This window comes from Caloenas nicobarica, chromosome 2 (genome assembly GCF_036013445.1).
Source record: "Caloenas nicobarica isolate bCalNic1 chromosome 2, bCalNic1.hap1, whole genome shotgun sequence".
Classification (NCBI taxonomy): domain Eukaryota; kingdom Metazoa; phylum Chordata; class Aves; order Columbiformes; family Columbidae; genus Caloenas; species Caloenas nicobarica.
The window spans coordinates 35,955,347-36,027,435 of NC_088246.1; the positions used below are offsets into that span (position 1 = coordinate 35,955,347).

The following is a 72,089-nucleotide window of genomic DNA, read 5'->3' on the forward strand; positions in this document are numbered from 1 at the left end:
TAGTGTTTTGCTTAAGAGCTCTTATCAGATGAAAGTTTTGGAGTACTCATGGCAAACAAATAAGAATTCTTTTCTTTTAGAATTTTTACCCTAGAACTCATTTATATTTTAATACCTTATAGGAAAAATCAGCCCATAGTTTACATAAAAAGACTAAAAAAAATATTCCAGGCTTTTCAGTATTTAGAAATGAAGTAGATATGTCTAATAGTATTAAAATGATTTCTCCTTTTTAAAATAGGAGAAGTTGCTCAGATTCTTTCGTGATTCTTCATTAGTACATAGGTAAGTAAAGATCATTCGGGCTATTCAGAAGCAGAAACCCTTACTACTTCTTGTTGTAATAGAAAACTAACTCTTTTCCTTCCACTCTCATTAGTGGATATTTCCTAAGGTGCTTTTGTTTATTCCTCTCAGCACACAAGAACAGCCTCAGTAGCAAGAGACAAGCATCCTCATGGAAAAATGATGTTCCCAAGCACATGTTGATGTTCCCTTTTCAGAAGCCAGACTCCAAAACCCAGGGATTCCAGAGATGCGGCATTAAGTTACCCTACTATTTCCAAGACAATCTCCAAGTGCTGGCACACAGGTTAAATCACGTATTTCAGATCCCTCTTGGTACTTTATTGTCTAGCAAACAAAGACGTCATTTAGGTAAAAGAAAGCAAAACAAAAACAATCAATGCAAAAACCAAACACAGTAAGGAAACAAAATTACTAGTATTTTGATTTCGTTAGAAATCAGGAAGAGCTGAAAAAACCTCAAACCAAACCAAAAAACAGTAAGGGAACAAAATTAGTAGTATTTTGATTTCTTTAGAAATCAAGAAAAGCCGAAAATAAACCTTAAGGAGAGATTTTATTTAACCTTAAAAAAATAATAATTAATTGGATTTATCGATTCAAATGTCTATTCCCCCCCCTTAACTGAAAGGCTCCTAATATTAACTCTTTCTGAGGAAAGCCGCTTTTTGCACCTCTGGGTGCCCAGAACACAGGTGGAGAACACAGAGCTTAAAAACCCAGCAGCCGCCGGGAAACCCACTCGGCACCCCGCGGCGCAGCCGGAGCCGAGGTGCTCCCCACCCACCGCCCCGGCCCACGCCGGTCCCTCTCCCCCCGCAGCACCGGCCCCACTTGGACCCCCGCGGGCGGGTCCCCGGGCTGCGGCGCCCGGCGATGGCGGTGGGCGGGGCCGCTCCTTCGCCCCGCCCACTGCTGGTGACTCACCGCCCCCTGCCGGCCTATGGGCGGCGGCGGGAGCGGCGCTGTGCGCGGCGGCGAGTGCGGCGGCGGGCGGCAGCTCGGGGGGCACCGGAGCGACCGCGGCGGGGCTGCCGGCGCAGCGGCAGGGTCGCCCGGAGCGGGATACCTCGGGCTGCGCGGGTCTGTCTGCAGCCGCGAACGCCGGCGCGGCTGGGTGAGTGTCGAACCGTTCGGTCTCCGGTGAGGCGCTGCCCGAGCTCTTTAAAATAACCCGGGGTTTGGCTAAGCCCAGGTACAAGCAGCCAGCCCTGCTGCAGAACTGTGATAGGGCTTGGCTCCTCCAAGTCTTTTAAAACATGGTTATTCCGCTGGTCTTTGGTGCGGGGCTCCACAGTGATTGACAGCCGTGTAAATCAGTATTCCGAGTAATGATTAACGCCAGGTAGTAAGAAACTTCCGTTGAGATAATTGGTAATCCTGTTTTGAACTAAGGCTTTTTGTTTTGGGGAAGCAAGTCCATCACCTTTGGCAACCATGACTTTTATATGGATGTGCAAAAGCTTTGCATCTATATACATTATAGTATTACCCATATACATTATATAATCGTACATATTATGGTGTATAATAATATATAAATACATAATGCATGTCATATAATGTATACAGTGGCATAACTTTATATTAAATATATCGTATTTGTTGTACCTTTTTGTTAGTCAAGACTGCCTTATTATTATTCCTAAATGATACATGTTATTTAAATTAAGCAACCTGAGCATTTTTTGGTACCTGTGAAGAAAGCCTATGAAAACACAGTATGCAGTTAAAACTAACTGTTTTATAAACCAAAGGAAGTTCCAGTGATTGAGTTGCTGGGTTTGCCTTCGGCCACGTGCTGGAATTAGGCAGGGAGGGACACGGGCAGCTGCCTGCGCCCTTCCTTGAAATACCCATGTTTGCCTGTCGTCTCACACCCACTGACTGGTATTGCCCCACAGAGACACGCGGTCATCATCGGATCAGCATGACGGGCTGGGTGTTTTCACAGCCCCTTTGGGGATGTGGCAATTTTCGGTAAATATTGCCTAATTCTGCTGGCGGTGGTGAAAAGGTAAAGGCAGAGGGAGGTGTGGAGCCAGGCCATGGAGGACTGGGGTCTGGCACGCTGGGGTGTGTTTGAAGCTCCCATGGGGCACATGTCCACCCCTTGTCCAAGGGAAAAAAGCAGCCTCAGTTTTCATTTTCCACTCTGCTTCTCATGTTGACAGAAAATAGCTCAACCAAAGAGGACAGTCATGCTAGGGAAAACTGAAACTAAAAGTAATGCAAGGCAGAGCTTTCCCGGATGACACAAAACTGGACTTTCTTTAGAAAAAATGGAAATACTGGCATTGCATAGAAGAGGAAAAATATTTTTTATGCCTTCTTCAGCCTATGTTATTATGCAATGTTTCTAATGCCTGACTTGAAATCCAGAAGTCTCTTTTTCATCATGTATATTTTATATTGAATCTGAGAAGATTTACCTTTTAAAGAAGTTCAGTTTAAAGAACTTGCGTTGGTGCACCATGCGTGCATTCATATAATTTTAGGGATTATAATACATGTGAGCTTTATTATAATTTATTATAATTTTAAATTTTATTTGCAAAATAACTAAGTAATTTTTTTTTAAAAAGGGAGAAAAAATTCTGAAAATATTACTACTAACAATGTAATTTCTCCAATAGTGTAATTAGAAGACAGTAGCACCTAGAAGCCTCATCCAGTTACTTGTACCTCATAGCAGGAGCTGTGCAAAGCCAGGCAAAAAGGCAGTCCTTGGTCCCAGAGAACTCATGAAATAGAAAACGAGATGCTATTTGTGAACATAGAAATATTTGTTTAATAAAGTACCTTCAAATGTTCATGCAAATATAAAATCCATTATATGTTATATTGGTGTAATGGTTCCTATTTTGGTTACGTCTCTGTAGTTTAACTGCAGTTAACTGTTATCAGCTGAGCTACTGGAAATAAGGATTTGTGCTTCTGTACAATTGTAAAACAGTAGTTGACAGCTTGCAGATACTAATTCCTAAAATTAGCTGGATTTTGGTAGAATCTGCTGCAATATGATTTGTGTTTAAATAAGACAGTAATTTGTTTGAACAATTTTTTTTTTCTTTAAAGATATGTTTATGGTACAATCAGTCAGTGTTGTTTGTGGTACCATCAGTCAGGGATAGCCCAGCAGAAAGCTGAAGCAGTGTCACTTCACCACAATACTGTGGTTCATGAAATATTGCCTATTTCATGCCTAGATCCTATCTCAGCAGGCTTTCTGTTTTTCCCTTGTTCCCTGCCTTGCAGGCAGAGCTGGGTAAACATTGCCTTCACTCTTTGAGGCCTCTTGCTTTGATCTTTTAATACACTTAGAGGTTGTTTTCAGCTATGGTTTCCCGTGTTAACTCCTGAAGAACAGCTGTTCTCCAGGCAGCACCTGTAGCCAGCCCTGGTGTACCTGCTGAAGCCGCCTCTGCACTCGCTGCTTGCCCACGGTGCTGTGATGGGTCAGATGTGAGTGGTTCTCTGACTGTCCTGGCATGTTCCTCCCCAGGCACAATGCCACAGGGAGCAAAAACCACTGGGGATTTGGGTCAAACTCAGTAAATCTTCAGGCATAAGAGGTGGTGGAGCATTAAATCAAGCCGACAATTAATAAACATGTGATGTGACTTCTCCTGATGAACTGTCACCATCTAGCCAGGACTGGTGATGTGACTGATACAAGGTAGTAGCAATGAAGAGTAGTGGGTAAAGGCTACATTCCCAGATTTTTTTTTTTAACAGAGCTCATGCTGCTGTGCATTAATCTCTTACAGAATATCTTTTTCTACACAAAAGGGGTCGTGGCAGTTATCATTTTGAAGTTTCCTGCATCCTGTTCCTAGTTAAACAGCCCTAGAGCACCTCTCCTTGGTGCATCTCTCCCTTCTTCCCCTGGCTGCCTATTGCCCTTGCTCTACAGCCTTTGGGAGTGAAAAGGATGCTGGAGGCATCCCTCGCCTCCTGGAAGTAGGTAGATAGGATAGGTGACAAATTTGATGTATGATGTCTCTGCTATGTATCCCATGGATCTTATTTCCATGCATGGGGTATGTAGCATGCGTAAGCTTTTGGCTTTTGTAAGCAGAGAACTATAATATAAGAAATCTGGTTAACTTAGGATATTGTGATTTTTAAGTGCTTTCCTTATTGTTAAACATTTTACATCTTTTATCTCAAAAAAAAAAACCAAACCCAAACCCTCAGCATTTTTTTTTGTTCTTCTGATGCTAAAAATACGAAGAGGGAAGCACAAGCTGTGTGTCCTGTGGGAATTTCTTGACTTCTTGGCGGGGTAACTCTTGGGTTAGAGAAGCAAATCATGCTATAGTTGCTTGTTGACTACAGGGAACTACATGCACAAGTATGGTGCATAGTATTTGGCTCTGGATCTTTGTATTTGTAGCATTCCTTGCTAAATCTCTACACGCTACTTAAGAATAGAAACGCCTTTCATAAGCAGTCTTCTTCCCTAGCCTGAGAATAAAAACAAAAACCCAAAAAGGAATCCTTGTTTAGTTCATATGGTTACAAAATGTTCGTGTTTTGGACTTACATAGAAGTTGAACAGAGAAGCAAAAATAGAAAGCTTATCGTGTCAGTTCAGTGGTGGCTGGAGGAGGGGTCGCTCTGCTCACAGAAAGCAGCCTGCCGTTGTGATTTCCGTGTTGGCAGAAGCTCTAACTTAATCACACGCTCGGTCAACAGCTCTCTGTTCTCTTAAAATCAAGCGTCAGTGGGAGGGGAAGAACAAGCAGAGAGACTGCAAAGACAGCTTGGAGCTGGAACTCCTTGCAATAGCTCTAGCACAGACCGGCCCCTGTGGTGGGAGATGCTGGGCATGGAGCAGGGTCTTCTAAGCAATCCCTCTGCGCTGTGTGTAGCACCCAAGTGCTGCCTGTGCAGTGTCCATCAGCTTGGCCGTGGGTTGGTGGCAATGATGTGGGTGAGTGGTGCCTTTCAAGGGGGCTGCCCAAGGGGATCCAAGACATCTGGATGGGGCTGGCATCCTGACACATGACCTGACACCTCCTCTTGGGCAGCAGCTGAAGAGTAAGCGGGACACCTTGTGAGCATCCACAAGACACCGAATGTTTACGTTTATCTGTCTAAATCCTACTTGTCCAGGTTTCTGCAGGGCAAGGGGATCATTGGGAGATTTAACAGAACATAATTCAAGGAAATATTTTCAAATGGTCCTGCATTTCGCATCATGTTCCTCCAGTGATCCTCTTTCAACTTGGAGAACTTCAAAATAGTATTTCTCTTCTCGAGGTCTAATTAGTGATATGTCTTCACAGAATCCTTAAATTCCATCAGTTTTCTTTTGGACTTTGCTGGGCATTATACATATATATACATATATATATATATACACACACACACGGACGCACACACGTAAATACTTGTTTCCCCACTATACTCACTTCTTCAGTACTTAGGAGGTGGCCACATAAGTAACATACATCCTACACCCTTGCTTGTTTTCTTCTGTTCTGCCAGAAGGCTATCATTAAGCAGGCCGTGCCCTGAGATCGGTGCTGTGCAGGTATTGCTCAAGGTGTTTGCACACCGGTATTGTACGTTGTCTCACTGGCATCTCAGCCCAAGTTATTTCAAAATGTCTCCCAGTATGGCAGACGAATTTGTCAATAGATGTAAACCTCTCAAAAATCTTTATGACTCAGCGTGAGCCTGTGGGCCTGGCCCAAAAGGAAGGACTTGATGGGTTTGCAAGGAGTTTCTCTGTGCTCCAGCATCTTCATGTGATTGTTGTTATGGATTGCCACAGCATTGTTTAGCAGGATGTATACTGATGAGTTTCATTTGTTTGAGAACAAATTAACCAGCAATGCTTTTGTTATGGAGGATCTTCTCTCCAGTAACTCTTGTGTGTAAAGAGAACACAATTTACTTTCCATGCTGGCTTTTTGTGGTACGCAGACATTCCTGTTTCTTGGCATTTAAAGGACTTGTGGCTTAAGAAAACTACTTCTTCCTCTCCCTTTCTTCTCTACCAGAGTTGTCTAGGAGGATATGCTCACTCATAGGTATCCTGTGCCTCAAAGCAAAATGGATATCCTGCTTCTGTAACAGAACATCTGTTACTAGGGAGCTGACAATGAGTAATATACTCTGACCTCTGTGTGTGCTTCCAACAGGTCCTTCAGGTTCAAGTTCCTGCCCCTCCTTTCCCTCAGGGAAGCCCTAACTGCTCACCTACCTTGCCCCACGTGTACAACAGCAGTCACCAGGTTAAAACTTTGTGCCTTCTAACATTCTCCTCTCTTTAATTGCATAGTAGTGATGTGTGGTTTTAAATTAGTCAAAACTTAGGTACCTGTTTTAATGAGATCTTTAGCTGTCTTCCCAGAGGGGAAGGCTTTGTTTTCCCAAGAGTGGCGTGCCTCTTCCCAGAAGAAACAAATTTCTACTAATGAGGCATTAAAAAGTGAGGTGGTAAGTGGAGTGTTTACATAGAGGAGGAAAATAGTTGTAAGTCTTAGGTTCTGGAGAGCATTTCAATAATGCCAGAGCCTATGACGTGCCAGGTATTCACATGTGTATATATAGTCACATCGGTGTGTAATGTCATTGCGGTCATGCTTGCCTTGAGAACAGCTAAATGTAGTAGCCTTGTCTCTCATGGCATGGAGGAACACGGCACAAAAACACCCTCACATGTCTTTGGACACGTGAAATAATGAGACCAGTGTTTAATGACTGTGACACCAGTTGGTCTGCTCCCCAAGAATTTATGACTGTGTTGCACTTGTTATGTCTGTCTGGTCACGGTGAAGATTGGCTGTGGTATGACTACATGGAGTTGAATTAACAGGGTTGTTGGGTAGACAGGAAGGCAAATCACTCGTTCCAGATGAGATAAAGCCCCTTGTCTCCCCCTCTCTGGGTGGATGAGGGTGGGAGTTGTTGTGAAGATGGTGAGGAAAGCAGCCAGATGGCTGGCTTGAACAGTCGTTCCACCTCCCAGACCATGAAATTGGTTTTGGGCAGTGAGATCCAAGTATCAGAGAGAGGATTTATAGCCAAAATGTCCCATCGAGGATTTTACGAAGAACTCTTTGACACACATAAATTCTTGTGCAGGAACAAGCCTTCCTGGGCTTCTTCTCATCCACAAGGAAGCTTTCTGATGCTATTTCACTCGCCATTGCAAGTAGATTTGGAAGGAGGATCTGTTTGACCTGCTAGCCAGGAAAAGGACACCCACACTAGGCGTATAGTCCCAGGCTAAACCTTAGAGTAGAGATGCAAGATTCTCTCCCAGCTGAGGTCTTTTCAGTGAGCCTTGCACAGCTGGACCACAGTGATTTAATGCAAACCCCAGTAAGTAGGTGTTCATAGTTCAGCTTGCAAAGAGAGCATCTTGACTTTCTCAGGAAAACTACCCTTTGGTACACGCACCAAACTTGTAACTAGTGCAAGACAATGGTAAAGAGTATTTGGAATGCTATGGGCTATCTTTAAGAAAACATAAAGGTGTTCTTCAGGCTTCAGTCAACAGATGGATTTCACCTTCCTTTTTGCCATTCCATATTTGAATTTAAATAAAAGATTTGAAAAATAATTTGCTGTACTATAGCATATGGATATAAACAATGCTTTTCTTTCAGAAATGATTCTTCTTTTCAGAGCCACAGATCTTTGACCAAGGCAAGTTTTTCACCCTAAATATCTTTTATTAGGCTTTGAGATGTACAGCCACAGAAATATAATTGAAGAAGAGCTTGCAAATCTGAGAGTTTATTTCTTTTTTTTCAAGTATACTCCTATCATAAAAGGCACCATCTCTACTTAGAGCACTGTCTTGCATATGCTCTTAGGCCGTGACAGTGATGACCACTAGTGTGTTTCTGAGCACTGCAGAGTTTTGTGCACCTGAAAATCACTAGAGCTTCCATCATTTTAACCTTGGGTGTTAATTGACTTGTCCTAGACATCTGAAGTGTAAGTTTGCTGACAGTGTGGAAAATTATTTGGTTGGGTCTATATGATTACCCATTCACTGGATTTCCAGCAAAGCCTAATTCTAAGGAGTGCTGTCTTTTCCCCATAAGCTCAGCTAAACTAGTTCAAAGCTCAAACAGCCTTATTCTCTCTTTAACACAGATTAAATTCTGGTTTTCAGCAGACAGTTAATAGCTAGCTTCTACAGTTACAAAAGTCGTGTTTTTAGGCTAGGTGACAATCATTTTCCTTCCTGTTCTCCTGCTAGATCAATAAAACAGACCCTGTCAAGGACAGCACTATCCTTTGAGAGCTCTTTCCAAGCACGTGAAGCACTTGTCTGTGCTGCAGGATTTGAAACTCGCCTATAAAGCGTAATGTATCGTCAGCAATGGTTATTTCCATGTACGTTGGCCATAGTGACCCAACTGCATCAGTTCTGCAGAAAGGCTACCAGCAGTGACCAGGTAGGCTGGATATCCACAGCAAGGCTTTCCTCTTCGGGTTTCCAGCCGCAGAGGGTATGTGATAACTGGCACCTTCTGCTCCTGCCTCATCTGGGCCGTTTCTTTCCCCAAGTTGCCTTGATTGCCATTTTGTTCGGAGATACGTGTGTAGCCCTGGACTGAAAAGCCATCGTCCCCACAGCATTGTTGTGTTTCTGCAAAACGGTAATGCTGGAAAGGATCTCTTGGTTATTGTCAGGTCCCAGCAGCCACATGATAGATGTCTATTATAGATTTGCCTGTAGGACCACGAAGTAGGATTTCAAATATGTCCATACATAATGTGTAGGTTTCAGCTGGTTTAGCCAAAGGTATGATTATATACATTGACACTTGGTCCTTTTTAAGACTGGATTGTGCTTTTTTTTTTGCCCTGAAGTAAATAGATTTAAGTGAACCTAGAATAAGCCTTATTTAAACAACACAAACTTAAACCAGTTTAATCTCAGTCCATTGTTTTCCCATAGATTTATAATACAGTCTAAACTGTCTGGGTTTAAAATGAACTCGAATCAGTGCATTCTTCTCATTTAGGCAGCACCTGCTTAGTGAGTCTTTCTCCTGCTGAAGGCAGAAAAAGTCCTTCAGACTACTTAGTGGTATACTTGAATTTGTTGTTGGAAAAATATCACGTGGATTTGGGCACTGAAAGCAAGCCGTGGGTCATATTTGTCCTGCAGGCATGAACTTTTCTACCTTTGCTCCTCTTGCAGCTTAACCTTGAGCCAGTGTTAGGTCCAGGCTGGCCAGCAACTCTTTTGACTTGTCTGTGATGGCAGCGCCATCAAACCCAAGTGCCGCTTTTCTTCTTTTCCTCCTGTTTATATGTGTTTGTCATGTCTCCTGCTGTTCTCTTACAACTTCTGAAAGGAGTTTTCCATACCAGAAGTCTGCCTCCCATGCTGTGAGTTGGCCAAGGGCTGATGCCAGTAGGGTCCATAATTGAGGTGAATGTACCCAAAATCACATCTTAGCATTTAGTGGGCTGAAAAGAAATGAGAAGCGGAAAATCCAGTGGATATGGATAAATCACTGATTTTTCAGTCTGATTTTCTTATTGGTTAGTCTCATGAGAAGTTCTTCCTGCCAAATGTTGTTTGCCCCTCAGAATTGTCTGCTTTAGTAATGAGTAACACTGTTTAGAAGCTCTTTACTTCCAAAATGTTGTTTTCACGCCACTGGCACAGACTAGCTGAGAAGGAGAACAAAGCCTGTTGAAAAAGCAAGCCGCCCAGTTGAAATCACTATTAATACATTCTTAAATGGTTAATCTAACTGCTGATAAATTCACCTCATAAACTAGTACAATATATGAATGCAGCTTACACAGGTGTAAGCTACACCAGTAAGGTTTTGCGGTAATGATAGGCCATCTCATTAATTCTTCAAGGGAAGAAAGCCCAAAGAGTTAATTGCTATCATGTGAGAGACAGGATGGCTGATCCAGCTGGACCATTGTAATCATCCCACGTGGGCTTGGTCAACTAAGACGACCCAAGAGACACAATGATTTAACTGGATTTGATCAAAATGCTTGTTGGGCATGCTGTATTGATTACAATATTTCCTATGTTCGCCACTGTTTTGAGCTGCAATTATAGAGAATGCTTGACTGCTTGGGATTGATCTATCTCAGGACATTATTACTTAACTATTCATTTCATTTTTGACTGTATCTGAGCTCGTTTTTTCCCAGGCACCTCCCCAGACGCACGTCATGAGACCGAGACTTCTAACTCTGTGTTTATGGCCAAGACTATCGCTTTTGCTTCACTTTCCTCTCTGGGGACAAGGCCGAGCACTAGCGCTTCCTAGGCAGGACCGGGTTGTTCACAACAAAAATAGCTGTTTTGGTAGAATGAGGAAATCCGCAGCCGGAAGAAAGCCGAGCTAAAACAGAAGTGCTATGTAACAGCAATTCAAACAGCAGAGAAAAATCATATCATAAATCAAAAACAATTGAAATGAGAAAAAAAAAAAGAGACATTTCCAGCACACGAGATTCAAAATGTTCCAGGGAGTGAGTCAGAAAGGAAAGGGTCAGGTGATGTCAGCGTTTGCATTTGAGAGACTGAGAAATAAATGTTGCAATAAGCCTTCATGGCTCTTCCTGACTTGCTTTGCTTACTCAGCAGGAAAGATACAGCTGCCATCAGCCCTTCTTTTGCCGTGATGAATAAAAATTAGTTATTACAGAGAGATACCTTGCGGAAGGTAATTTTTGGAAGGGGCAACTTAATTTGTTTTAATGCAATTAAATATTTAATTCCTGTAAGAAACATGAAGTTTTGGGAAAAAGAAAAACATATTTTCGCTGAAGATGAGCCCTTTATCAGAAGCAGCATTTGAGATTTTTCTTAGGATTTTAATTGGTGTTCTGAAATACTGATACATCAGTGTCTATTTACAAATCCCTTCTTTGTAATCCAGCCTGTAAAAGCAACAGCTGTCTAATGTGCCGTTTGTAACTGGCATCATATAAAAATATCTAGATGTGGCTTATCTGTCCATGGTTTTATGTTGCTGGTTCTTGTTGGTGTATTTAATCAGATGTGCTGTGCACACACAAACTGTATGTGTGCACATCTTCGCTCACCACTTCTGTAAATAAACAGAACTTTGACTTGGAAAAGTACTTTTTCAAAATGAAAGGTACTTGGGTACTATGTCAGCAACTGATTTTAGCCTGGAAATGGCTTGCTTCTTTCCCTTTGTTTTCAAAGGGAAATACCTTGGTTGTTTAAGTATTGGCAAGAAGTCTAGTGCCTGTCCAGTATTTTCCATGTTGAGGACAGCTGTAGTTGAAAGATGATTGAACTTGCCAGATTGCCAGTGTTGCTGCTTCTTCTGAAATCAGTTTCTCCAAGCTCAGGGGATGTCAAAAGTTCTCTGGAGCAAGCACATTTACTGGGACTTCACCTTGGAGGTCATCAGTGCTTCAGTTCAAAGGCTGCCTCATCTCTTTGTTGACCTTCTGAAAATGCCCTAGCAACAAAACCTGCAATTATTTACGCTACGAAATCATTTAGTGTGGTTTAAAGTACTTATTCTGCACTGTAATGTTTGGAAAGAGTTAGCAGGGGAAGGCTCACATGGCAGAACGTGGGAGCTGGAGCTGCAGGAGAGTTTTTAGTGGTCCTCAAGTTGTCTGCAGAAGCTGTGGCAAGCATCAGCCTGGGTAATAGCTAATTGCCATGACAAAGACTGGGACATGGTGTTCTTCCAGTGTCTCGATCCACAATTACCCTTCTCTGGTCTCTTAAGAAATGGTTAATCTGCCAGCATTAGCCTTACCAATATTTTCTATTAGGAGAAAAATAATAGTTGCTCTAGGATCAGCAACCTGCTGAAACTCCACTATATACATGAAGTCCTTTGAGCATAAATCTGCAATTTGAGACTGCAAAAAGGAGGGGGAAAAAAAAAAAAGAGGAAACATCTGATGCTCTCTCTTACTGTGAACAGATTTTGTAATATTCTTCCTTGTTTATCTTTAGGCTTTTAGAGGTTTCAGAGGGGCTTAGCATGTGAGTCGTGCTGCTGTCCAGCAATATGATACTAACTTGAGACAATTCAAATCATGGTATAATACCATCGTAACTGGAAATCGGTGACCCTCACCTGATACTGTAATCCACCTAATGTATTTATTTTGGAGGGGAGAAGGAAATTAGTATGTTTGATTAACTCTTTGATTCTCAAGTTCCTCTGAAATGAATGAAAATTTCTTTGATAGGTGTTTTTTGTTTTTTTTTTTTTAATGGACTGAATTCATTCTCTTGATAAAACAGGTCTTAATAACTAGGCAGGCACAAGGAAGTGTCTGATTGGGGAAAAAATGATATCATAGTGTGTAAAGAGGAGCTGTCTTATACCCAGTGGACATAAACAAGCATTTAGTAACCAAATGGAGTGAAATCCTGTAGGAAAAGAGGAGTTAACTCAGCATCTTGGCAGTGGTGTCTGGAAGTCAGAATTTCAAGTGCAGCTGCAAAGGCTTGATTTTTCTGCCGTGTGTTTCTACATAGTGTTGTGGTTGGAGGGACGGTGTGTGAATTCTGTCGCTGGCTTGGAAAGCTCCTGTTCTTTTAAAAGCAGTTTAGACAGCGTGCTTGTTTCCTGCTTGGCAACGAGGTGGTTCTGCTGCTACTGTAATACAACACTGATTAAAAGGGTACCTTGAGCCCGGAAAGCGAGATGGATTCGCTCAAGGGGTACTTCATTTTGTTCACTTCACTAAGCAGTCTGCAGACACCCGAGTGCTGTGCAGAGTTTAGATGAAAACGCTCGTGTGTTTCACGTTCTTTTCGCTTCTGGTAGGCAGACCCTCGCAGTGGTTTGCTGAGGGAGCGTGAGGTGGATGACCAGCAGGGTGGGTGGGTGGAAGGAGGAAGGAAAGAAGGAAAGAAGAAAAGAAGGAAGGAAGCTCTGTGACCTGCACAGTCCAGTTTCAGTCCTCACTGTCCTGTGCATGGACAGTGAGGGGCAGAAGGGAACTCAGGAGTCCTTTGAGCACAGCTGGGTTGACCCCCAGGTATTAAACTGGACTGAGTGAAGTGGAAGGCATCTGTGTATACTGAGGCTGAGTTACTCTGGACTGACTGGAGGTCCCTGCTTGGGCAACAGCATTTGAATAAGATTTTTCCCATCAACAAGAGCAGCAGTTCTGTGATGGCCATGTACCCAGTTCCTGTAAATGCCAGGCTATGTTATGGTGTGGTCAGCTTGGCATCACAGAATGGTGCATTTAATATGTATAAATACCTATACATAGTTTTCACATTATTGTCTTCAAAATGGGGGAATAAGCATTCAAAATTTTCCCTGTTCCTTATATTCTGAGGTTCTGGTATGAGTCACTGTCTAAGTCACTGCTGGACTAGATGGACCTTTCCACTGATATATATATAGTATGCCTGGTCTTATGATTTCAGGCAGTTTTGTTCCATAAACAAGTTAACGTTGCTTTCTTCTACTTACCCTTTCATTCGAAACCTACAATAGTATTTAATCCGTACTTCTGACTAGGTGTGAGTTAGTACGTGGGGATTTAGCTCCTCCATTTCCTACTCCCTTGCAACAGCAGTGGCACAGGCATCTCTCAGGTGCTCTGCTCCATGCAGGAGCTGCAGGAGATGCTCTTTCCCCAGCAGTGACTCTCCTTGACAGTGACTGAATTAGTCCAGGACCTTCTGCAAATACAGTCAATGCTCCCCAAAAGAAATTTGCATTATCCTATCCCAAATTTAAGCACTACTTATATTTTAGCATGGGAGTTTGTTTTTGAGTTTATTATAGTCTTTTTTTTTTTTAACTCACCGGAGCTGGCATCTTCTTTTATGAAAGCTCTATTCTTTATATCCTCCCACTCCCGCCATCACCTCCTGCATGTGTATTTTCCTTGCAAATCCATATGGTTGACTTGCATTTCATGAACATAGTGCGGTCGGGTACACGCAGGCCATGTTCTGTGGTAGTGAACTCCATGTATGAAAGTAACTGAAGCTTCTACAGGCTATAGATTAAAACTCTTATAACGTTTTTATGAGTGTTAAGGTAAGCAAAACATAAAATGCAGGGAAGATCTTTAAGTATTTAGAGATTTAATTGTGATCTGCCTTGGTCACACTGAATCCCTGAATGGAAGTTTCATTTGATACTGATGATGGGAACAACCTTCAACGTGCAGCTGATGATTTTGCTTGTGACTGGACAGGACTTTCAAATATCACCAGGATATAAAAATAAACCACTCTTCCCCATTAAAGCTTGAAGGTGGTTGTTTAGTTATATGTTTAGAAATAACCCAAGGTGGGTGCATGGATGATTCTTCAGCTGAAGGTCAACATTTAATGCTTGAGGCAAAACATGGTCCACGTGGAATCGGTGGACCGCTGCCCAGCAGTGAGAGAAACCGTAAAATTTCAGTGCAACTAAACACAGCTACAAATGAGGCAGCCGGAAAGGTTCACTTTTGTGTTTGTGCCATTCTTGTGCCATTCTCGTTTTTGTCTGTGGTACTGCTTGGGTTTCCATCTTTCGGTTTGGGAGTGTAGTGGACAAGTTGCTTCCTCCTTTAAGAGCAATCCATTTACGTGACGTAGTAAATGGATTCCCTAGTAGTACTAAGTAATCTGTTTTAATTTAGATTTTAAAAGATAAAATTGGCTCTAAAATATGAAATAAAATTCTTAATAGTATTTATGTATTATCTTTGAGAAGAGCACTGCAGCTTATCTGTTTGTCTGTAAGAAAAGCACTGCAGAACTTGGGTTCGGTTCCCCCCGAGATTTTTTTTTTTTTTTTTTTTTTTTTTTTTTTTTTTTTTTTTGCTACAGGAAATACGGCGAGACATACTATGTAATCTTTTTGCTTTTGCGTGGTGGTTGTTGGCAGTTGTGGAGCCGTTCCCTGGTGGTTTCATTGGTTATGCAATTAAGAACCGTCAAAAATATGTACTGCAAGGAGCTGGTGTTACTAAGTATATGAAACTAATATAAGAAAAAAATAGTCTTCAGACTGATAATAGATCAGCAGTAGAATGAAAGCTTACTCAAAGCAGTGGGGTTTTTTTCCCCAGTCTCAGCAGAAAGCATTTTATCAAAACCACAGATCTACCACTGCCTTTTTTTGATTCTTTTTTTCCCAGCACTGGTTCATTTCTGTCAGTGGAAAATTTTTAATGAGTAAAAAGACCAGCAACATTCTGTTTGTCTGCTGGGAGCTGCTCCTCTCTGTCACTGGTATTTTGGGTAGGGTTTTTCTACAGATAAAATGGTGCCTTCTTAAGCAGTCAGTTGAACTGTTCTGCTTCAGTGACTTCTACATGCATTAAAGAAGTCCTAAAATATATGCCTTGTGACCAGACAGAATACTGTATTCAGTGTGTATGCAAGTGACTGCAGCATGACTGGGGTGATCTTGGACTTGCTGAAATTTCTGTGTAAAAGATAGCTTTGGTGGGCTTGTATTTCCATTTTTTTCAAATTACTTGATGAAAAAAATGATGTATTTTAAATATCTTAGGGAGATTTTTGGTCCTGAAATATTTATTTTAGTCATTAAATATTTAAAATTGTGATGGCTTTTTGGAGTTTAAACTGGTCTTTCTAGCCCACACCACCACATAACTGGGCCATTAGAAAGCAGAAGACAAAATGTGTTATTTCAGCCTTGTCATTCACTAACAGTGTCAGAAATGAGATATACTGTGCTTCTGTAGTTTCTTACTTAAAGCAGTTAAGAGACAGGAGAGAAAGAGGCTGTAGAATCTGACAGTATAAAGGTATATTTAAAAAAAATTTGTTATTTAAAAAACAAAACCGCATTCAACCAGAGCAGAAATGGAAAAAAAGCCCCCAAACTATATAGGTTCACAACTGCACCAACAAGGAGAGGTAGCAGGCAGAAACAGCCCTTCCTCTTCTAACAGCCCGAGCCCTGCACAGTATTTTCCGTGGTGTGGGCTTGTGCTCTCCTGAGAAGTAAAAGCCATTTATCTTCACTAAAAGGAAATCTCCTAATATACTCCTGTATTAACAGCAGTTGTAACTGATGAGCCAAATTCTTGCCCCCCTCCTCCTCCCTCTTGCAGAGCTGCTTGGCACTGCAGAGCCTGTGCAGCAAGAAGTGACCGAGTGCTCTTCTACACCTTCAGCCTGGAGCATATATGCCAGTTAGGCATAAATACATTGAGTGAAAAAAGGAAAGTGTGTTTTCAACATTCCTCGGTGCTTTTATCAGCACCAGGAGTGGCATGGTGGCCTTATCTTTACGGAGGTGGAAACCATAGTGATGGCACTGTTGAGGATGTCTGAAGTTCAGTGCATGGACATTTGTATTTGGAGACAGAGCGTCCTATTTTGATTTAACGGATCCTATAAAAATTTGATGAAGATGTGTTTATTCCAAAATAGTCTCCTGGTCAAAGAAATACATGTGTGCTTATCTTTGTGCTCCATTTTATTAAAAAAGGTGGAATTGTAATTTGAAAGTTAGGTGTGTTTGTAAGAGGCACTGGGCAAGGGTGCGGTGTCCAGCAGTCCTTAGCTGGGATTGACCTAAATATATAGTTGTACAATAACAAGAGCAGCTGCAAGCTCTGTATTGCTAAACCTTAGCAAACCACCTCCAAAATCGTAGACATTCCCTAGTCCCATGTGAACATTTTTGCAGCTGGCCGACAACAGCTGCCAAGAATTGCCTGAGAAAGCTGCAAATTCACGTTTTCCAGTGCAAGGTACCTGCCCAGAGGGGTGCACAGGAGGATTTTGCTCAGCTTCTGCTGCTTGAGTGGCATCCATCCTGACCACGGTGCCAGTGTAGGGAGTTGTGCTCTTGGGGTGAAGGAGAGATCCTGCTTGGGTCCCTTCAGTTGAAAAAGAGGAGCTTGGGTTTTAACAGCTGAGGAGGCAATAGGATGTTTTTGTAGCTGGGCGCCAATGTAGGTGTTAGCTGGCAGCAGCTGGATGGCATTGAGAGGGGTAAAGGGGAAAGGCAAACTGCAAGTCCTGTTACCCTTGGCCATTGTTTTTAGGCAGGTGGTGTGTATGCAAGCTAGCAACTAAAGAAAGCGGCCTGGCTCTTCCTGTGCAGGTACCTGTCCTGAGAAAACCCACTGCTTTACAGGACTGCAGAAGTAGTTAAAAATTTATTTGGATTTCCAGTGAAAGAGAGGGTTTAAAACATAGGTTAATTACGTTTTGTGGGGTTTTGGTGGGTGGGGTTTTTTTGTTTTTGTGGGTTGTTTTTTTGTGTGTGTGTGGTGTTGTTTTGGTTTTTGTTATTGTTTGGTTTTTGGTTGGGGTTTTTTTGGTTTTTTTTGGGGGGGGTTGTTTTTGGTGTGTGTGTGCTTTGTTTTGTTTTTTTAATTTGGTCAAATTATACACTCCCCTATGTGGAGGTTTTAAAACCACAGACACTGTGAAGTTTAGCCTGAGTTTTTTGCTGGCTTGCAGGATCTGAACAGTTTGTCTCTCCGCTTATCTCCGTTTCGGAGAAACGGTTGAGAGGGGCTTTGGATTCTGTTGACTCAGATGTTGCTTTAGCATCTCTGGACCTCGGCCGCAGTCACGCAGACCTGCGCTCGGGTGCCTGGGAGCCAGGTGGGGGCAGCCCCGCCTGGGCTGTGTTTGTGCGCTGGGGGGGCTGGATGTGCAGAGTTTGGGAGGTGGGGGCAAGGCTGAGCCCCGGGGCGGCTCTCGGAGCAATGAAGAAAAGCACCAGTTTCCAGAGATGGACAGGCATCACTGGACTGTCATGTATGACAAATAATCCCCATGCTTCATAAACCCACACTTCTAAAATGGGATTTTATAACTTATTTTTTTAAATTAATGAATTCTTAAATATAGTTAATGCAAACATCTTTTCTGGTATATATGGCACTGAGGCACCGTCTACTTATGTCTAGAAAAATTGATAATGTTATCCCAAAAGCAGGGTTCTTTACTCGGTGTGCAAGCAGCCGAATATACACACAGAGCTGAGATACTGTTTTATTACGAGATTGCACAATGTCAAGTGCTAGGTGGTAGAACCACAAAACTGGCATACCTGAAGCGAGCTGCATCACGTATTTATATATTTCAACTTTTAGCCACTCCTAACTCTTGTTAATAATCTCTAACATTGGACAGGTCTCTGAGCAACCTGATCTAGTTGAAGGCGTCCCTGCTCATTGCAGGGGGGTTTGACTAGATGAAGTTCAAAGGTCCTTTCTGACCCCAACTATTCTATAATTCTATGATATACATATTTATGACTCTTCAAGGTTCATTGATACAAACTTCGCTTGCTTCAGTTTAAAGGTACAGTTTGCTTTTATTCTTCTGTGTGTGCTCAGTGAGTAGTGGGCTTTTCTGAGGAGGGGGTGTTTTTTGAGTTGGAGGTCATGATCTCCCCCTGCCATCGTTACCTTTTCCCTAGTTACCACTGATTTTTGCTGACTTCAGGCTTCTTGGCAATCATCCTGATTGTTAGTTCTTTCTGAGGCAGGATGGGCCTCTCTTACCAGTCCTTTCAGTTCCTCTTGATGGATTTATTGGTCACTAAAACCTTGAGTTTCTTGTTTGTCTTCCTGTTATCTTCTTAAGGGAAGTTACACTTATGGATATATAGTGAGTGTTTCCACACAATATGAATGCTTAAAGTCTAAACAGTAAGTCAACAGTTTTAAGAATCAAGACATCAATAAAGACCTTCAAATAACTACTAAATGCCAATCTGATGTCTTTTTTTTTTTTTTAGGTTGATTATTACTTTAATACAGAACAGTAAAGATGACGCCAAAACATGAAAAACAGGTAAGTAATGTCTGAGCTTTAATAAAAAAGGATTCTAGTTTGGTGGTTGTGAATTGAATTTCATTAAGGTTCACGTTGACCAGGAAAGCTTGGTTGTATTCTTCATGCTTCTAATTGCCAGGCTACAGAATATTCTGGAGTGATGCAGTGCCAGTTCCTTCTGTTAAAGTTTCATGGAAGAATCAAATATTCATTGGATGAGAGAGGAGAGTAAGTGACTCTGTGCATAAGGGGCTCGGAGACAGGAGAGAAGGACTTGGATTTTAGTCTTCTCTCCATCAGTCTTCAGGTATTTTGTAGGACATGATGGTTGGAGCTGGGTCTGAACTCTGATTACGAGATGCGCGGACCACAAGAATCACACTTGCACATTCTCTTTTGCTCAGTCCCAATGAACATTAAAAGTTTCAACAGCTTATTTTGTCTTGGCTGTTAATCTCTTATCAGCTGGATTACTCAGCATGTGTGAAGATGCCAATGCTCCCAGCATGGAAAGCTTCATGTTCTTTGTGGTTGATCCTTTTACTAATAGGCAACCTGATGGGAAACTCTGTTTTTCTTGGAAGCTTTGTGGAAAATGATTCTTTGGGGGTTATTGACTAATCAGATGTGTAACAGTGTCTCCATGGAGCATGAGGTTATCACCTGATACGGTCCTGAGCACAGAGTTTTGAATTAAAATGCAGCTGGAATGATTAATCCAAATAATCATCCAATGTGAGATTATTTTTATTCCTCCTCCTTGTGGCAGATTTTTCCCCTACATTAAAATTAGATGTTTCTGTGTCAGATTTTCTATTTTCCTAATAGGAAAATGTTAAAAAGAGACTTCTCAGAAACACACAGGTTTTGTGGTCAAATTCTACATGGTAGAACTTCTCTCTTATCCTTGTGTCTGAGCAATCCATTGCATTGTGCAGAAATATTTCCAACAGCAGAAAGGATGTGAGAAGGGCGGGGAGGGGGAAGAAAAGATAAAGACTTCTTGTGTTTGCTTCAGCAGCTTTTATGGTGTATTCTTCCTTTTGAGGCAAATCCAAATGGGATCATTTCAGTTCTTCGTGCTTGTGTTTACATCACCTCAGTGCTGCCCTTTTTCTCTGCTGTCACAATCATGTTCTTTGCATAGGACTGTAAATACATCCAGCTGGAGATGCTGCTCCACTGACTCCCGCTCATTGAGTATAATAGTTGTGACTACTGTTTTTAGTAATGACTACGTCTGGGGTGGATTTGAAGTTCTTCATGAGGATGTTTGGGCCAGTGTGGCAGCTGGGATCCATACCAAAAGTATAGCAGTTTGGGTAGGAAATGTTTTGCTTATGAATTTAGTAGTTTCCAGGGAGAAGGAATAAAAGGATATGCCACTTTTTTTCTGGTAGCTTTCTGTTGAGTCTGTATTGTTCCCAGTGCAATAGGCTTCTGTGACCAAGCTTGGACACTTTGAACTGTCAGCAGCAAGTTCCAGTTTTGAGAGAATTGTTGTTACTTAAGGGTTACAGGACACATATTGTTCTTGAATGCAGGATAGACATGCATGTATTGTGCCCCTCAATTAAAAAAACAAAACAAAAAAACAACCAAAAACCAACCCAAAACTAAAAACACCACTCAAAAACATGGAAAGTATATATATAATGTGGCATTTGCAATTCTGGAAAAAACAAGCAGAACTGTGTGGGGGAGGAAGACACCTTGGCAAGGATTACAGCTGATGAAAGTAAAAAGTCCCTGAAGCCTTGGCTCTCTTCAGGCTCTGCTTCCCCAGGTTGCCCGGCTGGACTGCAATGCAGTCTTGTGACAAAAGACGAAGTTAGTTTTCGTGTGGGCTGCGTGAGGAAGAGGTTAACCTCACCTCTCTTAGGTGAGCAGTGCATTTCTTGGAGATAGACATGCCTACTGAAAGTATCCTATTTTTATAGCAAGGTGGGAAGGGAAGGAGTATATACAGAGGAGAAAGGCAATTATTACCCAAAACTGCTGTAATCTGGTGACTGTTTTTCACCAGGGAATGCAGGATGGACCGAGCATACAACAGCAATCTCCCAGAGGAATATTCTGCCACCTAACACTACTTGGAACCTAATATAGTTTATATGTGAATATTGGCCTTTACAAGCCTACTTTTACAGGGACAAGGAGGCATAAGCACCTTTTCTCGCAGTGTACCTGCATCTGTGCTAGGCAGTTAGGGATGCTTTGATTAAATCAATACTGTGGTCCCAGTGGGGTCTTGTATCCTGGAGAAGGCTTAAAGGTCAAAAGAGAAGGAATAGTCTATCTGGGCAATACCACTGTTTCAGAGCAGGAGAAACTGTGATGGGAATTGGGATTAATGCTTCCTGAATTCAAGATGTTTACAGGGGAAGTAACCGTAGATCTTGAGAAAGGCTGTACATTTTTGGTTTTGTTTTCTAGTTGCTTGGTGTTTGTCTTGCTTCATTCTGAACTCAGCCTCTATATTCTTTGGTAAATAAGGGAGGGGGAAAAAAAAACCACACAGCATTCTGCTGAAATCATGGTATTTCAAATCAGAGCTGATGCTGACTATGTGTGAGGGCTGCAGTTTGCCGAGGTGCTCTGCTGTACCACAGATCATTTTCACTCTTGGGTCAGTGATATGTCTGCCCAGACGCCTGCCTACCACAGTGTGTACAGCAGGTCTCCTGTCTTCTATAGATAGCCTGCAGGGTGCTTGACTTCCTCAGTATTGAAAACCAATGACTATTTAATTGGAAATTAAAAGCATACAGAGTGTTTTGTGTAAATCATGTGGTCAGGAATGATTTGCAAGGTAAGGCGTAGCTAACCCACAGCATATCCAATAATAACTTTTAGTCATAATACTTTGGTATAGTAGAGGTTGAAAGAGGCATTTTACTATGAAGACTGTTTTGATTCTGTACAAGGGAGAGGGTTATAGAAGGCTACTTGGAAATGAAGTCATTTGGGGAACCTGGACAAAAGGAAGGGCGATGAGAAGCAAGTATGGTGGTGGATGAGAGGAATGGGACTGAGGTCAGGTTATGAGCAGGATACCTGCAGTTGTGACTCTGGGCTGCAGCAGTTGAAGGGGAGAGCAGCCTCTTGTTTGGAGCTGCCTGATGTCGTTTCTCTTCTTCCACTTGCAGAATAGAACCATTTAGTGCTCAGGAAAGAAAATAAAGTATGTTTAGAAGTGGTTGCAGCTCTAGGGAAGAGTAGGACACAGGGATATAAGAGACTGGGGTAGACAGAAATTTGGGACACCATAAGACTATGGATGTGAAAACATGTTACAGTGGGTCTGAAAGTATTCTATGTATATTTATGCCAAATATGATAGACAGTGAGGCAGATGGAAAAAGCAACCAAAAGTGGTTTCCTCTCCTTTGTTCAGCACATTGCTCAGGATCTGCTCAGGAGAAGCAATAACTTCCTCGTGTCTCCCACTAGCATTTTTGTGAAAATAAAGGCATGACCCTCAGCTGGTAGAAGTGATTACAGCTCTGCTCATTTGTTCCTCTTGTGCCACGTTGGCATGGGGTTAAAGAGCTGCAGAGGAGAATCGGGCCTTCTACTGCAAGGAAAGACACAGCAGAGGTGGCAGGAGCCTATCAAACAGACTTTCTTTGGCAGGGTGCTCATGGCACACACCGAAAAGGTATCTAGAAATCTGTGCAGAAAACACCCTGTGACTAGGAGCTGGGCTGAGATAAAACCGTGGGCTCTCTCTAGTCATCAGGCCATCCCTGAGGCAGCACCACCTGGAAATCACAGTAGTAAATGATTTAATCCAGATCATTAACACCTCCCTGTCATGTACAGAGTACAGTGACTGTGGAAAAAATATATCTTTTCATTTCAAGGTTGTCCTTGTTCTCCTGTCAGTCCATCAAAGGTTGCTGCTGGTGACGCACTGAAGTGTGTGGTGGGGGCAGACAATTTGGCTGAAGAGTAAGGGTTTCATTTCTGACATCTGTGGTTTGACATGGAGAAACACATTTTGAGAGATTTCTAGATCAAAATTTCTTGATTTATGCAAAGGCATACTAAAAAAGCATGTTGTTTACCACAGACGCTGTCCTTCCTCCCACAGTCGATTCCTATACCTGGGGATCTTGTGCAATGCCTTTCTGTCAGGAGGAATGTATCTGTCGCTTAAAATGATACAGTTTTTTTAACTGAGTCATTGTTTAAGTGGTTGGCTTAGCTACTTGGGTGAATAGCTTATTTAAGCATCTGAAGTAGGGCAGCCTATTCATTTGCTCGGGGAAAAAGAATGTAGTTAGGCACACTTTTAATCTTCCTATTTTAAAGAAACCTTTTCCATCTTATTATGAACATCCAGATTAAGCAGGCTTTTTGGTTTTTGTTTTTGTTTCACATGGTCATTTACTGAGGATACTCAGAAGCATTTAATTCTTCAGCCTCTTCCAATTCCTATTAGTGATGCCTAGTTACATGACAGTGATGCCCATAGACCTCTTGCAAGCCTTCAGGATCCCTCTAAATTATTATATAAGCATAGGAGTTACAAGGAAATAGACTAGATATGACAACTTCTACAACAAATACTCTCTATCATTGTTCCCTGAAAATGGGGAGTTATGCTCTGCGGTGCAGCTGTGTTGCTTCCCTGGGCAGGTTGATGGGCAGACTGAGGTACCAGTGCCCAGGTCCTGCATCCTTGGCTGTACTCTGTGACTTAAGTTCCTGGTGTATCAGGAAGGCTGTGTGGCACATGGCATCCTGGACACTGGGCTTGAGACCTTGATTCCCTGTGTCAAATCTGTGTCCGGGGCAATTAACAGTGCTACGTCCTTTTCCACTGGGCTGGAGCAAGTCATTTGGGACGTAGAAAAAAGGCAGTTCTTCAGCTTTTCATGGCGATACTGAGCACTTACCTCAGATCCCTGAAGTCAATGGGTATGAATTCTTGATTTTAAAATAGTATAGATAAAATGACGAAGAGAAATTTAGGAGCAAATAAAATGTTATATTTAAGTATTGGGTACATGGAGCAGGTTTGGAACACATTCTTTGTGAATGTTGGTTATACAAGGGTGGGAAAAGCCTAAAATGCCTGCCTAGTTCTTGCTTACACGCGTGACTCTGAATGTTAGGTTTTTAGATTGTAGGTACTGAGATCACCCAATCTCCCATGCATGAAGCATGTATGACTTCTTAGAGTATTACTTAATCTGAAATACTCCTTTTCAGCTAGAAATTTGGTAAGGAATTTCCCGGACATGTGGTGTAGCTCAGATGATTCATTGCTTTTTGCTTCTCCTTTTACAGGGTTGCAAAATTCAATAAAACATCAGTTCAGCTTTTAATCTGAGCACAGTAGTTTGTGAAACAGCAGAGCATCTGTTCAAGAGTGTCTTTCAGGCTGCCTTAGTCTTCTGAAATTAATTACTTGATTTTTTTTTTTTAATTATGCGTTTGCAGGAATTTGTAACTGTCTTGGTGCGAGACCCCAGGACACAGAAAGAAGACTCATGGCATTCTTATATAGACTATGAGATATTTATTCACGTAAGTATAAAAATATCAGTACAGATTCTTTGGGCTCTTACTGCTGTTTCTATCCAAGCCAGGGTTCTCTTTGGGGTACTAATGGAATTTCTTTACACCATTTCTGGGAGGCTGGAGGATATTATTCTCCTTTTAATGACTGAGATGCAGTGAAACAGGTAAGGTGTGTTGGCCAAAAGCCATGTGGTGGGTCTAGCAAAGCTGGGTGTTGAACTTGGTGTTGTGTTCACATGTGCACTCCGTAATGTATTGCAACAGTGATATTCTCAGCTTTACTTATCAGCTAGAAGACTGTCATAGTGATGTCTCACCATTAGAGAAGAATTTTGATGTTCAGGTATTCAATGGAAAATAACTTTCTTTTCAAGTAGTTATCTGGTTATTTGTACTTTCAATTCTCCTCAGTTCTTCTTTTTGCCAAGTTATTTGGTTGCTGCAATGTGGTTTTTTAGTGTACCTTGACATTCATATTCTGCTAGTTTAGTGCTACTTGGATATATCAAGTAACAACATTTGGGTTTGTGATTGTAGGCTACCCACATGTTAATGGGAGTGCACTTAGAATTGTGGTTCTTGTGTGTCTTAAATCTGTCCTATACATCATTTCGTTTTGTTGATTATTCTTCTTTAGTAGATGATGTATGGAAGGAGTTATCCTAATTCCCCAAATCTAGATCCAGAGATTTTAATTGCAATGTAAAAAAAAAAAAAAAAAAAGTTGTGAAGTATATCAAGTATCAGGTGAAGAATTTGAGAGGACTGAGTTACATGGTTAATGCTTGGCACAAGACTGAAAGCATTTCCTTACTGTGTGGGAGTGTTAAGCATTCAGCCTAATGAAAGCAAACAGTCAAATGATGGCTTATTAAACGTCCATCGTGACAAGTACTTCTCTCCTGTGTGGCAATCAGGGCTGTGAAACTTACATTTTGCAATGTGGCTTAAGTACTGGTTCCAAAGCAATTATATTTTTGACTTCTGGTAAATAGAAATCTTGTAAATTTGGCGGGATGGGTGCAGTATAACTGTTTCACAGGCATTGATGCTTCTGAATATAATTACATAACTGGCTTTCTTGGTGACTGTTAAGTTGGAGATTATGTCATTTAGACCTAGTGCTATCTGATTCAGCACTGAGCATCTCTGAATCTGATAAACCTTCCTACCAGCACAACGCCAGGGCTCTCAGAGACCAAGGCTCTAGGTCAGTCCTGCCATCTGTCATGGATGGAGTTTTTTTACAGTTTTTATTTAGCAGCAATTTGAAATTTGTTGAGGTAGATCACAAGTTTAATATATGATTTTTAAATAGCACTTAATCAACAGCTGATTAATAAAGTGATTTAAAACAATTCAATGGGATTTATTATAATCAAAACAGGAACTTGATTACGTATTTGAAGATGGCGAGGATCACACTTCACTTAAAGAGAGATAAATCAAGTCACATACACATAGGCATGCACACAGGTATATAGATGATAACACATACATACAAATTTATAAGTCATGTACTAATCCGTGGATATTTGAGTATATGTGGAGGTATACCTGTGACCAAAATTTCCCTCTCAAGTTTAGTGAAATACTCATTTTAATGCATCGGCATTCTCAACAGGTGCTTGTTGAGTCTTGAGAAATCTATCTTTGCCCACGACTTTGTGGCATCCTTTAATTGTGAGGCGACTCTGGGCGGCATTCTGCCTCGAAGGGGGATGCACAGTGACATCTCGCTGTGGCGCTGGAGAGCTCACCAGGCCTTGCTTAGGATCGCTATTTATAGAACATTGGCTTTTGTCAATTTTTTTTCCACTTTGGCCACACTTAGGATGAGGCGATGGTCTGGCATTTTCCACCATTTGTCTATGTCCAGAACTTCTCAGGTCATGTAGTTCTGGTACTGCCCCTCTCAGGGAGCCGCAGGTGCACCGGGCTGTCAGGAGTGACCCATAGTCACAACCTTTCCATGCAGAAGGAGAGGTCTTTCCCCACACATCATGGGCTCCAAGAGCACAGAGGAGGTGCCTCCATGCTCTGACTCACTGCACTGGCATAATGGGAATTGTTCTCCCCAACATGGACTTGTTGGAGGTCGTCCAGATGAGGCCACCAACATGATCAGAGGGGTGGAACAGCTCTCCTATGAGGACAGGCTGAGAGAGTTGCGGTGGTTCAGCCTGGAGAAGAGAAGGCTCTGGGGAGACCTTGTTGCAGCCTTTCAGTACTTAAAAGGGGCCTATAAGAAAGATGGGGACAGACGTTTTAGCCAGGCCTGTTGTGATAGGACAAGGGGTAATGGTTTTAAGCTAAAACGAGGAAGAAATTTTTTTACAGTGAGGGTGGTGAAACAGTGGCACAGGTTGCCCAGAGAGGTGGTAGATGCCCCATCCCTGGAGACATTCCAGGCCAGGCCGGACGGGGCTCTGAGCAACCTGATCTAGTTGCAGATGTCCCTGCTCATTGCAGGGGGTTGGACCTGTGAAGGTCCCTTCCAACCCAAACCGTTCTATGATTCTGACATGCCTGACTTGCCCTGGTATTCAAGTGGTCTGGGGGGACTGCAACCACCACACCATCCAGGCTTCTTAATGGGTTCAAAATCTTAGGTCTGACAGGCTCTTAGACCAGCTGGGTTCCCCTCTGCCCAGCTCCTAGAGCATTTGGCTTCTTGAGCTGTGCGGTATCCCAGATACTCACCTGTTCCAAAAAGCTGGCATCTTTGGGCCTCCTACCATCTGCATCGTGTGGCTGTGCAGGGGTTGTGCCTCCTGGCAGGTGATTGAAAGTGGGTTGGATTGCAGGCAGATTTATAATGGAGTCCTGTCTGGGAGGTGGGGTTTCATCTAAGTGTACACTCCACAGGAAAATTTGGCAAAAGCATCCAATTTCTGTGAATTGTTTCTCTTTTGATGAATTGGCGTTTTTGTAGTGGACTAATAGTGTTCTGTGGGCAAATCTCCAAATGCTGCTACTTGTGGAGAGCAGTCACGTTGGTTTCTTTGATTTGATTTAGGTATAATTGCACACTGGAAGAACTCTATGTAGCTAACTGTTTGCAGGATTATAACCAGAATAGCTAAACGTGATTTTTTTTTTTCTTTCCCCTGCAAAGATTGGCGTTATCTGCTGAAACTTTTTTCTGAGATCTTTTTTTGTGTTACTGCAAGTTGTACTGTAATCCAGATCCCTTGCTTTTAAAAAGAAAAAAAAAAAGTTATGAAAAATATTTCCCTAAGAAGCAGTAGAAACTGTCAGTAGTCCTGCCTGAGGTAAAGCACAGTCCTTAACCTAAATTGTGAATTAATGTCAAGCTTTCCATTGGTGTTTGGGGGATTGGCATCTTGGCTGCATTTTAAATACCATGCCTGTACTTTAGTTTAAGCTGATTTACAAAGTAAAATGTGTTTTTTATTTCCCAACAGACAAACAGTATGTGCTTTACAAGGAAAACATCCTGTGTTAGACGACGCTTTCGAGAATTCGTTTGGCTTCGGCAGAGGCTTCAGAGCAATGCGGTGCTTATGTGAGCAACTTTACATATGGCTGTTTAATAATCTGTCAGTCATGGAAGGGGAGGACTTTTTCATCTTAATTCTGAGAATTATAGAAATAAGAGCTGGAAAGTGTCCTGTGTTTCTTACTAGCACATGTTTATCCTGTACAAGCCATTTTTCTCTGCTTTAAACCCAGAAGAATGTGGTTTGTATTGATAGCCTTTGTTTGGTGAGGCCCCCTCTAATTTGTAACAGATCTGATATATGTTTCCTTTTGCTATGCACAGGTAGCAGAAATGGCAATCCAGTGTAGGTGTATGTACCTTCTCTCTGCATTTTTAGGATGTGTTTAGGTTCTGCAAGGATTATAAGGGACCCAGCCAGCCAGGCACGCAGGCTTAACAACCGGACCAGAAAAATCAGATTAGTTTGTTTTTTCCCTTCGAGGTGTGTCAGAAACCCTCTGGTTTCTCAACCTTATGTTCCCAAATTCGATTTCATGAGCTGCTGGAACATGACCTGAGATTTTTCACATGCTCAGGGTTGGCATTTGCTTATTGCATATTTCTCCACTGTTTCACGTTTGGTTTTAACAGTGTATTTGCTTCTTGTTTATAAAGACAGCTACCTGAACTGCCATCTAAAACTCCCTTTTTCAATATGAACAATCCTCATCATGTGGACCATCGCCGACAGGGCCTGCAAGAATTCCTGGAAAAGTAAGTACAGCCTATCCTAGAGATGTGGCATTTTTATGATGTCATCAGTTTTCTGGTTTAAAATAGCTAATCTCTGGTGCTTGAGAGCCACCGTGTGGCCATCTCTACATGTTACACATTTGGTTTTATTTTTTATTTGCACAGTCATATTTCATACATGAGACTTCAGCTCTGGTTATAAGAAAACTTAAACTGGGGCTTTTCCACTGTGTTTCATTGCATTGGTTATAGTGGTTTTGGATTTATGTCACTTTCCAATTGTGTACTACGGCTGGGAGATCTTTCACTCTGATGTTTATTTCTAGCTTTCAAGAATGAGCTAGATATTCTCCTGCAAAGAAACTCTCCTTCTTTATGTTCACGGAAAATCAATGTCTTTGTGGGCTAAACCCCTGGGAGCATTCTGTAGCAAGATCTCCTCACACAGATATTTCCTATAATGCCAATTACTTTGTTTACCAGTCCCACTAACATAAACAAGCTCTGGCAGCTGTGGCCATTTTCATTACAGCTGCAATCTGTATAGAATAATTCATCAGACTTAGCTAGAGCCTGACCTGTGTTACAAGGGAGGGCTGAATGAGTTTCAGTTCTGCATCCCCCAGTCCCACTGCTGTAACTGCTTCACCTTCTGCAGTGGCAGAGACCCTGTTGGTGTAATTTTCTGCCTCCTTTGTCGTTCTTGTTGTACCCTAGCACTGCTGGTGTGAGAGCAGGCTGCTCACAGCTGCGGGGGCAGGAATTGTGTGCACATCTGCAGGCTCTCTTTAGCTACGGCTTGGGCTAAGGGCATGGTAAAAAAATGTGAGTAGAGGCTATTCGTCTTCTTTCAGTATCAATGTTTCCGTGAATCAGAACTGCATAAGCAAAGGAAAAAAGGCAAATCATTTAAGTAGGCTTTAAGCCTTGTGGTCAGTGGGTAGAGGAATATTGGACCCACTATTTTTTCCGGTCAGTGTATTATAATTATAAGCCTCACTACCAGACAACAAATCATTGGTCCTGAGGTGTATTTGTTAGGCTTAACAGATGAAATCAGGGAGAACTGACTGCTGCAGGAATAATGTTCCATATACAGTTATAGGATCTGTGGCCAAAAGGATAGCTGATAAATACTGTTTGAAGGCATGTGAGACAGGGAAGGGAAAGCAGAAAAGAGTCAGAGGGGTTTTTTTCTGCACCTCAGGAAAGAAGAATAGTGAAATAGGGTGACTGTGCTTCTAGAGGCAATGATATTAATGGCCATACGAAGGGGAGTGTTGGTTCAGGTCCCTGGATCTGAGCTGTTGTAGCTTAACTGTGCTGCGTTTCCAATATCAACTCTCATTTTAAAATGGCAAAGAGGCCAATCTGGTAACAAGGTAGAGTATTTCAGCATCAAAATACTTACAAGCGCTGTCTGTGCTTCAGAAGGCAAAACAGAGAGGTAGATTCTCTTAAAACACATTCCCACTCTCCATTTTTGTGGATGTCTGTAGCTTAAGTGGATACTGACAGCAGAAGATATGCACGCCACATGGAATGTTTTACCCTGCTGCTCTTAGTCCAGGAGTGGGAAAAGAGGCATCTCTCTTGTAAGGTAATGATTTAAATGTTTGAACTCGGATGCTGTTTAGAAAGGTGTCAGCTTTCTCTTAGCCCTGGGAAATAGTTGGAAGGAATTTTCAGAGACAGAGTTGTTGTGATGAATTGTCTTGGCACCTTATGTGCTGTAGCATTGCCCTCTGCCGGCTGGCATCTCTGTGCTACTGCTGCTTTCAGAAAGGATCTTTTTACTGGCTCAGCTAGGCTGCCATGATGCTTTCCATCCCATTTTTTTAATGAGTCTGAAGCAAAGGTTCTGATTTCTTTCTCTGAAATTGAATTTGTGGGACTCATTAACAAATGTGTGCATGTGTAGACATACACACACTTGACTTTAGTAAAGCTCTAGGTCTGAATGCTGCATGTTCTGCAGTTTGGCCATGCCAGGGGAAGCAGCACCTTCCTGATATATTAGAAAGAGGGTGGGAACGGAACAAGAAAGTAGTTGCTTGGGGTAGTGTAAGCCAGAACTGCAAAGCCGAGTGCTCTGTTTGCCCCAGCAATAACAGCAATCACTGTGCACAAACTCTCAGCCTCGCTGGCGTTTCTTTCTGGCAGTGGGAAGAAATGGGATTCGAGCCTATGTGGACCTGTCCTCCTCCTTGCGTCACTCCAGAAGGAGTTGGCACGGGGCAAGGTGCATACTTAGAGACTTTGTGAAGCCTCCCTGTGCTGCACGCAGTAGTGTGAGAATTAGACAAACATCTGGTAACTAAAGCAAAGCTCTAGAGTTTGGTGAGATCTAGAAACAGGTGTCCCATTTCGATTTGGCTTTACGGCACAAATGTAAGGTAAGACCTGCTTGTCTTACAGGTTATTATCTCTGAGTGATGAAGACCTGTAAAGCTCACTTCTTATCTAGGCATAATTTAATATTTCAAGAGCCCATTTGCATTAACGGAAGTCAGCTAGCCCCTTTTCAATTATGAATTACTTTGTAAGAATAAGGAAAATTATGTGTTTTTCCTGGTAAGTAGCCTTTGCGGATGTCTGTAAACTCAGAGGAAAAGCTTATTCTTAGATTGGAGATAAAAATTAAAACACTATTTGATATTAGGTTCTGTAAGATCATATTTGCTTTCATCCCTTTGTAGCTATACAGGTTTAACTTCAGGATTTAGATTACCTTCACAGAAGATCAGCCATACTTGCTTATTAGAAAACTAGTTAACAAAACCATTTTAAATGAAGTTAGATGCAGTCAGTGACAGCTTTTTGTTGAGTATAGTTGGATCCCAAAAAATTACGTGGTTCAGGAAAAAGGATTAGTCTTCAATTAGTTTTCAAATATGCAGTTCGTGATGGGATGGAAGACATACTAGGAGTTTTGAGAAATGCAGCGCTGGGGTCCACAGGAGACCAAGGGCATCCACAGTGTTGCTGCTCCCGGATGGCTGTGTGTTAGGATCACTTGGTGCCAAAGCAGCCATGCAAATCTTGGCTGACTAAGGCAGAGATGATCTCTGGAGATGGCTGGGATTTTGCCCTCCTCCTCCTCATACCTCCTTACCTTCACAGAGGTAAGGGTCCTGAGGAGGCCACAAAAATTGTCAGAGGGCTCGAACACCTCTCTTATGAGGACGGGCTGAGAGAGTTGGGGTTGTTCAGCTTGGAGAAGGCTCCAGGGGGACCTTGTTGCAGCCTTTCAGTACTTAAAAGGGGTCTGTAAGAAAGATGGAGACAGACTTTTTAAGTAGGGTCTGTTGTGACAGGACAAGGGCGAACAGTTTTAAACTAAAAGAGGGGGGATTCAGGCTGGACATGAGGAAGAAATTTTTTACAATGAGGGTGGCACAGGTTCCCCAGAAGGATGGTGGATGCCCCATCCCTGGAGACATTGCAGGCCAGGCTGGACGGGGCTCTGAGCAACCTGATCTAGTTGCAGATGTCCCTGCTCAGTGCAGGGGGGTTGGACTAGATGGCCTGTGAAGGTCCCTTCCAGCCCAGACTATTCCATGGTTCCCTACCACAGTCCCACAAGCAGGAGCTGGTACGGGGTCAGAGGACTCTCCCAGAGGTGTCTTCACCGGGTGCCCTCTCAGGGATGTGGAGAGGGGAAGATGGGCTCCCAGGGGCTTGCCAGGGCTCAGGCGAGAGCCGCAGTGGCTGTGGGGCAGGTGGGATCTCCTCAGGAGAGTGATGGCTGCCTCTTTCCAATGGAGCCTTGCTAGTATTTCCTATCTGGTGAGGGAATAACGCCTATCAGATGCGTGTCGCTTAATCCATTCTTAAATGTATGCGTTATCAGGTGACCAACAGTTGCTTCCCAGTTGTTTCCCATAACTAACGTTTCCCCCCTTATGAAAAATGAAGGAGGAAATGCAGGGGTGTTTTGATTTTTTTTTTTTTAATTATTTTTTTTTTTTTATTTTTTATTTTTTTTAAGAGGAAACTGGGGCTTTGTCTGGTGTGGATTTGGGAGAGGGGCTGAGGGGCTGGATGCTCAATAGAGGGCACCCCAGCACAGGCCATCAGCCCCCGCCTCTCAGTCTCTGTTGTTTTTTTTTTTTTTTTCTTTCCCTTGCTCTCATTATATGATGTAAATGGGCAGAGTAAATTTGTCGAAAACAAAATCGGAGTGTTAACCTTCCACACACATGCAAGTGTGCATCTGTCATTGTATTAGGTTACAGTAGACACAGGAAATCTTTAGTTAGGATTAAGTTGTACTGTTCAGCCATATGTTGTTCTCCAGCAGAACAGTGTATAATATACCTAATAAAATCATGCTGAAGAAAACCAGATTTTGGACCTTGTCCAAATAAGACAAAACACATGTTTTGTCTTTTGTAAATGTTCTTACTGGAACAAAAGGAAGGAGAAATACTCTTCGTATAGTATCCAGCACTTCCTTAAAAATTATATTAATTATTTTGGTTGTGAAGTGACATTTCTCGGCCCTGCTTCTTTAAGGGTCTAGAGATCACAAGCATTTACTGAAAGCTTACAAACAAAGATTCAGGTGGCCATGAATAAAAAAATATTTTATTATCTCTAATTCCAATGTAGAGCCTTATCCTGCAGCCCTCTTAATCACATAAGTAGTAATTATGCATGTAAGCAATCTGGCCGGGAGGAGTGAGATCTCTGACAAGTAATGACTACTGATGGGACCAAGACTTGCAGGATTCAGCATTTCGTTCTTATTCCAGGCATGCATAGAAAATCTGTTGTTCTCTCAAATATGGCCAGTCAGTTTATAGGAATTATCACCATGAGCCATGACTCTTCCATTAGCACGACAGCAGCGAGAGCTGATTTACATTGCTGTAGCCGCAGCTTTGCACTGACATGGGCTGTAATAAAGCTGTTGGAGAAGGACTGTGAGTGCTACTGGTTGTGTGGAAACTGCGCACGCGTTCAGCCTCTGCTAAGACATCTGAGTATTAATATTATGACACTCTGCCTTTCTCCCTGCCTTTCTAATTTGTTAGGTGGAGTTTTGTAGTTTTTCTTTTTTCTTTTTTTTTTTTTTTTTGTAAACTCCTTGGAGCCAAATATATTTTTTAAACGTAGAGCCCTTCACATCAGTAAGTCCCCAGGACAGCAAAAGCCCTGGAGAGCAACTGCTGTGCCAGCACTTAATGCTACTAGTAACATGTGAAGACAAATGTGTGGTTATTTCCTTGAAAAAGAAGTATTTTGAACAGGAAAGCATAACGCTTATGGGTAGCACAGAATTTCTTTTTCACTTCGATTGCTTGAAGGATGCAATTAAAAAGCAATCTAACCTGTTGGTTCAGAGAGGGTGGGAAAAGCAGAAGTTTGTTGTTTGGGGGGTTTTTTAATTAAAAGAAAGAAGAAATGCTTCACGGGTATGACTGGGTGAAAGGTGTTCATATGTTTGCTTTCAGGATGGTTTTGACTGGTTTGCAAAATAGGCATTGAGTGTTTGGTGCCTCCCCCCTTTGTGAACATACATATATATATATATATATGTGCATGTGATTAGCTTTATGAACATCTTTCTATTTCTGTGCCTTGGTTTCTCTTCACTCATTTCACCTCCAGATGGCACTGTGAAACAGAAAAGAAAATTACTGTGAAATAATGAGTCCAATGTAAAGTAAAATTGGAAATTGAATTATAGCTGCAGAAAAAGGACAGTAGCCTTGAGGTCCTGATCAGTCTGTACTCTTATCACTTTTGTTTGCTGTTCCATGTGTTAGGTTACTGCTGAGTTAATAACAGTGCTTTAACAGTTCAAGGCTTAGCAGAATTGTACTGGACATGAAATAAAGCTAAAATGAATTTGTGTCCAATATCATTGACATTAGTGCTCACTACTTCTCTGGTGTAATGCCTCAAACCATCTAAAATCAATTTTAAAGATTACCCATTATTTTATAAAGAAAATAAAATACATTTCAAACAGCAACAGAGCTGTAAGTGTAGCGTAATCTCATGAACAGTTAGTTACTCGTGATTTCGCTGGGTGGCAGGAAACTTTTGAAGGTACGGCAAGAGGAAAATCTGTGAAACTAAATGCCATCCACAGAACTTAATGTCTTGGCTTTTGCTGGGTTACTTGGTATTAGATACGCAAGTGTTAAAGTTGCAGAAATGTGCATCCACTCGTTGTGCTCATAAGCCTGGGAAAAACAGTAACACTATTTACTCTACAATAAAACTCCAGCATGTTGTTTTTCTTTTTTTTTTTTCTAAAGAGGAAGAAAAGAGGAAGGAGTATTTACTCCCCCAAGTGCACAAACTATAAGCGTGGATTTATCGCGTGGAATGCTACTTTTTCTTTTACTTTTTGTTGCGCTGTTTGTCTTTGTTTGGAATGTATGTTTATCAAGAATCAAGGCTGAAATCCGCTTTTAGTGGCCACTGAATGATGGCTTTTCAAACTGTATTCATGAAGCTGTTGCTGTCAAGGTGTATAGACCTGTAAATTCTGTGTTTTGAATATTTTTTTTACGCAGCATTTCCTGGTTTCTTTTAGACTGCAAAGGGGTTTTTTTGTATATTAACACACTGCATGCATTGATTTTTTTTTTCTTTTTTTTTTCTTTCAGATGTCTATTTGCTATGTTTATTTTTAAGTAAATTGTGAGAATTTAGAACATATTAAAAAGGCTTTCTGTGGGTATGAAAGTGTGCTTATTTTGAACTTCAGCGAAATCTGGTCCTTCTGAGACTGAATTTCAAACACACCTGGTAGATCATTAGGGCCACTGCAGACATTTCCTCATTGGAAGGTGTCAAAGTTTGAATTATTTGGTAGAGACTGTGTGTGTGTTTACCTAGACAAATGAAATGTGCATGTACACAAATATCCCACATTTTCAATTAGACATCTCTTATTACTTTTTTTGATTTGACAGATTTTTACAGTCTTAGATGAAGCCAGAAATCCTTCAGTATATTTATTAAACATTAGTGTAATGTCGGCCTCTTTAGAGAACACTTTTCAGAACATATTTGTGTTTTAAAACATTACAATCCAAACACACTGTTAATCTTATTTGAGAGAAGGAACTAACCAGTTATACTTTTCATTTTAGTCAGAGTACCTATAGAATGCAATATTTCTTTCTGCTTGTACTAGTTCTTAAATTAACATCATCTCTTGTTTCCTGTTGCATAACAATGACTTTTTTGGTAATAACTGTAACCCAAATAGGTAGAAATAGGTAAATATTAACTTTTAATAGTTTTCATTTGTTTAAAGATATTTTAATAATTTTCTGTGGAGCACTGTTTGGCATGGTCATAGGTTCTGATATGACTTTATTACATGAGTAAAATTACATATGCATATAAACAAAAGAGTCTCTTGTTAATCATTCTGGGGTTTGTGTATTATATAATTCCTTCCTTAGAGAAATGTTGCAGCAAAGTTCGTTTTTTTTTTTTTTTCAAAGTAATAATGCTGATCCTCAATTCTCAGTCCTTGTAAAAGTATCTCTATAACTTTGTGTTACTAGAATGTATGGTATTTTTACTCTCACGTGATGTTAAGTAAATACTCTGTGCTGAATTTATTTGAAGACTTAATCTTTGGTTTATATGTATTTTAAATTAAAATGGACTTCTGAAAAGAATAGCTGGAATTAAGTAGTATTTAACATTCCCTGAAAAATTTTGCAAGTACTTTTAAATCAGTGTTCAGTATCGGCATTTTCACTCCAGATTAAATGTACACGTATTTGTACAAGCGTAAATGATTCTTGGTGATGTTGGCTCTATTGTTTACTGGTATTTCAGAGTCCTGACATTGCATGTGTCTGAAGTTCTCTGTACACACTTCTTTACCCCACCAAAAAAGAGGTCATTTGTAATTCTTAGAAAAGCTTAGTATTTAAAAAAAGAGTTCTTGAATGGACACCAAATTTTCATAAGAGTATATGCCTTCAACTGCCTAAAAATCATTAATTGATCCATGTGGTAATAACAGATGGTTAAATGGAAGAAATGTCCTTGAAGTTCTTCTAATAGCAGATGTGCCTAACTATTAGCTTTGTGGTTTTACTTACCTAAAATTCCAAATAATGTAATAAGAAGGCAACACGCACCTAATCATTTTAATATGTTCATTACCTTCTGTTCCTGAGTCAGGATTCATCTGAAAACTTAAAAGCAGGGCAGCATCTAGAATTTGTTCTGGTAAAACACTTTAGAATATCTGTATGTATGTGTATCTATATAAAAACATCTGTTTGTTTGTTTGGGTTTTTTTAAAATTTTTCCAGGATCCTGCAAGATGCATTATTGCTGTCAGACAGTAGACTTCACCTCTTCTTACAGACTCAGCTAAGCCCAGAGGATATGGAGGCTTGTGTATCTGGACAGACCAAATACTCTGTTGCTGATGCGATTCATAAGTTTGCCTCCTTGAACAGGCGTTTTCCTATAGAAGACGAAGAGAGAAAAAAAGGAAAAAACGACGTGGACTCTGACTCAGAGAGGTGATTTCTGTATTTCCTTACTTTCTGGGATTATATATACATACATACACATGCGCATGCTTCACTTTTTTGTTGATGTAATACTAAGATAATGAAAAAATTAATTGACTGAGATTTTATTGAGCTGTGACAGCTCATCATAGAAGTCTTCACACACACCTCCACACTGAATTAATGAATGCAGTAGAAATTCAATTATCTGCATTCTGATTATGTGAATTTCATTTAGTCAGACTTGAATTATTCGCGTTTAAATTATCTTGCTAAAAAAAATATCCAACTGCACTCCAAATGGCTAATTAAAAGTCCAAATTTCCTGTCTCTCTTTGTGACTGGAGATAATTAAAGTTCTCCTCTGTTACTCAGGCTTTGAGTGTGTTGTGAAAACCAATTTCCTCCTTTTTTTTTTTTTTTTTTTTTCCCTTTTTTTTCCCCCCCTCTCCTCCTTTCTGCAGTTCATCCTCCAGGCTGGGACCCAGTGATGACAGCATTTCATGTGCCTGTAAAGCAAGCCCAGCTTCTGAAGAATCATGAAAAATCATTCCAGTATTGCTATCTTAAGGACAGTACAAAGCAGTTTCTACTCTGTTTACTGGTTACTTGTACCACATAAACATGGCCAGCTGGTAACACGTATCTAAAAAGCGTGTTGTCAATGCAACCATATGTCCTTAGAAAATTTTAAAAACAGACCTTGATACTATTTCTTTGATATATTATGTTTTTTGATTCAGGTCTATATGCTACCTATCACATTTAGGTTTTTGTGACTATTAAAATCTCAGTATTGGGTTAGTCATCCTCTACTGACATATGTGGCAGTTAAAATATTTCCCTTAGTTAGTGCATGTCTTTAATCTGGAAAATAACTTAATTCCTTAGCTTAAAAGTTGGTATCTCATATCAAATATATTCAAAGCATCTTTTTGTAATTTGCATCAGAGAAGTTTCATCTTTAGAAGTCATTTGACATTGGTGATGAAATTACACACCCTGCAAGGTATTAACTTTTTAAAGTAGCTCAGCAACATCAGCAAAACAACATTTGTACAAACTATATGCTGCTGACAATTTGAGATATATTTATATCTTCCTCTGGTCTTTCTGTAATGTTTATGGAAAGCTTGGTCTTATCATGCATAAGAACTGAAGGCCAAAATTCTTGAGCATGGTTGCTTAGAAGTTTGAAATATTAATAAAAATGACATCACTTCTAGGCTTGCTGGAGATTCTCTGTTCCCAGGGAATTAAGGATACTCATTCCCAGCGAAAATCCCGGATGAGGTTCATTGAAACCAGTGGCTGAATTTTGCATCGACCTCACTAGAGCCAGGATTTTATTTTCAGAAGGTTTATTTTAGGCACCTATCTTTGAAGATGCCAGGAGAGATGTTTTAGCCTAGCAGCTGAAATGGAGAGTATCTCCATCTCTTGAGATGATGGTAATCACATAGCTATAACACGCTGTACAGATGTGGACCTCTCCACAATTTGGGATTAACAGGAGCTGCTGATTTCATTGTGGCTGTAGTTAACATGTTGGAATATTGACTTTTTCACAAACAAAAGGCAGACTTGAACACAACTTTGTAAGCACCAACATTTATTTTGATTAAATGCCAGTTTTGTTCTTTATTGTTAACAGCAGCTGCGTAGTGTCTTGTCCCAGATTCTGTCAAAGGAGTATGTTTCACTGTGGTGTTGTATTTATATTTGACATTTAACTGCTATTAAAAAGAGCTCGGGGGTCTGGTCACCCTAGCAAAGCTCCCATGAACTTCAGTGCTGTAGTTACCAGCCTAGAAATAGATATAACTATATATAGATAGGTAATTTTTTTTTTAAAGAATTCAGTGAAGATTTTTCAAACGAGGAGCATTTTAAACCTGTGAATTACAGAAACAATAGATTATTAAATGGCCAGCTAATAAAGGTTAGCACAGGCGTGTGTAGGCATGCTTTTTTAAAGCATCCAGCTGGGAATCTGTGTAATTTTAGAAACATGTTTTAATAGCCTGAGGATAACATCTCTTAGGTAATTACTTTAAGCCACTGTATTTTGTTGATGGTAACACTTTTATAAGATAAATATCCGTGTTTCTTTTTGCTTGATCTTATTGAATTGCACAAATAGATATATTTACCTTCTCAGCTTGTGTGCCAGTTAGCAGCGAAGCTATTTTAATGTAAAAGTGATAACATTTAATTAAAGCAACAAGTTATCATTGAAAGTAGCTTTAAAAATAGCTGTTATTGCCAGGCAGAGGTTTTGATTACTTGACTACTTTTTTTTTTTTTTTAAAGATGGCACATTACAAGAAAAATGTTTAGCAAATTTATTTAAAAGATGGGGAAAATATAAAAACAAAACTGGAATAATGTCTGAGAAAAATATTAGTGTGTTTATTTAACACAGTGTCAGGTTAGTGGTTTTTTATTTTGTTCGAAAACATTGAGCTAAACTGTTGAAGCACTTTACAATTCTGGCCTACTAACAAGTCCTCAATATCCGATGAAAATAACAGAAATATAAAGTTTTAGGAGCCTTTATGGCGCTTTTTTTTTTTAAAATTCTAGGAGCTTATCTGTATGTCAGTGACTGTTTCACAAATGAAGACGTTTCTGAAATAAATATTTGTTTTCTAGTAGTTCTATTGTTGTTCTGTTATTTACTTTGTCACTCTGTTCAAAAAATTCTAAGACTGCTATAACAGAACTTTCTTTCCAGCTTTCAGAGAAATTTGTTTAAATATTTATTTTTGAATGTTGCGGGTATAGTTAGTGCTACTGGAATTTTTGTTATTAAAGAAGAAAAAGTATTCTGTGCTCTAGTATGTCTTTTTGTATCAGCTGTTCGTAACTGCATATAAATGCTTTAAGACATTGTTTAATTTGGAACATTTAAATGTGTTAGAAATTTGAATGTAAAAAAAATTATTTTTTAATGTCTTTTGTGACTTCAGTGATTTGGTGATTTTTTTTTTTTTTTTTTTTTTTTTTTTTTCCCCAACACTATGTAATATATTTTGATTAAGTTGATCACTGGTACTTTGATTCTAATTTTTTAGTTTTGAATATTGCTGATATTTCCTTCTAGTTTTTTAAAGAGGCTAATATCTAGTTTATAATATCATCTAATTACTATTGCTAATTTATATCTAGTTGCAATAGTTCTGCACCCAAAAGCTTCACTTTTTTTGCTTATAACTTTATATTCTCATTTTTATGATGATTTCTTAAAAGCTTTTAAGTGATTAAATAAAACAAGTTACTGCTTTCTATCTTGTGTTTAAACCTGCCAGTAAGATTTATTTCAATATCAATTTCCTAATCACTTCATGACTTACCATGTATAATTACTGTTAAACTATTTTTGTTATATGCATATATATATATATATACACACACTAAGTCATGTTTTGTTGTTTTTGTTTTGGGTTTTTTTGTAGAAAATATAAACATGTGAAAATAACTTGTTACATATCGTAGAATTTGATAGCATATATGACTTCATGATATTGTAAACTAGTATTAGGCAAGCTGTTACTTACAGTGTCATTGAAATATGTTTTCAAGAAATATGAGAAATTGTCTCTTGGAAATAATTTTCATTTAAATTGCAGTGTGGTTTTATAAGCATTGAGAAAATTTACGCTCTCAAATTCCCCAACATATAACTTTGCAAAATTCTCATCTAAGTATTTTTTTGACATGTGCTGTATCGAATTTTTTTACAGAGCAATATCTAAATTATGTAGGTACATACTACTAGTGCCTTGCTCTGCTGTGAAACACAAGGTTCAGATAAAGTCAGCATGCTCGGGGTGAGGAGAATAGAACTAGTCTGTGTCTCTGTAACTGCAGGAGTGGTGCTGATGCCCAGGGAGAATTTAAGGCAGGGGCTTTTCACGCACTAGCTTTTTACACTGTTGCAAAAATACAAATCATTATTTCCAGTATCAAGTTCATTCTTTCCACAAAAGGCCTAAATGCTTTAGGAGAAACACAGTTATTCTCTTCTAGGCTGTTAAAAATACTCTGTAGCGGGTTAACATTGCTGCTTTGCCTTCTCGAATAAAACCTCCTTAGAAAACAATTCAAGCGCCCTTATAAAATAAAACAAGGCAGAAATAAAACGTTCTCCTTTAGCTCTGAGCCCGTGATTTTTTTAATTTTGCGAGCCACCCCTCTCCCACGCGTGTCCGTGTGTGTGATCGCGGCTGCTGGAGCCGCCGCGCAGGGGCCGGCGAGCGCTTCTCCTCGGCGCTCCGAGGCCGAGCGCCACCGCCGGCTGCCCGCAGGGCTCTGCCGCCCGGCAGCGGCTGCTCCGGCGGGCACCGCGCTTCGGAGGAAACAGGGAAAGAAAAGGAAAAAAAAAAAAAAAAAAAGAAAGGCAGCAGCGCCCCAGGTCGCCCCCCCGGGAGGCAGGAGCGCCGCTCCCCGCCGCGCCCCAGCCCGGCCCTTCTCCGCGCCCCAACCCCTCCCGGCGCTGCCCCGGGGCCGCCGGCCGCGGAGCGGGGCGAGAGCCTTACCTGGGCCGCCGTCCTCTCCGCCCCGCTCCGCCCCTGCCGCCCCCCCGGCGCACGGCGCGGATGGCGGCGGCGCTGTGCGCGCACGCGTGTGCCCGCGCGTCCCCGCGGTGGCGGGGGCGCGGCTGTCGGGGAGCGGAGCCGCCCGGCCTCGGTCCGGTAACTCGTGGCAACCGCGACCCGTGGCAACGGCGGGGGGGAGCGGGCGGGGGCGGGGGGGGACCGGCCGCCCCGCGCTTCCGCAGCGCCGCATCCCCGCGGCCGCGGAAGGCGCCGGCCCGGCTCTTTCCACGGGGCGGCGCGGAGACCGGCTCCGCGCATCCTCCCCGTTCTCCCCCCCGGCAGCCCGTAGCTGCGCCCCGGGCTACCTCCCACTCCCACCGCCCCCCCCGCGCAAACCGCGCCCCCCTAGCCGGCCGTGCGGCGCCGCCAGGGGGCGCTGTGGGGCAGCGAGAAGCGCGCAGGCGGGCGGGGCGCGCAGCGGGGCGGACACCCCCGCTCTGACAGCGCGCTTGGCGTCCGCGGCTTTCCGCGGGGCCGCCGGGGTGATAACGTATTTTTCGTTTATTTCTCGGGTTTGCTGCTCCTCACCCCTCATCCCAGTGCCCCTCCCGCAGCCGCGCCACTCCGCGACCAGGCAAAACAGGGAGGCGCCCACCGCGGTGGGGATGCGGCTCAGCCGCGGCGGGGGGTGCTGCACCTGCCTCCCCACGGGGGGAAGCCCCCGCCGCCCCCCACGCACCAGCCCCCACAGCACGGCAGCGCCTGGCTCTGCAATTTTTAAAAAATATTTTATTTTATTGAATTTTATAGATATTTTTTATACAAAAGCAATTAGGGACCAGTGCAAAGCCGAGGCGTGACATTTAGCAGCCTCTGTGGCAGGCAGGCTGCACTTAAATGGAGGCCTTTCTGCGGAACAACAAGAGCCAAAAGGCCTTGTGTCACCCAGTTATGTAAGACACAATCTCGCCTGAAAATGCACAATGAATCGGGAAGGATTTATGTAATTAATTGACCAGTCTTAACCTGTTATCGTGATGTAAGGAATTTGGAACTCATTAATTTGGGCCCTGACAGATTTCATATTAGAGCTGGCAAATATGGATTGAGCCTCTTATTCTTGTAGCAGCTGGAATTTCCATGACAGTGAGGATTAGTGAAGAAGACCTATTGCTGGAGTCAAACTGCCTCTTTTGTAATCAGCAGCCCTGCTCTGCATTAAAGGGGTAATGGGAAAGAAAAAAAAAATTAAATACCAAAAGAAAAAAAAAACATAGAGAAATGTATTCATGTATGGAGCAGAGCAGGGGAGGGAAAGGAAGGACATACCCTGGAGAGCAGAGGCACCAGAGTGGGGCTTTCCTGGCCCCATGGCAATGAAAGCGTCATGAAGGCAGCCCTGGCATGGTGGAAAGAGAAGGTGCCCCAAGGGCAGGTCCACAGCATCAGCGTGGGCCTTGGTGCCTCTCAGCCAGACCTTCAGATGGAGCCTCCTGGCAGCCACCGAGCACTTGGGGACACCGCAGCAGAGATTCTGGGAGTGGGCTAGAAGCTGCCAAGGGCTGGAGGGATTTAAAGATAGAGAGGTTTGGGTTGTGATCCCGGGGAAGTGAGGACCAGGAGGTACCTGTCTTCCAGCCTGGACGTTGATGCCCTCCCAACAGGGGAAAATGATGCTCAGGGTGGATAAGGGCCAGGTCTGGGGGCAAGGACAGGCCTCCACGCAGCCGCGGCAGGGGTGACTCTGCACATGATATGCCTCAACTTCCCACATACAAAGACAAGAGTGAGAAAACTCCCTTTGTCTTCTGATTTGTGACAACTCCTCACTACGGTTTTTCACAGTCCCTGGCTGGGGAGGGCCCTCATCCCGTTATCATTTCTAGGCATTGGTGTAATAGTAATAACATTGAGCGCAGGCTGTACAGAAACAGTCCAGGAGCTTTTATTTTCTCTCCCAGCAATCTGTTAATGACTGCCCTGGTAGTGAATATGGTTGTTAGAAATTACTTTAAAAGGTTGCCATGAGGCATCATCACATTTCTCCCTCCAAAATGTTTACCTACTCTTGTGACAAATGCCCTGCAAAGATGAAGGTATATTTTTCCTTTTCTCATGGTTTCTTTGCTTTGTGCTTTTTGGTAGTAGAACATTTCCCCTCCTCGATCACTTAGATCAACTCTTTGTTCCTGTGGGTCATTTTCTGCATCATAACCAGGAGAAGAGAAAAGACGAAAAAGAGAAGGAATTTACGGTAAACCCACAGTTGTTTGTGAAGACTAATGGCAAGTACAGATTAAAAATAAAATGCAGCAAATAAGGCCTATCTATGTGGCTCATATCCTCTGGTCAACCTTGTCCATGCGCATATTGGCGTTGTGTCCCATCATTGCATCAGGATGGTTATATGAATCCTGGTACCACAACTTGAACATTCAGTCCTGAGTTTGGAAATCTCCGCAGGGTTGACCCTGTGGTGCCAGACATCTGCCCTTACCAAACTGGAAACTCTTTGGAGAAAGGCTACCATGACTTCTTGAGGGGCTAGACCTAGCTCTGTGGTAGCCTTTACATTGCTGTCATAGTTATCAGCTAATAATCTGGATCATAGTTTTAATCTCCTTGATTTAAAACAACAACAAAAACCACCAACCCAAACCAATAGGTTACAGTTTGATTCTGCTCCTTCAAAGAAAATCTTTTACTATTTCCTGATAAATTTAAAATTTTGCACATGTCACCTAGCTCAGATTTCCCCCAAAGGTGGGGAATAATGTATCTTCTATGATGGTGCACAGACCCAACTCAGCCACTGTCTCATGGAGCCTCTTTTTTTTCAACAGTCAGGAGTGGCAAACCACTCAGGTACCACTGCAGCTCTAGATTTTGCTTATACGTTCCTCTTGTTAAAATATTGATCAGGCATAGCTAACTTCCATGTTAAATGTACCAGCATATGCCTGAGCTTAGAATTATTTCAAACAACAAAACAAAGCATTTTTAAGTTTAACTGGATATTATAATTCTAAGTATTTGCACTTTCTCTGATTCCTTCCCATGGATATATTTAAAATATGCCTGAGTGGTAGAACTTTCCTGTGACACCCATGATTTTGGTTGCTCACAAATTTAAAGTTAGTATTTACTATCTGTATTTGCTAGTATTTACTAGTTGAGGTTGTTTTTTGCTTGTAGGTAAAAAAACAGTCGTCGGCTTAGATGGGTATTTTTCCAGATTCTTGTACTATTTTTTTTCTTTGATGGTTAATCAGAAAGCAAAGCAAAAACATGATATAGAAAACCGAATAAAGAAAAAACTCACAGTTAAACATTCATAACAAAAATATCTTTGCAGCAGATATTTTGTAACTTATACCAACACAGAAGGCCTGGTTTAAGTTATGTGCAGATACTAAATGCAAATTTTAGAATAGAAGTGGTTAAGGAATATCAAGTGCTGATTCAACTGAAGTCGATGGAAAAGGTTTGTGCTGCATATATTGAAGGTGAAAAAATTCTGTCTTCCAAATGGCACTCAGATTAAAAATGACATTCTTGTTTGAGCTGATAGGTGGCCTTTTTGAGTATGCTATAGTTAATTTTTTCCTGAAAACAGAAAAATACCTCCTTTGAAGTAGAGAACATTTTCAAAGAGTAATTTTCAAACACAGTGAAAATGTATTCTTGTCTCTGAAAGACAATTGGTAGATGAAGTTCTGGATGTATTTCCTAGTAGTCTAGAAGTTTTCAGTGTACTTATGTTTACATTAAGTCCTGAGTCTTCAATGCACGGTAATGATTGGTAATGGTGACGATAAAGTGGACGACAAAGTCTATCCTTTCTTTTTCATATGTCTGTGCTCTCAAAATGCCATGTATTTCCAGTTTCTAAGACCTCTCATAGGTTCTTATTTCATGTTATTTACACAGGTAATTAAAACAGTTTTAAAAGAACAGTATCCCCTTGTGCGTCAGAAATGGAGCACTGCTGGTTTTTCATAAGTCACACCTCTGAGCTGAGCGTCAGAAATCTTGGTTCTATTTTATTTCTTATATAAGCAATACGTTCTTAAAAGGGTTTCTGCAAGGAAAAGGAAGCCAGCAGCCATGGGTGGCCAAGCTCTATTAAAAGCCTGGGTCAGGTGAGGGTGTTGAACACTTGAAAATGGAGCCCTGCGTTCCTCAGGACATCCTTCAGTTGGGTCCTTATCCCCTGTGATGTTTTAGCAACTCGCTCCCTGATTTGTGTTTTTCTGGATACATGACTATTTCTTCGTGGTTTTTTTCCGAAGTTTTTGGTTTATCATTTTGTCCCTGTGAAGCCAGTGTGAGGCTGAGAGCTGGGCAGGTACCCCAGGGAGGGAGACATCACCCTATGCCTGTTTTGCCCCTGCAGTCTTCTCCTGATGTTTGCTGGTGGCAGATTTAGAGTGACAAGGACCGCTGGTCTGACCCAGCTCTTACCTTCCTTGAAGGCAACGGCTCTTAGGTAGTAACATACAACTTGGTCTTCACCCAGCACTCTCACCATGCAACTGGGCTTTCATTTAGCTGGTGGGAATTTCAAGCCCTCAGTGTGGGACAGGAGTTGACCCACAAAGTTCAGTGTACCCGTGTTCTCAGTTGTGTCTGCACACTGTTTTTTACCTCATACATTCATTTGAAGGCTCTGTGCTTTGAATGATGAGATCAAGGTACCTAGGGTGTGGGGAGAGTTATTCTCAAAGTCTAACATTAGCCTAGCGAAGCTGGTTCCTGACTAAATTTAGTTGCTCAGACTCATTCCCTGAAGGAGCTTATCACTCCCCTGACATGTGAGAGCCTTGGGAGACCTGGTCCTATGACAGCAAAGTATCCCTATGAATGTCCACCTTGGGACAGTATTACTTAGCCGCAAGAAATGACTTTGTTGGAAGAGTGACCTGTATATAGGAACAGAATAGCTTCTTCTTATATGGAAAAAAACCCCCCACCTTATAAGTGCTGTTGATATAAATCTTCTCTTTTATTGCTATTTTCTGCGATATAAAAGACCCACAACTCTTGCTACTTCTAATGGTCTAAGGTACTGGGAAGGGAGGTGGGATATTATTATATATCCATCAAAATGTTGCCAACTCAGTCACACAAAAAAGGAAGTCTTAAAGCAAGTCTGGCTCCTGGATGGTTTGAATTTTGCTGGGAAGTCAAAGCTCCCTTTGGCACCAGAGCCAGCACTTCACTGTCTGGATGTAGGAAGTTAATAATTTGTCTGTGTTTATGATAAAGCTTTCCTGTCCAGAGTCTCAAAGCCTTTCTCAATGAGGGATTAATTCAGCCTTGCAATAAACAGGATCTACTATTTTACATCTGGGGAAACTGAGGAACAGTGAAGTGACGCACAGGAATGTCCAGTGCATCTGTTGCAGATAAGGGAGGAAAAAGGATCCTCCCGCTGCTGCGTTCCACCACTTTACCTGCTGGAAGGGACAAAGTGCCATGCTCCTTGTGAAAATCTCGCCCCAGCTGTCAGCACAAAGTGTTCCTAAAAGGTAGCAGAGGGGCCCCAGTTTTTGATGTTTGACTTGAAACACTTGAAAGGAATTTGCTTTTTGCTTCCAAGTGCTGTGCACTCTGGCACTAGGAAACCAAACTCCCTCCGGCATCTGTTGCATCTGAAAATTTTGGGCTAATTATCCTTTGGGTTGCAGCATTCAGAAAAGAGATTTATGTCTATTTTGGAAAAAGGGGATTACTCATTCCTCTCACTAATTAAAAATCAGAAGGTGAGAAGAGAGAGGCAATTAGGGTACCTTGTTTGGATTGGTTAAAGCGGCACTGACAGGATTTTCTCTGAGGGACACTAGCAGAAGAGCTGCAGTCTTGTTGGTATCAGATGGTATCATTGGAACTGGACTGAAGGAGGCTGGGCTGATGTTGACTAAAAACTATAGGAAAGATTGATTTTGGCTGGATTTTTCAGTCTTTACTCATCCATCCTTGGCAGTATTTATTAAAATAATTTGGGACTGTTAGCATGAGTAAAGACTATTTGTGTGAGTGAGCACTGCAAACCTGGGCTTTAAACTTCCCGTGCCAAAGGTGTGGTTCCTGTTCAGCTAATTCCAGCAGGCTTCCCCACAACACATGAATGTAATTTGACGATGGGATATGTCACCTGGCCTTCTATACTACCATAAGAAGAAGTCTCAAAAATTGACTTCAAATACAAGCATTATAGGTAAATAGAGTTTTCTAGATTGCAACAACCCATTTAATTAAACCCAAGCAGGATCTTTCAAGGTTCATATTTTGCTTTCTGACCAGGTGTTTTTCTTGGGGAGATGACTGAGACGTGTCACCAGAAGGATCCAAGAGCTTATCCTTGATTCTGCATTGTTTGTACAAAGTGACGGTGACTTCTGAGCAGGAGATGAAGACTGTGCCAAGAACAGAGCATTATGCCGTGCCTGGAGCTTTACTGGCTCTTCCCTCACACCCCGTTTCTTGCTAATCACAATGGCTTCCTACAATACATTTATCAGCACAGGCCACTGCTTGTAAATAAGAGAGTTCTTGTCCTTTCCAAAAGCCAGACGTACAATGTTGTCTTTCCTCTTTCCCACAGAAGAGAGCCATTAGGAAGTTCCTTGGTTTAGTTTGTCCCTTCTGTTCCTGGATGATGTTGAAGCCATTGTAAAAAGACGAGGCTTACGTTTCCTTCTGAAGATGGCAAACTCATTGATGCATTGGACTGATGAGCTGAATGTGCGCTGATGTGTCGCATCCCTTAAGGAGAGGGGTATTCTGGACTACTTCAGGGCTTGGGAGTCCACAAGGCGTTTTGCTGGCCTGGGAACTGAGTACTTGGGATTTTCCTGGTGAAACACAAGGAAGTATAGACCTGAAGGTTAAATGTAGTGCAAAATGATTTGGGGAATCGGTTCATGGCAGTGGTGGTGATGTGCTTGCACTCATTCATGACCATCACTCTTAGTACCCCCTGGAATTTCTTTGAAGGCAGTGCCCTAATTCCTATGTGGGAATAACTTGGGAAGGTGACCTCAAAGATTTGGCTTTATAACATGAAATGCAGTTCCTAGAGAAGCGTCCTCTGGCAGTTCCTTGTTTCTCTGTCTGTCGTAGCAGGGAGGACAAGGAGAGGTCGCTGGCTCAAGTTCTTTTGCCACAACCGAGGGGGAACACTCCAGCTGTGGGTGGTGTCAGGGATGTCACCAGTTGGGAGGGGTCACCAGCTCTTGCTTATTCCCTGTTTGCACTACTTTGATGTTGTTTTGCTCTGCCCAGCTTTCCCCCCAGAAAAATGGTGCTTTGGAGCATGCAGAGAGACACCTGCTAAATTCTGCCACTTGAAAATATAACGTTTTGCAGCTCCCCTGATAGATCTGAGGATTTCAAGCTCCCCTCTCAGTTAGATAGGTATTAATACTGTGCACATGCAGAAACTCTACAGGCAGATAAAGGAATTTACTTTTCACGAGTCACAGATTAACAACCAAACCATCCTCACTTACAGGAGTCATCCCCTGGGGTCAGAAGAACCATTTGTGTTAGCAAAAGAGGCGAGACGTCCTAAGATGCGCCAAAATGATCCTGAGATGAAATTGCTCCACTCTTCCCGGGAGGGCCCACAGCATCTTGCAGGGTCGGCTGCATAAATTGTATGTTCTTCAGGGCAAGGACCTTGCCCTCCGATTTGTCTGGGAAGCGCGCTTTTGGTGCTCCACACCACAAATAATAAATAACCGCTTCAGCTGCTGGCTGGGTTTGGGATTACGAGTCGATTCTCACTCCTGATTAGTTTCTTGTTCGAAGATGCCAGTGATGCAGTTTTACTGGAGTGTATCAGTCACTGGTGTTAGCCCCCTGCTCTTCCCTCGCTCATGGTAAGGCAACTGTCGTCTCCTGTCTACAGCACACTTTGCAGCATCCAGGAAGAATATTAATAAGACTTCCAAAGGGCTTGCTGCCACTTTTGGTGGAAAGGTTTCCTACAAAGGATGTGCAGCAAAACTCCCAGGAGACAGACAAATACCTCCCACCAAGAAGAGCTAGTGTCATCCCATTTCATTGTCTCTGTGTCACCATAACACCCCCGTGACTCTGACACACTGCTCTCTGCTGCTCTAGCTTGTGCTGCTCAATGTAATTTCCTTGGTTGGACATCTTTATTTGAGATTTGTAATGAGGTATTAGCTAGTTTCATTGTGCCTAACGGTTAGGTGTTTGCGTTTTAAGGAACAGTCTCCTTCCTGGCATGATCAGCTAGAATTTACTTTCCCCATTTGTTTTCATATCATACCACATGTAAAAAGAACTCCTTATGTACCATATTGCCATCCAGGTTAAGGACTCAGGATCACAGCAGTGCATCTGACAAGGAAACCAGAAATGTGCCTTGTCACTGAGCAACTAACACATTTAGCCTAGTGGTCAAGAAAAGAAGAAGGTAGATGGAGAGAATCTTAATGCTAGGCGACGAGGCCTGTAGTTTGCTAAATGTGTTTCTCCTCGGCAAGCTGGCAGAGAGTCAGTGTCACTACGAAATAACTAGAGTGTACTTTGAAAAGCAGTGGGCATCTCTTTTGTGGTTTCTTAGCCATGTCTCCCTTGCTGCCATCACACCCAAGCCTGCTCTGGGTGGTCCCGGAAGGTGGCCACCCTGTCCGGCTCTGGTGGGACGCTCTGTGCTCCCACCGCCCCTTGCCAGCGGAGACTCTTCCTCCCGTGAGCGGCTCCTCTGGGGTGCAGCTCTGCCAGAGGCACCTTGTCGGGATGTGTCTGGTGTCAGCGATCGGGAGACAGGCTGCCTCTTCCAGGTCTACTCCTGAAGATGCCTCCTAAATGCGAGCCAGGTGTCCTCAGTAAGTCCATGGACATAAACAGGGCTGCTTTCTAAATGAAGAGGCAAAGTGCAAGAGAAGAAGGGTTCTAAAGCAAAAAACCCACCCCATTATACTAATTGTTGAAGAGGTCCCATTAGATGTTAGACAACCTCAAGCCATTCCAGCAGCTGTCTTTGCAGATCTTGACCTTTGCTATTTTTATCTTCTTTGGGTTCAGGGAGACAACTCTTAAGTGGAATTAGGAGTCTGTGAGCTGCCTCTGTATTTGTAAGTGGATGCTTGTCAAGGGACTGCAGGGCTGTCAAGCAGATTGCCATACCTTTTACTGCTCATTCATACATCAACTATATATATTTATATAGTTGAATAAGCATAATGCTTTAGAAAGTTTGACTAATATATCAATTGCATCATTCAGACATAACTTTTAATATGGACCAGTGATATTGCTTGGTGTATTCAAATAATAAATCCCTAACTACTGCATAAGGCATATTGAGGTTTTGTTTCATTTTGTTTTCAGATTGAAACTGGGAAGCTGATGTACATGAGTTGGTCTCTTCTGAATCTTTGTCATTCTAGACAGCCCTGCTTATTGCCAGCTCATTTCAGAGAGATCTATTTCAAATCGACTCATAAATTATTAATAGTACATGTGTAGGTCAGAGAGACACTAACCCTGACAATCACACCCTAATATTCTCTTTTTAGCATCAGAAATAAGAAAGGAGATGTGAATAATCAATATTCAACAACCAAGGTACATCTCATACAGATATGGTATATGCACTTACAAAAAACAAACAAACAAAAAGTTCTTTGCAAAACCTGTCACACTGGCATTAATCTTGCATGATGAATAATGTGGCAATCTATGAATTTTTAACACCTTTAAAATGATAAAATTGTGCGATGTGATATCCAAAAGCAAATTTGTTCAAATTGGAGAATATTTTTGATCAAATGGAGATATTGAACAATGTGTATAAAAATATTTAAACATCAATTTAAATTGCACAGCAGGCAAGACAGTTCATACGGGTTTGTGACTGGGAACAGCTTTCCATCACAAATAATTCTCCTGAAGATTTAATTATAACTCAAAGCTTAAGCAGTAGCTCTTCTGAGAAGAGACCTATTTCTGGAGGCCCCGAGTGGCTCCTGGGGCTGGAGGGCAGCTCTACTTCCCCCGGCCACCACCGGCACAGGAGGGGCCACAGGGACCTGGCAGGATCCTGGTTCCTGCGGTGCAACACCCTCTACAGAAAACCCCACCAAAACTGGGGTAGAGTGCTTGCAGAGAGGATGTAATACAGGGGCACAAAGAGCCAGGAGCAGAATTTTACCTGTTATTCACAGCAGGGCTGAACCCTGGAGCTGCTGTTCATGCTGGGCACTGCCAGGGCTCACCAGCGAGCAGGATCAGGTCCTTGCTCAGCTGATAGTGCTTGGTGGGAGAGGGCGAGTTTGGGTTTTTAGGCTGGAAAAAACTGAACCACTAACGTATAGAAAATAATGGGATGGATGCTGTCCTACCTGAAGTCAGTAGGATTTCGTTGTTGACATTCATGGGGACAGGATCAGACTTTACATTTGAAGTCACCTCCCTCTGAGATTGCCCGACAAACACAAAACCAAAATGTTTCATTTAGAAACTGTCAAAAAGGAATTACTAACCTTTTATACTTATTAAAATTGCTATATGTGTTCCTGTAAAGGGACTGGAAGGCAGCTGGACATTTAAATTTTCGCTCTGTGCAAAATAAAAATGACACTCAAAAACTTTACCTATTTTTTAAATCCTTCTAATGAAAGCATTTTATTCCATTTTTATTGAACAGAAAACAAAATGTGTTTGTTTCCACAGATTTGAGGAGAATTAACATGTATCTGATTGTTAATATTTGATCCTTCTTTAATTATTTATGGTATCAAGGAATGAATCTGTCAAGTAAATAATGAAATGCGTGCATGCAGCATATGTAATTAGGTTAGGTGCATAAATCCAAAGTGTTCACTTTATAGTTGTCAGTGCAAAATTTATTAATAATGAGAAATGCTAAGTGAAGAAAATCCCTAACAGTCTACTCATTAGTGTAGGTTAGAGAAGTTGCTGAAAAGGAAAGTTATCATTCCTCTCTTACTCTATTTCATCATTTAAGTATGTTAGTAAATGGCTATACATTTTCCTCATCTCTGCTTTACATCCGTAATAAGAGCAGTCTTTTAAGTTGTGCTGGGAAGGCGCACTTTATCATCATGCTGCAAACAGACAGCTATCAAAGTAGAGGGTGTTTGTAGCTTTGTGTAGTTTAAAGCCAATGCTATACCGCACATCTTGCTTTCTTTAGGACACAGGAGTTCCTATATATTTTGAAAAGGAAGAACTGCACCGTATTTGTCTCCTGGTGTTTTAGGACTGAAGGCGATGAATGAACGCTTATACACAAGAACAAATGTGACCGTACATCTGTTAGGAGGGTAAAACACAGCCAGTTCAAAATGATGGGTGATTTGTGTTGTGTTTGTCTTGTGTCCCATCTCCTGCATTAGTGTAGGTCACATAGCCACAGTCTTCACCCAATGTGCATCTTCCTATAAGTAACATAAAAGTTCATTGCTTAGAGATCCTAGTTTCTAGCCAGGTGTAACAGTCATGATACCATGTATTTTGAGTGGAGTGATACATCTGAGTATTTCTTGGCCCGTGAGTGATTTCGTCCACACAATCACAAACCTTAATGTATTGCCAAGGGCGAGTGACCTGAGCGAGCAGCTGGGTGGCTGTGCCTGGACCCAGGGGTATAGAATCATAGGGTCATAGAACAGTTTGGATTGGAAGGGACCTTCAAAGGTGATCTAGTCCAACCCCCTGCACTGAGCAGGGACATCTTCAATTAGATCAGGTTGCTCAGAGCCCAATCCAGGCTGGCCTTGAATGCTGCTGAGGATGTGACATCTACCACCTCTTTGGGCAACCTGTTCCAGTGTTTCACCACCCTCATTGTAAAAAATTTCTTCCTCATGTCTGGTATGAGTCTCTCCTCTTTTAGTATATGAGCCAAATGAATTGGCCTTAACAGTGGGGCTATGGTCCATGTCACTCTTACCACCCCTTCACCTTAGCTTGTCATCAAGTTGTTTCTGGTTTTGGCAGAAGGAAAAAATTGTTCTAGTTAATAAAAAAACAAACAAACAAACAAACTAAAATTAATCTGCAAGTTTATGCCTCTTGGGGTCTGAGGAAAATGTGTGTGAGAGATGAAACACCTGTTTGAGACAGACAACTGTCATTGTGGGACCACAAAGAACATTTCTTGATCCCAAAAGGTGTTTTTCAGAGCTCCCTCTCTGAAAGAAGATTTGATTGCTAAATGTATATTTAAAACAATATTTCAATATCATTTTGAAGCTTATCATTAGCACAAGCACTTCATGGGCTAATTCTCTATATCCAAGGATAGGCATTCACCCCAGCTCACTTTCATTGTCGAAAATTAGATATCTAGTCTGAATTAGTCATCTGGGCTCCCTTCACAGTCATTGAGATTCATCCCAGCTTGAAACTGCTGCTTGAGGCTAAGCCTAAGATACAGGAGGTGAATCACCCTCTGGAGACACCCGCTCTCTTCTTGGGCTGCAGAAGCTCAGGCTGGAAGCCTAACTTTTCGGCTGCTAAATAAGATGAGCTGAATGCCAGGCTATGCATCTATGCTGGATCTGACTTCTACTAGAGGGTTTAGCGGGGAGGTCATCACACTATGACCCCGAGGTAGCTACAGCTCTTGGAGATCACCACACGACCACAGCAAAGTGTTATGCCGGCTGTGCCTTAGTTTTTCAAAACATTAAAATCAGAAGGACTGGATTTGCTGATCAGCAGAAGCTGACCTAAGTCTGGGCTGTCACCGAAAGCCCCCAACCTGAAGCTGCATATCTGTATCCCTCGCTTCTGCTGGCCTCAGCATCCACGCAGCTCAGCAGGCAGCTGCTCTGAGAGCTGATTTGGCTGCGCACTAGTCTTTGGGGGTGTTGCAGGGTAACTTTTCATTTTTAGAGATCTAGCTGACCATGCAGTCCCACAGTTGCTAGTGCTGGCACAAGGGAGAAGTTGGGAAGGCAGAGGTTGCCGGTGCTGTGAGGTGGGAGGGTTGCTGCAATTGGTAGCGGTGCAAAATTAAACAGATTGTGAAATCAAACCCTGAGCAAAAGAATGCTGACAGCCATTCATTAAATTTTGCATCACACAGTTAGATTTCAATCACAGTGTTTTGGATCAGAATCACAAATCCTCTTATCTGCCGTAAGAGCTTCTTTCAAGCTTAACATTTTTATGCCCCATATAGGATGCAACAATATTCATCTCTGTTAGTCAAGCTTAGAAATGCATTAAACTGCCCAACCAGAAAATCAGAAACAGGCATTTAGTGACGCAAAATGGTCATTCTGCAACCTAATGCCTAAGGGACAGATCAGTCATCCCAGACTCCCACTTCTGCCTGAAAAGACCAATTAGGTGACTCTGCCTGTTCAACTATCAATAGAGGATTGCTCCCAACAGGATATTCCCCTGTGCTTTACCCACTCTAATTTTAAATTACTCGAGTTCCAAGACTTCTATCACTTCCCTGGGGTGACCATTACACAATTGAAGGCCTCACTGTGAGGAAATGTTTCCTGATATTCTGTCACAATTTTCCTATGCATGGACTCATGCCATTTTACCTAGTTACATGTTCTCGAATAGCTCTACCTTCTTTCATAGCCACGTCATTGCAAAATATAGCAAGAGCTAGCACTGTCCCTTCCTTTTTTTTTTTTTTTTTTTTTTTTTGTGTAATCATTCCTGCTAGGCATTAAAGACATAAAGGAAAAATGAATTATTTCAGCCACTACTGTTATTATTGGTGTTGTTCCTGTGCTGAGGTGCCCTCATCATTCAGCATGAAACAAAGCTTCTCCAAGAGGAACTGTTCTCTGCACATATCCTTTGAGGAACGATGATAAAGACTGAACAAAGGCAAGTCTAAGGAAAAAAACCAACAACTTAGAGGTGTTACATACTCCTGTGGAAAGGGGAATTTGCTACTCGCACGTGAGTGTCCCCTCATAACGATGAGACCCCTCACAAGAGGAGCTTAAGGCTTACTTTGTACTTCTAGGTTTTGGTACACCAGAGCCCAGTGGGTTGTGTCTGGTTCAGGCAAGAGGCAGCAGCCCTGTGCCCCAGCCCCAGTGGTTCTCAGGCATTCACAGATGCCCTTGCTCCAGGGAATAAGGCTTGAGTGCATCTTGTATAGCAGGAAGAGTCTTGTCTCCAAGCATCGTGGGCAAATGAACGGCAGGCCTCCTCCTCACCAGTCTTTTTATGCCCAGTAAAGGGGCAATAATATTATGTTGCTGCTCCTTTCATCTGAATCAACACCACCCTGAATTCTGAGCTGGGTGCATTCAGGATGAGCTTTGTCAAGGTCATGACAGGGCCTTTCAGCTTGCTTTAGGTGGGATTTATTTTTGAATTTTTCCCCCTCACAGCAAGTGTCGTGTAGTCAAACCCTTCATCTGTTTTATCAGACAAGCAGAACTGAGAGTCTGATATCTTTTAAAAAAAGATACAGTTCTCTGATTAACTGAAGAGTAATAGCATGAAATTCTAGTCTCCAATAAGTAACATATTGATGCTTATGTCTAATTTAATCAGCATCAGGGGGGATGGGGGTGCCTATTCCTTCACCATCAGTTATGCAGCAGTTCAAGATGATAAATCCTATCTGTGGAATGATATTCTGTCGACATTTCTATAATATTAATTAGATCACCGTGTCAGGCTGTAGGAAATTTGCTTAACATTCATTAGAAATTTCTTATAGATAGATAGGCATCCCTCCCTCCTTCTCCCTCCTGCTTTCTTTCTCCTGTGATTGACAGATGAGGTCAAGCCAGAGACAGCCCCCCACTTCCTCCCCATGCCTGAAAAGCCAGGTCACTGGACTCCATAATGCATGGGGAGTGGGAGGGGAGGATTACGCCTTGAAGAGATATCCTATTAAATTGGACAAAAGCTCATCTGTCTCCGGGCTTCATCACCAGGTCTCCTCGGCCCTGCAGCCGGCACGCAGAACGCAGGCGAGTGTACGACGCAAAAGCTATTTGCATTACCCTGCAGTCATTTTTATATGTGGAGGTAATGAAGTTGTCAGCGGAGCCCCAAGTGTGGCAGAGCCTGATATTCAAATAGACCTGCCAGCTCTCCCCCCACTACTCGCCATTCCCCTCCGCCCCCCGCTCTCCCCCCATCCCCACAGCTGATCTACTGCCTCCCCGCATCTCTGCTTCGCTGCCTCCCCGGCTCCAGCTCTGCTTGCACTCTTGCCCCTGTCAAGAGCTTTTGTTTCCAAGTCAGGGAACAGGCAGCTGCAGCTGCCCGCACGCCCGGGCTGACCCATGCGTGCCCACGCTGCCTGCACACGCGGGGTGTCACGGGCTGGCGGCTAATGAGCGACAAGTGCCCCGGCAGCGATGCTGCCGAATTTGCAGGGTGCGCTCCCCAAGGCACCACGTTAATCCCGGGTTGAACGTCGGGTGGCATGCTGTTGTGATCAAACGGAAGAGAAAGACTTCAAATTCAGTCAGATTTTCTAAGTAACGCGGAGTTGAGGGTTGCACATTCATATTTCGCATGCCCTTTTTGTTGAGGAAGGGCAAAGTGTGGTGCAAACCATGCACATAGCTGGGAGGGAGGCAGCAGCCATGGGATCCTCAGCCCTCACGGTTACTAGTGTCAAGGGGGTGTTGGCAAAGGGCATTGCAGACTTACCTTGTCCTCATAAAAGAAACCAGAGGGTCATAAATAACAAGGCAGTCAGAACCGGCCTTTGGTAATTTTTAAGTCCATTTTTGGAAAAAAAAAATCCCTGTGGCAAAGCTGCCTGGTAAGCAAAAAGGTCTAAATCAACCCCATTAGCCTTGGAAACTAGCTTTCACTAAATATAGGGCTAGGCTGTCAGCTGGTGTTAATTGGCATAAACCCACTGAAGTCAATGGAATGACAGTGATTTATACCAGGATGAAGACTTGGGGGATGGATATTTAAAAGTAGGGCTGTCTTTTCTCTGCTTTCAGTAACTGGACCCACTTGTGGTTACAAGCCTGCAGGAGCAAAAGATGGGTTTTAGGCTGGATGGGCAGATGTCACTAGGTAGCTAGGTATCTGCAGGTTGTCAAATGTGCCTTGTGAAGCTGAAGACCACTTAAAAAAAATTCATCACCCTGGTAAATATTTAGCTGCCTCAATAGTCTCATTTTTGGATCAGCAGCTCATTCATTATTTCCAGAAAAGGATACTTTCTGTGCTCTTATGAAAATGATCAATGATCTTTTAGCACAGAAGGCCCATGGGATTAATTTATTTTGTAAGCAGCATGTTAAAAAGACTGGTTCAAGCATTTTTTAAAAATTACAGGAGGGTCAAAACCACACAAGTTTCAGCAGCAGCTTTTTTTTGGCCTTTGTTCTTACGATGAGATTTTGAAAGATTCCCTAGAACCTCAGCAAGCTACGAATTTTCATGGCATGATACATCATTGCGCCACTGGAATTCATACGCCCTCAGGAACTCCTTTTTGAACAAACTGAAATTTATTTGAGAAAGTGAACTTTATGTCTGCTTTACAACAGTTACCCTGCAAGTATTTCCAGTATGCAGGGCTACTCTAAATGCACCAACCTGCAGATTAAAGGTTCCCTGAGTATAAATTGGCACGATGCACTGTAAATGATTCACAAATGGAGGAGTCCCTAAGTGTGCATTGGCTCGCTACACCATAACATCTCCTACAGAGATTTTACAGCATCATATGCCAATGATCCATGGATTAAGGACTCCCTAAGTGCACATTGACACGATAGGCTGGAGCTGTTTTGGTCTATCGTGTCAATGATCCAGGGATAATGACAGTGTCTTGTGCAGATCCACTGAGACCAGAGTTGTTGTGGTTCCTAATAGAAGATCCAAAATTGTCCCACTTAAGTCATGTTGACCTTTTTGGGTGCTACAGGAACATGGAAAATGTTCTCATCCTTCATACCAATTGAGGAATGTCTTCAGCAGTGCAGTTCTGTAGTCTGAGTGGCTTCCGTTAGTATATGTACATGCACATACAGGTTCATAGAAAAAACCGTGGACAAATGCACTTTTATACCTTTTATGTGCATATATCTTTCTTCATACAGAGCAGGATTCTCACACTAAAGCTTTGTCACTGTCATCAAGTTTACCAAGGCTCAAATTGAGGAATAGTCATTCTGGACACAGATCAACTTCCCATGTAAAACAGCAAAGCTCTCCTAGTACAGAGTAGTATGGGAAAGGGAAATGAAGACCCAAACCACAATAATGCCTATTTATTCTGTGACTTGCTTCTTATATATGCCTCTCCAACAGTTGTAAACCTCCCCTTGAACAGGTGAGGAAACTGGGATGTAACAAGTTTAAATGATTTGGTAAACCTGTGCAGCTGGGACCAAAACACAGTCTTTTCTAATATGTCTCAACCCTGACAGTAACCATTTAACAGGTTGGAGATTAAGACTGCGTAGTCCTTGTGACACATCCATGAAGACTATGCAAGAGAAGACGACTGGAATGCCTTCAGAGACAGGTAAGAAGAGTGTTAGGTAGTGTTTATCGTCCAGGAATTGTCTGTCATTTGCAGCAACCTGGGTCACCACTCTCACCTTCAGCTACTCAAGCTTTAGAATTGCTAGAGCAGAGGAAAAGGTAAAATGACAAAAAAATCAGGTTGCAAATGCAAGTCCAGGAAAGACAGAGTCAAACAAAAAATACAATAGATTGAAGATAGAAAAAGGTTGTCTCAGGGTCATGATTATCTATCTACTCCACATGGCTGGTTCTACCTGATGCCATCCAAACAGCAGGACCCCTGGCCATGCAGGTGAAATGAGTCTGATGTCTAAGCCACACTTTGTGTTGTGAATTTCCCTCCTGAACCTGCCAAGGAAGGTATTTCAAAGGAGATTTCTGAGTTGACTTTGCATTTTAAATCTTGGAGTTGTTTCTTCAACATAGATGACTGATAGAAAAAGGCCAGGACAAACACTGTGCATGTGATGGGAGCACGAGGAGAAAATGGAAAGGAGTAAGTCAGAAAAAGGGCAGCTGCCACAGGTATGTTGCATGCTGTTGCTGTAGAAAGAAACATGGGCACAATTTCAGTGTACAGGAGGAGTAGCTTTAGTGAATTGTAAGAAAGACATTTTTTGTGTCCCAGTGGTACATTATTTCTGGTTTACATAACCTCTCTGCATTTTACTATGAGTTTCGGTAAGAGTTAAACTGATTTCTATAGTAGGATAAAATTGGAGGGGGTACAGTACAAAATTAAATGGGACAAATTTGACACAGGACAGGATTATAAACATCATCAAATGCATCTAGGATTAGAGTGACCAGAGTGATGCACCATTTACACACAATGTTGTGAGGGTGTTTCATGGAAAAAGAAGGAGAACTAAGCACAACTGATGTTTGTCCTGAGTAATAAGACTTGAAGGATCTTCAAACAAATGTTCACTGGATATTCATCCATCTAAACCCATAACTTTTGGATTAAGATATTTAATGTTTCAGTGGGTCTGGCCACAGCTCCACCTGAAGTCACTAGAAGATGCTAGGCTCTGCAGTAAATTTCTAAAATTTAGCCTAAGACAACTTCTGCCGAAGAAAATTAGCTGTATGTGCAAACCCATCTTTTTTTCAGACTGTGGTAATTCACACTTCTTTCTCCGCTTTTCCCATAAGAAGAGGACCTATGGAAAGTTTCACTGGAACAGCAGTTGCGAAGTGCAGAACACTCGTCCCTGTTAATGCACTTAGAGTGGGCCAGATAATTTTTATCATTTGTAAGTAGATTTGTCTTTAGAGTTGAAAAACACGTTGGAGAGCTTTATTTGTTAATAAATAAAGGTGATATTGAAGATTCCAGAAGATGATTGAAAAATAAAATATAAAATTTTAAATATGCAATTAAATTTGGAGTCCCATCAACCTCCACAGAGCTCTCTCAGAAGAAACTCATAATACTCTGAATACATTTAATTGAAAAAGAGAGAAAGTCTTTGCGATTACTATTTAAATTAATACATTATACATTGACAACTGGATCCTTTGGTGAAAGGCTGCTTAAAGTTGCAATACACTGCCTTCTCAGGTCCACTGATGTTCATTATAAAAATTTTCATGATCATATACTATGTCTAAATTCCTTGACTCCTGACAGTCAAAAGAAAAGTTGCACTTTAAGAATATTAAGCATATTTCCATCTTCTGCATAATTTTACCTTCACAGAAAGCGAAGCCTGACCCCGTTTTATCTTCAGAGATAAAACACTGAGACCCAAAGAGAACTGAGACAGGTCCAGATATCATCACTAATGTTTGGGAACTTAAATCCCAAATACCTTTTTCTGTTTATGTTCTTGGAATGACAAAATTAATGAAGTTTGCCATTTTATTGGAAGATTCCACTTTCTTTATAGCACACATACCATTACTTTAATCATGTTCAAAAGGATCAGGAATGTCTGATCAATTACCATATTTTTTAATGCATGAGGTAAGAGTTTCCCCTTCCCAGGATTTTACTAGCTGATTTTCAAGAGTGAACTGCTCCAGTCTCTTCCCAGTCCTAGAAGCCGCCCTCCATGAAGTGCTGACCATTTTTGATGACAAGTATGGAGATTTTGAGAAACAGCAATTATGGCAAATATTTGGCATGTTAACAATTCATTTCAAGAAATAGGAAACAAAAAAACATAACCAGTTGTTCAACCAACTTCTCTCTCTGCCACAGAAAGTCAACTGCTAGATGATATTTAATGCTAAGGTACTCACAACTCTATTAGTTCCTGCTTGGACAGCAAAGTACAGACACTGCAGGAAATTAGGATATTGGATGACCTGGTTTGGGCTGCAGGCTGGGACTCAACACAGTTTACAGTAGGCAGAAGTAAAGGGGACAATTCCTAAATAAGTACTGGGAATACAGAAGGATAAAGAAGAACTGCATAGTCTTCAAAAATACTTCCTTGGAAATGCTGTTCAAAAAACCTACCTTTGGCTGCTTCACAATCTACCTCCACACAAATGTTTAAGCAGCCCATCTCAGCTGACTATTGATGATTAGGTTGGTCTTCAGGAATCCCAAATACTGGAGTCATGTCCTTGTTACATTTAGGGAGAAATCACTGAACCTGATTTGAGGTGAGACAAACTCTGCATTTCTTTATTACCAGTGCAAGCATCCCTAGCACACTCTGTATGCATATATGCTGTGAATTCACCCATCTTGATAATTTTAAAGACTTTTTCTGCTCAAGAACTTTCCTTCCACAAATCTTAGCTCCATATTTAGTCAATCTCCATTTTTGGCCAATGTCCCTTTTCACTCCTTCCCTCATAGATATATGCATCATGAAACTGAAACATCAAAAAGAAAAAAAAAAAAAAAAAAAAAAGGAGGCACAGAAAAGCTTCATTGTCTTCCACCACTGGTGAAAGAAAGGGAAATATCCTAAAGGAAATATCCTATTTTGTTAAAACACATCCTTCAGAAAAGCATCTAGTCTTGTTTTAATGACCTAAAGAGACAAGAACTCCTACGCTGCCCACAGTATTTGCAACTTAAAAAATAATTAGAATTTCTAAGCTAACCAGAATAAGCTTCTTGCACATCTTGCTCTGAAAGCATTTTTGACAGTCTCTAGTAATATAGAAATGTACTAAAAGTCTCACCCAAGCTAACTGTTGAGGAATTTTCTTCGCCCTAGGTATCCCAAAGCAGAGTCTCAGGCAAATATCTGTACCTCAGAACCCTTTTTTTTTTTTCTTTCTCAGATGGTGAGACCCACTTTTCAGTGGGTTTCTGGAGAAGAGAGATCCCTAGGGACTGAGGCACATGACATCTTCTGGGATAAAGCTGCATGAGATGTGTATGAAGATGGGTGGATTGAAACTCAGTTATCCACACACAGTTGTCTTGTTCCATTGGAGTAGTCTTTGGCCACTTTAGGTGTCTGTTCAGGCTGTCTGGGGTGGTGCAGGACCTGTGGGAGACCTGTGCCCATCTGGGGTGGCAGCTGAAGGCTAGCACAGCTGCCCAAGGGCATCTCAGGTGGCATCAGCCCCCTTGTCTGGGTAACAGAATCAATCCCATAAAAACTGCACATCTTGTTGCAAAACTGGTGCTTTGCATGTGCCATTTATAGATGTCCTAAGAACCTTTAATTCCTGTGCACATGCCTGAGATAAATTTACCCTGAAAAGAATTACTTTTTTTCTTTTTTAAACTTCCAGATTTTGACATTTATACCCCTAGTATTTAATTTTGAGGTGAAGGGAACCTGCCTTCTTTATACAGATGCAAACTACACTAAACTTTTGCCTTATGAAAGATCTTTCAAACATTAGCTGAATAATTTTTGTCCATTTGACCGAGTAATTACTTTAGAATGTCCTCTCCTGCATTTCTTTGCTAGCAGTCAGATCTCTGTAATAAAATATTATGTTCAAAATATATTTTAGAAGAAAGGTATATAATCCTATTAATGGATTTCTTTAAATTCTCTATATGTGTTTTGCAATGAAATGGGCATATCCATTACAATTTTTGAACTTCTGCTTCAGGATTTATGCACTCTTAATGGATGGAGATTATTTCTTTGGATAATATAAATATCCCAAAGATTTAATGAAGCCATAAAGACATTCATTAGACTTCTGTAATTAGAATTATAGTTTCAAAAGCTTCCGAGTGCTAAATATACCTGCAGTATTTCATTGAATCAAGTTCTCGGTAAACAGCTTTCATACGAGCTGTGGGGTGGAATTCACCTCCAACCTGGCAAGAGGACCCTGAATGTCACCTCCTCTCAAACTGGGCACATAACTCGAGAAACTACATTTATGGAGACCAGCTCCTCCAGGCCACCTGCAGCCTGCCCAAATCCTCCCTTTGAGCACTGCTGTGGGGCATGCCTCAGATAAACGTCATCTCCACCTCGTAACGAAGGCTGAGGACAGATCCCTCATTGCTCAGTCTGACATTTCCTTGATGTCAGATCAGGATCACAGACATGTTTTGGAAATAGCTTAAAGGCCTTGCATGATCATGCATGTGAATGTTGGGACTGAATTTGGCCCTAACTTCTCACTGGAAGTAAGGAAAGGTAATACTTTTTAATGAAGATTGCAAGTCAAGCCATTTCTCCAAATCTGGGTTTGTTCAGGCCACTTTGCTCTCATGCAAATGCTTTCTCTGTTTTCTATGCAAAGAACAGCAATGACACAGAGGCCAGTGATGAAGTCTTGGAATCCAATCAGAAAACCTGCATAAAGATGAAAGGTCTTACCAACAAGAAGTGAGCTTGCTAAACTACACCTTTCAATGCATTCGGACAAAACTGAAAAATGTTGTTGATATCAGATCCTTAGGCTGATTACTGAAGCGTTCGATTTTTCAGCATGTCAATTCATCACTGTCTACCTGGTTATATTTAACACTTTCTCCTGTTTCCATCCTGTCTGCTGAGATAGGCAATCTCTGTCACACGGTATCTGCTTCACCAGAAGGTCAATAGACCATTGTGGAGGCCCATGAGTCCTGTTCCCAAGTCGCCTTGATTCTCTCCACGATATTGCTGACGGCAGATGGAGCTTCCACGTCTTGTGGTATCTAAAATATTAATGAGATTAGAGCTTCTATCCTTCAAACAGTTCAGTGCTTCCTTTTCGGTGCTTTGCAATTACACAGCCAGTCAGTAGAACACAAAACCTCTGTAGAGATGGCTGTTATCCTGTGCTGGTGTTGCCAAAATGTTGCATTAGTTACATTGGTGTTCATTTTCTTCGAGAAAGTGCTGCTTTGCATTTTAAGCTAGCCACAGGTTCAAAATTTTTGTGAAAGATACTAAGCTTTGCATAACTCAGTCTGAAGCTGAGAGGTTTGGGATATACATATACATATGTTTGGTTATGACTCATCAGTCCTGGCCAAATTATGCAAAATATGTATATGGCAATGGCTGCTCACAAATTCCATGTGCACTAGCCTGGTTTTGAGACTACATGGGAGTAGTTATTAGGTTTCCCCTAACTCAAGGCTGTTGTAGACTACCTGTGGTAGCTCAGCTGTGGTGTGGGACTGAAGAGGATTAAACCACCTCCTTCTTCTCTGCTGTTTCATTGTCAGAGAGGGGATGGAGCAGCTGCCTCCTTGTTTCTGTCAGATTATCCCTCATTATGTACCTCAATCCTGGATGCGTACATACGTACATACACACATACACAACTTTAAAGATTGACAGATATATACAGAGAACGGTCATTGACTGATTACAAGTCATTTATTGTTAGAACTTGTTAATAGTTTAGTTAAGCACAAATTGGCTTTGCTGCATTCTTGGAGTGGGATTATTTTCCAGTGTGAGTCTGGAAACAAGCTCTGGATCTGGATCCTTCTGGGTGTTAGGGAAGTCATCTTTTTGATATTTGGCTTCTCCCCTTTGTAAAACGATGGTCACACAACTTGCCTGGCTTTGTAAAGCACTTCGAGATCTATGTGTGAGACACACTATAGGCATTCTAAGCATGATTTATTTCCTTGCAGGGCCTATCCCTAAGTGGGTCATTGAAGAAACAACATTTATAAATATGCATAGCTTCCTGGTATAGAATTTTTCCTATTCTTTTCAGAATATACAGGCTAAGCTGTTATTATTCACTTTTCCATTTTTAGAATCAACGATTAAATTGCATCGCGCTGCTGTGTTGTACCAATTAAAATAACTACTGTCTATTTGGCAGTCCTTTAATGGGAAATGAAATTCACTTTTAGGCATATATCATGGTAATACATATATCATATGGTATACAATTTAGATCAGTTTGGAGGACAGTAGCTGTATTAGTTCTTATTCTCTACCTAGTCCTCATTACGAGCATCAATTTTGTTAATTAAGAATTTTAAACCCTGTGAATTTATAGTATAATTCTGTTTTACTTCATAAGTAGGTCTTTACCCCTTCACAACTATTAACAAAATGTCCACTTACATTATTTGCTGGTGATTTCAAAGGCTGATGCATTTTTGGATGAAGATTTACCCTTTTTTTCTACGCTTTTCTCACTGCGTGGCAGCTGTTTGTCAGCAAAACACAACAGTGAAGACTTTTAACTTAAATCTTTTTTTTTTTAAAGAAAAGCCAATTCATCAGGTAGGAAAGACTGCTGCTCACACTCTCAAGTCCTGCCAAAGACAAATGGCTGTAAAAATTTAAAATCAATCATTAACAGATTAGCTGTTGGTCCAAAGTAAATAGCAATCAGCTTATTAGGCATCAGGCAGAGTGAGATAAAGGGGAAGAGTTATTGAAAATGAGGATGTTTGCTGGGGCTGTGCTGATGGAGCAGAACAGGGAAAGGCTGTTTCTTTGTTGCTCTAATTACAAATGGAAAATAACCTACAGTGCTGAACAAGTTGAGCTCCCTCGCTGAATTGAATGAAGCGTAGTGCTTATGTTCTACGTCATGGCTTGATTTATCTTGATTATCAGTAGTTTGCACTACTTCTTCCCTCCCCAAAAGGCCCTGTTTGGCATTCTTTTATACTGAAGTAAATGCAATTTTGGGCTCTGCAAAGAATGGGGTGTCAGGGGGGAGCTGCCATGGGAGAAATGCCCTTCTTATCCAAAAAATATGATTTCCATACAGGAAATTCCTCTCCTATGATGGGATTTTGTTTGTGACAGGGTTTCATTATAGTTAAGCGACAGATTGCTGGTGACTAGATCACAGGCGGCTTTGTGCCACAGTTGTACTCGGACATGGTGAAATTCTGCAAAGCAGATAAATTCAGAAGAAGGAGGATGTTGTAGGAGGAAACAGAGAGGGAGAAGGAAAAAGACTGAGAAGACAGAAACAATAGAAGTTGGGTAGGAAGTGAAGCTGAGGGTAAAGGAGAAAACAAACAATAGCTGAAAGTAAAATGAGATGAGGAAGCAGAAATCACAAAGAAGTGAAGTAGGAAGTAGGAGGAAATGGGTACAAGTTAAAAGTAGATTACAGAAACTCTCTTTCATCATGTAAACACTGAAGTGTTTACATAGAGAGTGACAGATCGTTAGAATGATTTACCAGGATTTGGGGCCATTTCTCCATGACCAGGCATGTTAAATTGAGGCTAAGATATTTTTCTAACAAAACAGATTACCCGAGCATTGTCTCTTCAATGGCTTGAGCTCAGCAGATAGAAAGATGATGTGTTTGTGTGTGAAGAAACATGGAAATGGTATCTTTCTATTAATGATATTATTCTATATGTTATAGAACAGTGCACACAGTGCACAACCTGAAGGTAACCTCAGAAAAATCACTGCCCACCAGTCTGTTGCAGCCTGTGATACCTTCTGCCCTGGGCATGGACATGAGGTTACGCATTGCTGCCTCCTCCCTGGCATCCATGCTGTGTGACCGACATCCATCTTTGCGACCACATGAATGAGATGCAGTGCTGGTCTCTACTTCAGTCAAACAGTCAGGAGCCAGATAATGCTTCAGGCAGCTTGATTTGAGCAGATGTCCCTCCATCCAAGCCCCAGTACAGTGATATCCTTCCCAGTTAGGTGTTTGGGGCCACCACCCAGCCCTGGAGGAAGGTGGGAGGTGTCTACTGAGCCACACTGGTGCTGGAACAGTTTCTCACCTTGGTGCAGAGCGGTAGTGCTATAAGGTCATGATCGCAGCCAGGGCTGCTCTACTAAGGACTGTACAGAAGCACAAAAAAAGAGTGGGGATCCTTTTTATGAAGTTTATAATTAAACCAAAAAACAAAAACCAAAAAACAAAACCCAAAACAACTCCCCCACCAAAACAAAACAAAAACCAACGAAACAAACAACCCCTCCCCAAAAAACCCAAAAAACCCCAAACCCCACCAAACAAAACAAAACGACCCCTCAAAAAACCCACCCAAATGAATAAACTTCCACATGCTCTTACTGTTTTTTTTTCCTTAGTAGGAAAATATACCTATGGCCTGTAAGAAGAAAAACTATTCTTGTACTCTTTAAACTTACTTTTCCATGAAACAGCTGTGGAAAAGCAGGGGAGCAGTTGTTTCCTTTCCACCTTTTACATTTATTTTCATCCTTTTTCCCTACTTCTCATGTGGCATAAAAAAATGAAGTGTCTATCTTCCATTCATTTTCTGCTGCTTTTGCTTTAAGTTGCTGTCAAAAATATCCAAGCGAAAATTCATAAAATGACATAAATGTGATTTCAACAGAAAGAAAACAGCGAGACATCTCAGAACAGATATATCCTAACGATTATTTGCCAGCGTTTTCACAGAAAAGAACACTCAGCTGAAAAGGCAAAGCAGCAGAAGTCTTTTCCACACACTGAAATGGCTGAATAAGCTACACAGAGCAAAAATGACTTTTCTGCCTGCAATTCGCAGAGTCCCAGGACAGCAGCCCACACCTGGGGGCGACAGAGCTGTGGCAGTTTGTCATCCTTGAGCTATTTCTCCACGCTCAAAGGAGGAGAGAGGGGTGACGCTGTCTTCTGTCTGTGGCAGGAATTGTTTGAATTATTTACAATGGACGGAAGGACAGCTCGGGGGGAGAGGATGGCGAGGCCAGTGCAATGCTATAGGCATTGATCCTGCCAGGAAAAAGAACTAACTGACTTGCAGTACGAAGGGTGGTCTTATGAATGTGGAGGGAGGGCCATTTTCCAATGTTATCTTGACAGCCTTAAAGAGGGCTTGATGCATATTATTCAAGTGAATGCATTTGCAGCGGTAGTGTAGTCTAGGGGTGCCACATCTCATTACAGATTCTTGTCTTCTTCATTTCCTATGTATTGGTGTCCTCCACTCTATAGTATGATGGAAGCTGTGCAGCAAACTCCGTGCATTTGCAAAACATATCTCCCCGAAGAAAAGTTCTAGTTTTTCACTGAATTGCCCGTAAGAACAGATCAAAAGCAGAGTAAGGGTGGAGAGCTGAGGGCTGGCCAGTCTCTGGAATGCTCCATAGAAAATCAAGGAAGGCAGCTGCAGCATCAGCTCTTAGTTACAGAGGAAGACCAGGAGCAGTTGACATTAAGACCATAAAGCAACAGTTACACTGGTGACACATCTGCTACAAGGTCTGCCTTACTCATTTTTCCACCAATGTACTCCTGTTATACAATTTTTGGTTCTTTTAATTAAGCATTTCAGGAGAAAATAATAGGATCCTAAAGCCTCATGTATTTTAGAAAAGGTAGTAGTAAATTGTGCAGTTTTGACCTTTTCAGCTTTTTGTAATTTGATTGGCTGTCTGTTCTTTTCCCTCCACTATTTACAGCTTCAGTGAAGTGTGCAGAAGGGGTAGGATGGCTAGCCAGCTGAAATACAGAATATTTAAAAGGTTAAAATGCTGCATCATACTGGTGCCTTCCACAGAGTATATGGGCATTATAAATTTCTCTGCGTTGATCACATAAAGGATTGAGAAATTAAATGACTTCATGAATCACTTTCTGTGGGACAACAAATGTGACCAAAATGGGGAAAAATGGTATCACCCTGACCCCAGATCTGGGAAGCATATTTTTTTTGTGTTTATTATTTCTGTGGCAGTAATAGATGAGGACACCCTCTGAAGCACAGGATCATTTTAGCAGGTGCTGAGTATCTACGAGCGACACAAAGACAAGCCCTGCCCCAGAAAGCTTGCAATCAAAGCATCTTGAATCCATTCAACAGGTGACTAAATAGAGGTGGTGACCTTCTTAGGAATAAATATTTCTTTTTTAGCGTACCAGAGGGAGATCTTAGGGAAAGCACAGTATACTTTGAAAGTAATTCCTTAGCAGATGGAGACGGTAACATAGAGACATTAATAGCCATGTAATGAGTCCAGAGGGCATCTGAGGGGCAATGTCAAAGAGTTTGGTACCCAGGCAATATGCTGAGGAGTTTGACAGACAGCTAGGAAGGCAGCAGGAGATCAAGAGAATCTCAGACCAGGATGACAGCTGGGACACTAATAACTGAAAGAAAAAATCTTCAGGTTTTGGTACTTCCCTTTGTTACCAATAACAAGTCTGGTGAACAGCGTTGGGTTCTATGCAGGCATTTTTGGTGGAAAAGGCTGCTTAGGGCAAATCTGAAGAGAGGTTTCTCAGAAAAAAAAAAAAAAAGAGAAAAAAAAAAGAGAAAAAGTCCTCAATCTTTAGTTTCTTTAGAAACAAAAGCTCCACCAAAAATAGTTATTTTGTGTGCAAGACAAATCTGAAAAGTGATTCCAAAGAGATTAGAAGTCAGGTCTCATAAATGCTGGCAAGAATCTTTCTGGCGCTGTGTACATCGTTACAGCAGAGCAGCAGCGGCTGGACCTTTGTGCTGAGGCTGGAGGAGTGAGGCTGCGTCTCAGCTCCCTGCCCTGACTCCTCACGAGTCCACACGTGGCTGAGCACAGCAGGGGGAACACAGGAGCACTGTAGGTGATCGAGTAGGAAACAGAAACAGGCAGAAAGAAATGATCAAATCAACCTGAGTCACAGACACAATTCAGAATTGGGGCTGATTGTGAAAACTTTGCTATATTAGCTCTAGTTCTCTGTGCTCTTGGAAGTGGAAAGTTTCATCTTGTTCCAGTTGTAGCTCTGGATTAAAGTCAGAAGTGTAGGGAGAAAGATTGTTACCACTCCAAGATGCTGGGAAAATTTCTTCAGAAGGAAATGCCAGTATTGCTTTTGATCCATCATTTGAAACAATCTCATGATCTTGAGGGATTTATTTTCCGCGGTCGTTAAAACTGAATATTTTCATTGATTCGGATAGCGTCTTTCTGGAGGAGCTGCAGCTGCTGGGACAAACAAGCCCCCATTCTGCTGCACTGATCCCTCTGGGAGCTGGGGCTGATTGACGAGAGGCTCTGGTTTGGGCAGACTCGTGCCCCGAGGTATGGGAACTGGTGCATGCATTTCAACCAGAGCAGCCTCTGCGGCACCAAGACCGGGGGGGATTTTCCTCCTTTCCGTGGGCACTGAGAGGTGCAGGAAAGTGTTTCCAGTCTGCCTGTGATGACAGGGCAAGCAGAGACAGCCCATGAAGATAGTCCCTGTCCTCAAAGTGGCCTGTCTCCCACTGTCCTTGGGCTATCTTCAGCAGCAGGAGAACCGTGCAGACGGGGGATCTCCGGAGTTAGCTGGGACATCCATCGCTCGAGGGACAGCAGGTCCAGAACAGATAGCCTCACCTTGAAAACCCCTGAGGAGCAGAGGTGGGCTGGATGTGTTGTAGGGACTTGGATGTGTCTGTGTGCAAACTCCTGACACCTTTCTGCTCTGTGTGGGGGGAATATTTTGGTGTGTTCCCCAAATGTTACAGCTGACTTGAAGACATAATTGAGGCAGGCTGTGAGGTTTTGAAGGTGCTGAGCTTAGATGCTCTGCTTCCTGGGCCCCGGAGGACAGTTGCTGTGGGTGGCGGTGGCTCGGTTTGCCTCGAGCGCTGAGGGCGAGCAACGTCCGCTCCCGCTCAACTACTGCCACAGCCCTCACCTCCCCTCTGCCCCCTTTTTATTCTACAATCAGCCCACCTGCAGAAAAGATATCAGCATTATAATACATATATACACAGTTATATGGAGGTATAATTTAATGAAGCGGTTGTTTAGGTCTCCTGAGCAGGTCACCCCGTGACTCCAGCTGACCAAGCAGGAGGGAGGCTGGGGCGGCTCACGGGGAGGGAGAGTTTCTCCTGGTTGCTGGTGGCCCCTCACCAGGCTGGTGGTGGCTGTCCTTGAGCAGATCTCGCTCAGCAGACAGGGACCGTCCCTGGGCGAAACAGGGAAACCGCCCTCTGTGCCTTCTGCCCCTGAGGCAGAGCCAGAGATGAGCAAAGGCGGATGCTGGGCTTGGGAGGGCGCAGCCCCATGCCCAGCGGGTACTGCCGCCCCCCATCAACAGCGCCGGGCTGCTTCATTTTCATCTGCTGATCAGATATATTTACTTCTCCGGCATTTCCCTAACCAGAATTGACTGCACTATAATTGCCTATTTCTTTGGTCCATTGGCTGTTAACCTTGAAGTGCGGCGGGTGGAGGCGGGGAGGCCCTCCCTGTCAGGCCTGACCCCAGCCGCGCCGCAGGCTGCCATGACAACGGCGACAGATGTCAGCCATGCCGCCCGTGCCCCCCGGACCGGGAAAATCGATCTTGCGACGGCGCCGTCGCGCACAGCCACCGACCTGCCAAGCGTTCCCGGCTCAATCATTTGTTTCATCTAGTGGGGAGAGGAAAACATAAAAGAAATGAAATGAATTTGACCTC

At 42.0% G+C, this 72,089-nt stretch overlaps 1 protein-coding gene across 1 annotated transcript; it reads left to right on the forward strand.

The window, feature by feature from the left end:
* The first annotated feature begins 1,323 nt into the window (after positions 1-1,323).
* Positions 1,324-39,919, forward strand: SNX10 (sorting nexin 10). The gene is made up of 7 exons (XM_065628972.1): positions 1,324-1,423; positions 19,023-19,078; positions 24,512-24,598; positions 28,021-28,121; positions 28,713-28,811; positions 37,094-37,309; positions 37,765-39,919. Exons 2-7 carry the CDS (start codon positions 19,055-19,057, stop codon positions 37,841-37,843), a joined length of 606 nt encoding a protein of 201 aa, XP_065485044.1. The 5' UTR covers positions 1,324-1,423; positions 19,023-19,054; the 3' UTR covers positions 37,844-39,919.
* Positions 39,920-72,089: the final 32,170 nt, after the last annotated feature.

What these genes read in the sequence shown, in the direction of transcription:
- SNX10 (XM_065628972.1), top strand. Translation starts at nt 19,055, where the DNA reads ATGACGCCAAAACATGAAAAACAG. An exon ending in ACTATGAGATATTTATTCAC is followed by an intron (nt 24,599 to 28,020) that starts GTAAGTATAAAA and finishes ATTTCCCAACAG; the next exon opens with ACAAACAGTATGTGCTTTAC. An exon ending in CAGAGCAATGCGGTGCTTAT is followed by an intron (nt 28,122 to 28,712) that starts GTGAGCAACTTT and finishes TTGTTTATAAAG; the next exon opens with ACAGCTACCTGAACTGCCAT.